This window comes from Phalacrocorax carbo, chromosome 1 (assembly GCF_963921805.1).
Source record: "Phalacrocorax carbo chromosome 1, bPhaCar2.1, whole genome shotgun sequence".
Classification (NCBI taxonomy): Eukaryota; Metazoa; Chordata; class Aves; order Suliformes; family Phalacrocoracidae; genus Phalacrocorax; species Phalacrocorax carbo.
In genome coordinates, this window is record NC_087513.1 from 109,512,242 (window position 1) to 109,578,718 (window position 66,477).

The 66,477-nt window shown below is 39.8% G+C and overlaps 1 protein-coding gene across 4 annotated transcripts; it reads left to right on the forward strand.

Moving 5' to 3' along the window:
• Positions 1-33,033: 33,033 nt before the first annotated feature.
• CHODL (chondrolectin) lies at positions 33,034-59,851 on the forward strand. Of its 4 annotated transcripts, XM_064470070.1 has the most exons (8): positions 33,034-33,280; positions 48,336-48,648; positions 49,394-49,551; positions 52,865-52,912; positions 53,296-53,379; positions 55,074-55,176; positions 57,563-57,641; positions 59,306-59,395. In XM_064470070.1, the coding sequence occupies exons 1-8, from the start codon at positions 33,190-33,192 to the stop codon at positions 59,306-59,308; spliced, it is 879 nt and encodes a 292-aa protein (XP_064326140.1). In that variant the 5' UTR covers positions 33,034-33,189; the 3' UTR covers positions 59,309-59,395. The 4 variants fall into 4 exon arrangements, with proteins under 4 accessions (XP_064326140.1, XP_064326134.1, XP_064326156.1 ...); XM_064470064.1 differs by lacking the exon at positions 57,563-57,641 and having other exon boundaries at positions 59,306-59,851; XM_064470086.1 differs by lacking the exon at positions 55,074-55,176.
• The last annotated feature ends 6,626 nt before the right edge of the window (positions 59,852-66,477 follow it).

Genomic DNA, 66,477 nt, shown 5'->3' on the forward strand with positions numbered 1-66,477 from the left:
TCCAGCAGCTCAGCCCCACACAGCCGCTCGCTCACTCCCCCACCGGTAGATGGGGGAGAGAATCAGAAGGGTAACGCTCGTGGGTTGGGATAAGAACAGTTTAATAATTAAAAGAAACAGTAGAAATGCAATGTAAAGGAGAACAACGAGAGGTGCAAAACCCACGGGGGGGGGGGGGGGCCTGAAGGGAGGGGGGAGGGGAACGAACCACCGAAACAAACCGCACGCGCCGCAGCCACTCACCGCCCGCCGACCCGCCGCTGTGCCGCCCCTGAGCTGCAACTGCCCCCCCTCAATATATTGGTCATGGTGTCACATGGTAGGGAATGAACCTGCCATTGGCCAGTCGGGGTCAGCCGTCCCCACCATGGCCCCGCCCCTCCCAGCCCCCCCCCCCCGCCACACGGCAGAGCGCGGGAAGCTGGAAAAGTAGTCAACCCCCCATGGTGAGGAGAATTAGCCCCTTCTCAGCCAAAACCAGCACAGATGCTTTGAATATGCCTTTACTTTGCCCACGAGTCAATTTGTCATACGTTCACATTTTTCATCACAACTGATTAAAACCAGCAGAATTTTTAATCTTCACTCTTCATGGCATTTATGTTGCACTGGTGTCAGTAACTTCAACAGCTGGAATTACAGAGCAGCGTGGTTGATGATTTCTTATTAATTTTCTTAAGAACAGTTATTGAATTATCAAATGCAATTGTTTGAATTGTAGTCAGATAAAGATCTGCTTTATTTTGCTATTTCATCCTATCACGAAACCAGATAAAAGTGGGAAATTATTCTCCACCCCAGGAAAACAAGTGGAAACCCCTCCTATTATTTCTTACTAAACATATCCTGAAATAAAAGTGGCTTCCCTGGTGATATTCTCCAGACTTTTCACTTTATCCCCAGGGTCCAGAATCTGGAACTACAAGGAAACAGCTGTGCTATCAAAGCATTCCTGTACAGAGGTCTCAAACACATCAAAAACAGCAAACTGGAACTGAATGTTCAGGGAAATTATTCTGAGCAAACACACCTCAAGCAAAAGTTAAAACTCTATTTTTTATAGAAATGGAGGGATATTCCTCTTTTAAAGGATGAGAAAATTTGCTTAGAAGTGAGTTGCAAATTGGGAAGAGCTAATGAGTAGCAGCAAGTCCCTAAGAAGGCACTGCATACCACTTCTAGTAGCAACTGGCCATGAATAGAGTAAGAATGAATGAAATAATAAAAAAGAACGTATTCTGATTAAGAACATTATTTTCATTTTCATGAAATTAATTTTTACCATAGGCTTCTGATGATGTTGAGTGATAGAAAGTCCTTTTGTGCTGATGTGTAGGAAACAGAAAATAAGAAAATGTGTGTTTTTCTGGAAAGTAAATTATGCAGAGCTAAGGAATCTGTCTTCAAATATCCAAACAGATCTTTTTTTTTTTCCCGAAACTGTGATGTCCAAAACACTAAGTAATCAGAAAAAACTGGAATTGAATTAACTTTTTGAGAATGCATCAGATAGTGTGTTTACTACATGTCTGTTTATCCTTATGTTATTTCTAACATATTCTAGGGAAATATGTAATTTAAAATTAATAAAACCATATCATGATCACAGAAAAGCAGAATTTAATGGGATTAACTTATTAACAGACCATTCTGCCAATGAAGTCCTGTAACTGAGCATCTCAAAACCCATCCTTAAAATCAAGGATAATTCAGTTTGGAAAGGACCTCTGGAGGTCTGTCATCCAACCTCCAGCCCAAAGCAGGGTCAGCTACAAGGTCATACCTGCTGCTTAGGGCTTTGTCCAGGTTAGTCTTGAAAACCTCCAGGGACGGAGCCCGTGAAGTCTCTCTGGGCAACCTGCTCCACTGTCTACCTGACCTCACAGGGAAAAAGTTTCTCCTTATACCCAGTGAACCTCTCTTGTTTGAACTCCTGCCCATTGCCTCTCATTTTCCTGCCACGCGCTTTTGTAAAGATCCTGTATCTGTCTCCTCAGTGACCTCTCTGTAGGTATGGGCAGGCAGCTGTAGGTCCCAACCCCAGCTGTCTTTTTACCTTTTCAGGCTGAAGAAGCCCTGGCCCATCAGCCTCTCCTCACAGGGCAAGAGCTCCAGCCCTTGATCATCTTGGTGGCCCTCTGCTGAACTTTCTCCAGTCTATTGGACTATTTCTTGTATTGGTGGGCCCAAAATGCAGTCTAGATTTGATCTGTCAAATGAAGGCAGGGGTGGATAATCTTTTCCCTCAATCTACCAGCTGTGCTCCTGTTCATACAGCCCAGGATGCTGCTGGCCATCTCTGCTGCCAGGGCAGGCTGCTGGCTTATGCTGCTCCCCAGCCTGGCAGTCACCAGCCTATAGTGTTACCAGTGGTTCTTCCTTCCAAGAGGCAGGACTTCACATCTGTCCTTGATGATTTTCATAAGGTTTCTTTTGGACTATTCCTCAAGCTTGTCTAGATGTCTCAAGAAGACAGCACTGCTCTCAAGAGTATCAAATGCTCATCCCAATTTGATGTCAGCTGCAAACTTGAGCATGCACTCCATCACCTCCTCCTGGTCATTGACAAAGATGTCAAACAGGACAGATCCCAGGATAACGCCCACTGGTATCCCACTTGTTACTGGTCTACAGTTAGAGTAGGACTTATTACATCAGTCTCTGAGCCTAACCATCAGGCAGTTTTGTCCAACCATCCAGACCATAACACTGTAATTTGAACGGAAGAATATTGTGGAGGACAGTGTCAAAGCTTTGATAAAGTCAAGGTAAATGACATCTGCTGCTCTTCTCTAATCCACAGACCTAGACATTTAATTTTAGAAAGTAATGACTGTTCCCTGTCACCACTTTCTGCTTTCTATGCCCAAAAATGTGTTCTAAAATGGATTGCTCCATGGGAATGAAGTGCAGCTGACCAGCCTGCAGTTCCCTGGGTTGATTACTTGGCCATTTTTTTGAAATGAATGTGGTATTTACCTTTCTGCATTCACCAGAGGTGTCCCTGTGATTTCCATGCCCTTTCAAATACGATAGTGGCTTTGCGAGGACATTGACCAGTTCTTTCATCACCCTTAAAAGATGCTTTATTTTCCATTCCATTGAAAGAATAAAGTCAGAAGCTGTTTGCCTTCGAATGGGAAAGCCCGACCACAGGACACCAGATGCAGTTGTGCTGGACAATGCTTCCCCAAGGATTCAAGAACAGCCACACGATTTTCAGTAAAGTACTGGTGAAAGATCTGGAACAATGGCAAGGTAAAGGAACTAATATTTCCTTGTTACAGTACGTGGATGATACACTGTTGGGGGTGGACACAGCTGAGGAATGCAAGCAAGCAAGCATAAGTTTATTGAACTTTTTGGGACAGGATGTAGACAGCAGCCTATAGAGTGTCAAGGAAAAAGGCACAGTTGTTCAGAAGAATGTGACATATCTGGGGTTTAAGATTTCTCAGGGAGAGAGAAAGCTAGGGACTGAAAGGAAAGAATATGCCAAATTCCACACCACTCCCCACTCCTCCTACCCCCCCCCCGATCAAAGAGAGGACTTAGAGAAATTTTAGGAATGGTGGATGGTGCCATTTGTGGATTCTTAATTTCAGATTAATGGCCTAACCTTTATATGAAGCTGTTAAAGGGCCAGGAGAGCTGCTAGAATGGACTTTAGACTGCTGGAAAGGGTTTGATCCTATAAAAGTTGCTATCATGAGTGCCCCAGCTTTAGGTCTTCTGAACCTAACAAAGGCTTTTGAACTTTATGTGCATGGGAGAGAACATCAAGCATTAGGAATACTTGTTCAGCTTTTGGGGAATGGGAGAAGGCCAGTAGTTTACTTTTCAAAACAACTAGATAAAGTAAGTGCTGGAAGGCCAGGGTGCCTGAGGGCGGTGGCAGCCACTGCATTACTGATCCAGGAGGCATGGAAGTTGACTCTGGGACAGAAGAATCACCATTTATGTGCCACATGCTGTTACAGCAGCGTTGGAACAGAAAGGACACCGTTGTCTGTCCCTGAGCAGAATGGTACAATATCAGGCAATACTGCTTGAACAAGAAGACGTAATAATGAGAGTGTCTAGTGCCTTAAATCCAGCATCTCTATTGCCTTTACATGGAGAAGAAGGGTTAGCACATGACTGCTTACAGACTATTGAGCAGGTATCCTCCAGCCATGCAGACCTGAGAGATGTCCCCTTACGGGACCCTGAGTGGGACTTGTTCACTAATGGGAGCAGTTTTGTCACCAAAGGGGAAGGGAAAGCTGAATATGCTGTTGTCACTTTGGAAAAGGAAATAGAGACAGCATCATTGCCAGTGAACACTTCTGCACAAAAAGCTGAATTAATTGTATTGATTCAAGCCTTGGAAATATCAGAAGGAAAGCGAACTAACATCGATATGGACTCAAAATATGTGTTTGGAGTAATACATGCACATGGGGCCATTTGGAAGGAGAGAGGATTGTTATTGTCACAAGGAAATCCCATAAAATATGACAAAGAAATTTTAATACTGCTCGAAGTAGTTAATAAGCCAAAGGAAGTGGCAGTGACACATTGCAGAGCACACTGATTGGGACAGACTGATATAATTAGAGGAAATCGAAGGGCAGATGAGACTGCAAAAAGAGCTGCACTATTTACAAGGATAGCGGCCTTAGTCCCTGAAAGAACTTTTGATAATAATGTTCCTGAATATACAGAGAAAGACAATAAACTGGCTGAGTTTCTAAATTGTGTTAAGATCTCCGAAGGATGGAGGAAAACTCCAGATGGACAATGTGTAGTTATTCCTCAAATAATGAGAGAAATTATGAAAAAAGCACACAGTGTCACTCATATGGGAGCTGAGGCAGTAGTAGAAATGACAAAAACATACGCAATAGGCATTAATATGTTAAAAATCACCAAAGGTATTACAAAGGGACGTGAGACTTGTTTAAAGGAATAATAAAAAAATTCAAAGGATACCCTTACCAGGAGAGGTGAAAAGAGGCTCCATACCTGGGAGTTATTAGCAAATTGATTTTCCAGCATTACCAAAGTGTAAAGGTTATAAGTATTTATTAGTAATTCTCGATACTTTTTCAGGATGGCCAGAGCCTTTCCCATGTCACACCAACAAAGCCAGAGAGGTAGTAAAAGTGCCTTTAAAAGAAATAATACCTAGGTCTGGAGTCCCTGAGGGATTTCCATCAGACAGAGGAACCCATTTTGTAGCAGAAATTATCTGAAAATTTTCAAAATTTTTGCAGATTAAATGGGATTTACACACTCTGTGGAGAGTACAATCTAGTGGGAAAATGGAAAGGATGAATCAAACAATTAAACAACAAATTAGAGAATTATGGCAAGAAACCCAGATGAAATGGACTGATGTTTTGTCCTTGGCAGTGCTTAGAATCAGAATAACACTGTGAACACAAGAAAAAGTTAGCCTGTTTGAGATAGTATATGGGAGACCTTATGTTGTAAACTTAACGGGGACAGAGAGTCAGATGCACCTGAATGCAGAACAGATTCTAAGAGACTACTTAATTTCTCTGGGTAAGGTTATTAACTCTCTCCATAGGTATACTCTGGTTAAAGCTCCTGTGCCTTTGGATTCACCAGTGCACCCCTTCAAGCCCAGAGATTCAGTATATCTATGTATGTGGAAAGACGAACAAATCGCAGAGAAGTGGAAAGGACCTTATCAGGTGCTTCTGACTACAAATACTGCAGTGAAGCTCTGGGAAATTGAGTCCTGGATCCATTACACTAGAAGAAAAAAAATAAATCTTCACCTCCGTAGAACTCCACACCAAAGGGACCCTTGAAATTAAAGTTAAGTCATATCCAGTGTTGATTTATTCAAATAAGATTGTACCCAGGGAAAATACTTTTGTATGATATTGGATAATTATTTGTGAAACTAATAATGAAATGTCTGATTGTTGTAGGTGTTCTGATCATTTGGATGGGAAAAGGTGATTCACAGATTATGCTACCACAATGCAACATAAATAAAAATCTATGGGAATTACTAGGCTGAGAGGTAACCAATAGATCCTCCTTTTGTATTGGTTCTGGGGATTCAGTAGGAGAGATGAACTAGTTCATGCATGATAGGAGTTCCCACTCTCCTAGAACTATTAAAGAATTATACCATGCTCGAAGCTTTTGAAATAAATGTAGCTTATGGAGCCTCAACAGCCTGGGAAAAATCACTAGAAATAAAGACAGATGAATGTTAAAAGTTAAAGTATGAGGGATGCTCCCTGCTAAGAATTGTATTACTTTTGTAAATTGCACTTCAAAATGTGACAATCTGACACGATTACAACCCCCTCTGACTTGAAAAAGAATAGAGTCCACAAGTTATGCCTGGACCCATACTCGATTACCTTTGGTGAGGTTCTTACCTTGTGGAAGATTAGCTTTATATATGTTCCAGCAAATATAACCTGGGCCCTTCCTCTATAGGAAGATTGGCCCCCTTACTTTTAAATAAGAAAGACTTACAACATGAATCAAGAAAAAGAAGAGAGGTTCATCAGCTTTCTAGTGACAGTGATTTACTAATCATTTAACACAGTCCAAGTGAAATCCTGGCAGCTGCCATTCTCACCCCTGAAGCCAAGGTAGCTATGAATTACCATATTCTAAAACTGATTACTTGTGCACTGGTAAAAGATATAAACTTTACTTCACATGCCTTGGCAGCCAATGGTATTGAAATGACCCAAATCTGAGAAGCCACCTTGGGAAACCAGGCAGCTATTGACTATTTACTGTTAAGACACAACCATGGCTGTCAAGAATGTAAAGGAATGTGTTGTTTCACTCCCTCAGATAATTCACAGTTACTAGAAAAGAAAATACAACAATTGAGAAAATTAGCCTCTGGAGCTTATGAAAGGGAAGGATTGGATCTTTCTTGGTTAACCTCATGTCTTCCCAGTTTAGGATGGCTAAAGCAACTCTTTGTAATTACCTTATTAATTGTACTAATAATCATAACATCTTGTTGTCTTATTCAGTGTATTCTGAAGCAATACAAAGGAATGGTTTGAGACTTCAAGGTGTTAAGACACCTGAAGCCTCAAAACCGGGGAGATGATTGTAAGAGAACAACCCCCCTTGGGAAGAAGAGGTATTGCCTTTGTTTAATTAGCATGAATTGAGATTCCTTTTTTCTTTTTTTTGATCAAGCATTGTTTGATGTTTTAATATTTAACCTAAGCTTAGGGACAGGATATCTTGGCCACTTAATCAAGGACAAATGTTCCTTTTGGAAGAAAATAAAGGAGAGTTGGCAAGAGAAAATAGCCTTGAATTGTTCTTGGGTGACACATGACCATATATGGATAAAAAGGGTTAGGGTATTTCAACCATAATGACAACCAAGGACCCCCAAAGAGAGGAAGACATGCACAGAAGGATCTGAAGTGGAGCCAAGAGGAATAACTTAATGCCATTATCCAACCTATGTAGATTAAATGAAACTGTATTAGATAGGCAGAATATGTATGAACTTCTTGTATAAATATAATGAAGGAGCCGGCTTCGGTGCGCTTGATTTGCGGAAAACCACTGACCACCCAGGCATGTGCAACTCTGAAATAAATTAGCAATGCCTCTCCTGAGTGTGTATTATTGACTCTTTGCACACTGGGTGCTGAATCTGCTTTTCGGACAATAGAATGTACTTCACAACAATACGGTGCTTTTAAGCAGGGTTTCAGACAGTAAGAGCCCTGAATTCCAACCATTCCCACTAAACAACACATGCACACATAAATGAAAAAGAAGAGAAATAAAACCTCCCTACCAGTACTGTTCCCTGATAGGAGGAAAAATATCAGCAATTTAACACCAAATTAGCTACTAGGAGAACCTAGTAGTTAATTCCATAGACAGCAAATGAGAGGAGGGATGTGGCAATTATTCAATAGAGTCATAGTTAAATAGATCTGAAAAGCATTACTGATGTCTAAACTAATTTTTTCATTTTTGTGTAAAGAAATTTTGTGTAAGAAATTTCATTTTTCAGCTGACTGAGATACGTTATAGAGCCTTACAGAAAGCTAGGGCAGAATAAGAACCTTTTTATGCCACTAAGCACAAGAACAAGCACATATGAGCTAGAAACCTTCAGAGCCCTCTGACAGCCACTAGTCCTTCAGACTGAGGAGCTAAGTCAGGAAGGTTCTCCTTTGTTGCTCAGACGGCACAACACTCAAAATATTTCTACTCTTTGCTCAACATTTCAGATAATGCATTTTTCTCTAGAATAAAGTTAAAGATATTGAACTTTATGCAAACAAAGTGAAAAAAGTTTCTTTTTATCCTATGTTAAATTTGGTACTTCTAGACCTTTCCTGACACATTAATCTGTGTGATTTATTATGGTAGGGAAGACAAATTCAGCGAGATGGAAAGAAATCCTAACAGCAAATTTGTCCTAAGTCCACTGTTACCATACAAAGATAACAGTTTTTCCTGAGAAGGTTGTCTACAGTGAGATAGGTTTAATCTAAAATTTAATATCAGCTTTTATGACTGAAAGAAAAAACTGAAATAAAACATGAGCATAAATGAAAGAAATTATGCAAAAATTACTATAATTATGAACATCAAAGTTACTTATCAAAACTCCATCTTCTTTATGCTAATTATTTTCCCAACAGATTACTCTGAATAGGATGAAGCCATCTCAGTTATGAAAGAAAACTAGTGTTTTCCCGTTCCCTGATAATTAGTCATTCATATTTAGATAGCCTTCATTCACTGCTGCACAGGTGCCTCAACCTTTGCCACACAACGTTGAGCTGTATTTAAAGAAATACTCTTTGAATACTTCTAAAGGAATAATAAAAAACTGTATTAACAGCTTAATCACCCTGCATCTCTCCAAACAAGAGATCTGTCATATGAAATTCATCTTTTTTGTCAGAAACATGCACAAAACAGTTCTGACAGACTGAAATATGACAACGTTGTATCAGCAAGCCTGCTTCAGCAGGCCTGCTAATTTAACACCCTATTCAGCGGATATTCAATATCCGTGGCTGCTGGCCATGAAGTTTCAGTGAACTTTTATGGGTTGGCACCTGCAAAGCTTAATTCCAATTCAATAAACATAAATTCCTGCCTTCCTCATTGCAGATATGTTAACTGCTGACTATGGCTATGACTCTCCAGCAAAAACATGTCCTATTCACATTTCTATATATAGAAATTGGCATTATATGTCCATCAGACTTGTGAACTTATATTTGGATAGACCACAACTAATGACATATGAGTGGGAGGAAAGTCCATGAAGAATGATGGAAATACAGGTGTGCTCAGCAATGTCAAAAGGAAAAAGGTTCCCAGATCAACGTATTCCTATCTGTCTGGACTCTGAAAAGGTTATTTACTTATGGCTATTTTAAGTACTAGAAAAAATTTTACACAAAAAACCCAACGAAACAAACACTTCCCCCCCCCCCCCCACCCCCGCAATGTCTTCTGAGCTACTACATAACCTCATGGGTAAAGCAATTCACCTGCATAACCTTTTCACTGTTCCATGAGCCAGGACCTTCTAATGGAGAGCTACTGCTAGGATGCTACACTGCATCCACCATAATGCTCCTTACTCTAGCACTGACACTGAATGGTGTATCACAACTAACTTAGGCTAGACAGGGAGCTTACATAAGATTCAATAAGAGTAGAATACTTCTAAATACCAGGATATCTGCTTTTATCATCTCAGCCACGAAATAGCTCAAAATCTCAAATCTGAGTGGTTTTAATCAGGAATAGCTAAACAGCACAATTCAATGTTCCCATGGAAAACTGTCATGAGATATCTGATTTATAAGATAAAAAATTTATTATTTTCACTATTTAAGCTGGTTCAGGATTAAAATCTAATGAAATAACCAATGAGATAGCAGCCTGCTATTTCAATAAGATCCTTAAATGAGCATCATCCTTGAATAGGAAAAGCAATTCTCAGTTGTCATCACTACTTCCAGCACAAAAAAATAGACAGGATTAGCTGTATCACTTCAAATACATAACATGAATGAGCAGATCAGGCCAATTTAAAGGGTGTGGGAAGAGTTACACGAAATTATCACCAGATCACATTGACTGATCTATAGTGGTGCTCCCAATTCAATGCTGCTGTTTTTTTTTCCAGTTTTGAAGCCCACTTAAAAAATATGAAGATAATTGATCAGGCAATAAAGTAAATATAATTGGTTGGTTGCTGGAATGGCTAGGAGGAATTTCTACTGTTAATTTAATTCAGATTCTTGAATTCTGTTAGGCCTGTTCAACAGTGTGTGCATAGTACAGGTTTTATGGTAGTAGAGATACTTAAATTATTTTTAAAACAAGCTGATTTGAAAGCTAGAAGCTACCTAGTTACAGCAGGAAATTTGGCATGGTCTAATTAACCATGTAGAAATAAAAGTTGAGATGTGGCACTGATAATTTTATGTAGCCAACCTAACAAAAGACCATAATGAAATATTGGTGCAAGCATCTGTATTTCAGATGACCCAAAATGGCACCCTTTTGGGTGGTCAGGGGAGTTTCAAATAACAAAACTCCAACAGCCTTAATGGCAGGATTACAAAGAACTGCATGAATTGCTGCCTTTACTAGTAAATATGAAAAGGGATGAGAGATTTATGTGTTGTTATTAAATTGACGTGGTTTGATCTCCTTAAAGAAAGGATATAATTTTTGAATATACTTATTTTTATTATCTCCCTAAACATAAGGACCATTTATATTTGATTCCAATAGAAGATCATTACACACAGAAAATCTATGCTTCCTTCTCAACCATCACTCCAGTGTTACATGCTTGGCTGCTGAAAGATGAACGACCAGCAGAACAGAAGTGGAAGTGCAGAGACTTGTACACCAGGAATGTTGAACCACGGTTGTTCTCTAGAAGATATCTATCTATCTATCTATCTATCTATCTATCTATCTATCTATCTATCTATCTATCTATCTATCTATCTATCTATCTATCTATCTATCTATCTATCTATCCACTCTCGCCCCCTCCTCAAATGGACAGGGGAGAGAAAATATAATGAAAGGCTCGTGGGTCGAGATAAGGACAGGGGGAGATCACTCACCAGTTAGCGTCATGGGCAAATCAGACTCAATTTTGTGAAATTAGTTTAATTTATTACCAGTCAAATCAGAGCAAAGTAATGAGAAATAAAACCAAATCTTAAAACACCTTCCTCCCACCCCTTTCTTTTCCCCAGTCTTAACTTCTCTCCTGATTTTCTCTACCTCCTTCCCCACCAGCAGCACAGGGGGACAGGGAATGGGGGTTGTGGTCAGTTCATCACACATGTTTCTGCCATTCCTTCCTCAGGGGGAGGACTCCTTACACCCTTCCCCCACTCCAGTGTGGGCTCCTCCCTCCACAGGTCCACAGGTCCTGCCAGGAACCTGCTCTAGCACTGGGTCTCCACAGGGTCACAGCCTCCTTTGGGCATCCACCTGCTCTGGCGTGGGGTCCTCCATGGGCTGCGGGTGGATATCTGCTCCGCTGTTAACCTCCATGGGCTGCAGGGGCACAGCCTGCCTCACCATGGTCTTCACCACTAGGCTGCAGAGGAATCTCTGCTCTGGTGCCTGGAGCACCTCCTCCCCCTCCTTCTTCGCTGACCTCAGTGTCTGCGGGGCTGTTTCTCTCACTCCTCTCTCCAGCTGCAGGTGCTGTTGCAGTTTTTTCCCCTTTCTTAAATATGTTATCACAGAGGCACTACCACCATTGCTGATGGGCTTGGCCTTGGCCAGTGGTGGGTCTGTCTTGGAGCCGGCTGGCACTGGCTCTATTGGACATAGGGGAAGCTTCTGGCAGCTCCTCACAGAAGCCACCCTTGTAGCCCCGCCCTGCTACCAAAATCTTGCCAAAATCTTGTTTAATAGGAAATCCCCAGAACAACAGGAATAAAGGGGAGGACTTGAGAATGAGAATGGAGCTAGAAGAGATAAGAAAGTGGAATGACACCGTACTGCCAGTACTCAAGTGCAAGGTGGTGACAGAGCAGCAGGAAGAAGACATAAGAGGAAAAAAAAATCAGAAGGGTGGAAAATATAAGAAGTCAATATCTTGGATATCTTCTCACTGTCACTTGACATGGACCTTTCTTCACTAATTCCCGTTGACTAATTTCTACCGACTTCAGGGGGCTTGCACTGTAGGCTTCTAACGCAGTAACGGAGGGTAGGAGTTAAATAAGGACAGTATGTAAGGTATGGAGACACCAATCAAGTTTAAAAGAGAAAATTCAAGGCACTTTATGGATTTCCTGAATAATCCTATGATCTACATAACGGTTAATCTAGGTGTATGCCTCTGTATCATGGATGTTGTATGATTGCTATTTAGTCAATATATATAGTCAATATGTAGTTAGTAGATGTACATGTAGTCAAAGTGTATTAATCTCAAGTATATATATAGTGTATTGTCTTGTTCAATTGAAATATTATATGCACCTGTTCAGGAACTGCAGCTTTATTAATGAGTTAAGAATATTAGAGTGCATTGTCCAAGGCTCTCTTCAAAGCTAAGTCCATATTCCGGTCCTGACTGCTGTCATTGACTGAGAAATCTATATTTTGACCAAGACCATGTAAGAATGCCAAGGACCCTGGGGCTGGTGAACCTCACCATGGATGGGATCTGTGCAGTGTACTGTGCCTTGATCATGGGTCCATCTGACACCATATCATCTCAGGGTTCCCAGCATCAGAAATAAGAGTTTTGTTACTGGCTAACACCTTTTCTGGGCTATTAATGAATAGTTATCTGCTTTGCAAGTGCTTGTGCATTTCTTATGGGATGTGGATAGAACGGGCACCTCCTCAGTGCAAAACAGCCCTTTGAGCTTCTCGTAATGCATACAAGGAAGACCTGACCTCTGTCTCTGTGTTAGTAACTTGAACAAAATTAACTGCAAACTATTCAGGGTATATCCTGTGTGAAAGTTATCACTAAAAACTACTGCTGTTGCATTTCTTTTCAACCCTCCTACACAGCATGCTGAACTCTTACGATGAATTGCACATCCATAGTACATATCTGAGCAGCACATAAAGTAATACTGAACTATGGCAAATAGCGCAGTGGGATATTTGTGGAACCAGGAAAACCCCTCCATTTTCCATAATGCAATAAAATATACCACTGCTTGCACTTCAGTGAAAAATCCACAACCAGGCCTTCAGCTTCTCTTTTTTTAAAACTATTGGAAAATGAACAGCATGCTGAAGCTCTGTTCTAACTGGTTTTCCTCACTAATTTGGCCTCATTTCACAAATGTAGACTGCTTGTGCCAAGATTTTATACACTGCTTTTTCTTTCTCTCTACACTGTGCCAATAAAAATGTTTTTCATTTGAAGTCTTATATTTATTAGGTTCAGTGTCAGTTAAAAGAATAAATCTATCATGGAGTAAAGTGCAAGTCAATAAAGTAATGTACATACATCAAGCAAACTTTTTACCAGCTAGGGTACTACGGTACAGATAATAGAATTCTTTGAAATATACTGTAAGGCGATGTTCTTAACTGTAACTGTAAATTCTGCATTGAGCCAACAAAAATGTGCTTTTTATGCTTTAATAAATGTCAGTTTTTAAATATCCTAAGATGCCTTAGACTGTTTCAACCTCATCCCTATAGAATTGCTCCTTTGAATTAAATGGGAAATACATTTTATCAATTTTTTCTTCAAAAAGAAAGGAAAAAAAAGTCTGTATAGTTAGTATAGCTTCCACAGAAGATCTGTAATGAAGACCTCTAGCTCCTAATATCCTCAGACTTACTGAAACTGTATGGTTACATAAAATAATTATCTGGATGGTAGCTGTAGAATGAAAATACATACCCATAGCCACTTATGCAGTGTATCCTCTCCTGTTTATCTGGGTGGCCCACCGTAAGCCAGAATGAGCTGTGTTCAGGCCAGAACCTCACCTTATCAGAGCGATCCTTTGACTACCTAATGCAGTTGGCAGGAAGGTTTAACTGTATTTTTCTCAAATGTTTTTCTGGGAAATTAAAAAGCCCAGACAGCAAAGGGATCCATTTGGTGGACTTAACTCTCAGTGTGTGGGCTGAGCAGTTGGCTAGACAACCTTCAGGCTGGCTTCTGTCAAAAATTTTAATGGAGCCATCAAGTTGTCCAAGGGAACACAATACCATCTGTAGTGGGCATTACAAGTGCATTAAAAAATAGGCAGATGAATAGGCACACATATATATTTCTGAAGTATTATTATGACCAGGCAGATTCACCTCAATTAATTTTCATTGGCAGGCATGCATTTTATGTTTATTTTTCATACAGAAACTTTTAGAGTTTTCTTTAAAATAGGACATAAGGAATGGTATGCAAGACTTGGGTATAGCAAATAGCTTCCCTCAGATAGGCCATATGCCCATACCACACCACACTGATTTCAGGCTCCTGGGTATACTGTGAATTAGTAACTTTCAGAACAAATTTGCTCAGTGCACTTGCAAAATGGTGTTTTGTTACTACCAGTTCTGTCAGAGCATCCTTAAATCTGAAAGCCAAGCTACTTTTTTTCCCAGCTCATGCATTTTCTAGTAGAAATGAGGTCTCTGATGGCCTAGTTTCACCTCTGCTTCAATTGGTACCAGTCATGTCCCTGATGCGGGCTTCAACTTGTACAATTCTACAGAAGGTGCGAGAGATGAGATTACACATATAAATCCAAATATATTATGGCAATGGATTTCCACAGCTGTAACTGTGTGTCAAAGTAAAAACAAAAAGCACAAAACCTTCAGAATTCTGGAACGAGCACATGAGAAAGTAAGCACTGACAACCAGATGTAAACCATCTTCCTTTTGGATTGGTACAAAGATACAAAAAAAAAAAAGGAAGAAATGACACACCTTGTACACTTGTTCCCTTTAGATGTGCAAATCAGATGTTCTTTTCCCCAATCACTTTTATGACAAATTCTTAGTAACACTTAGTATAGTTTGACAATGATCTGTGCAAATTCATCAGTTTGTGTTTAACACAGTGCCTCTTTTAGTACAGAACATACTTATGTTGTTACCATTTCTAGTCCTTCTGAACCCTTCAGTTTTTCTAGACTGAGTTTATTTGTGCAAATGGCATACTTCACAAGGTCTGTAAGTACAGTATACAATCCTTTAAAAAAAACAAAATAAAATTCATTTCACTAGTTAGCATTGTGGTAAGAGCTGAGGTAGGGAAGTGACTACAGATACGTGAATACTGAGCAGCTAATTTACGAATATTGTAAATATTGAGATTTTTCAATATTGAAGACAATAGAAAAACAGAACTGCTTTACTGCCTTATCTATCAGCTGAAGAGGCTGCCAAGACTTCCAAGTGCCTGATGATGTCCCAGTGACACAGGTCAGAAGACTAATTACCAGCCAACCCAAATGGCAGAAGAACACAGACATTTTTCTCTTTCAGGAGAAAGGAGGCTGATTAATTTGCAGAAGAAATTTATCAAAAGAGAGTATTCTGCTCTAATGTTCTGCTTCAACTATGGCAGTGAAGAACAATTCACTATCAAAGACAATACACACAAATTGCTCATTATAAAAAAGAAGCAAAAAGACCCTCAGAGTCTCTATGCAAGCAGATACTAATCAGCTCTTCACTGGAATGATTTGTGCTTAGCATTATCATTAGTGCTGCTCAGTTGCCCAGAAGCTCTGATCATTATTGTTAACACCTTTGCTAGTATGATCCAGAAGGAAATCGTGCCAGCCTCAAATAGCAGACTACTTTAAAAAGAAAACACAGATAGCTGATATAAGATCAGTTCTGTTAACCTGACTTTACTGATTGGGATTGGAAGTACTACTAGGTACATTCTAGAATGCTGGAAAAGCTAGAAATTAAGCCTATCTCAAAGTTTGGCCTTGTGACAAAACTACCCTTTCTCATCAGCTTTTCACCTGTTGTTAGAACAAGACTGACAACTGAAACCGGGCTCTCAGCTGCATCTGGTTGTCTTCTGAATACTACCATATCGTTATTACACCCCGGGGAACTGGAATCCCGTTGGCTGGTTACACATTTTAAATTATTTGATCCCACATGAACTTGCTTTATAAGACTTCACATCAGAATATAGGAGGTTTGGGTATTATTAAGGTTAGGCTTTGATTAGTGATCAGAACAGAATACAATTTAGGCAGTGCTACTGACTTATTATGATTGCATACACTGCCTCAGAACTTCCACCTGATGACACCAGCTTACAGATCAACAGCAGCCCAATGGACTTAGGCAAATAGCCTTCCTTAGTGGGTATGAGATGTTCAAACATTGAAATAGGCACACAGATATTTGCCAAAATATTTGACACCCATCCTGACAACTGTTCCAGGATTCTGACCTTAAATGCAAGCAACAACACACAGCTTTGTGAGCTGATATTGTGTGAGTGAACTTCAGAAAAGTAAATATGCAGAGATACGTGAGGAGGGTGAAGGGTAATAGAGAGAAACTGTGGCAGAAAGGGATAATTGAAATAGGAACTAATTACGGTCAGGTTTTCAGTAATTATGGTGACCTGAAATGAAATATGCACTTTGGACATTATATCTAGTCAAATTTAAAACAAAAAAGAGATGAGAAAGTAAAATCTCTCTGCTGAGCACAACACAGAGTCTTCAGGACCACAGAAGTGTGCTGTGGTTCCAGAGCATACTTGGAAGGGAAACATGAAGGATAGTTTGACCCAGCATCAGCAACAGGGCATTCTGCCCTTCAGGCTGGGATGTTCTTAAAGTGCTGGAGCACAGATTTCTGACAAGAGAGATAGGCTGAAGAGAGCACCTTCCTAATCCTCATTTCAACCCCCAAATTCCAGACTGTTCCCTTAGAAACAAACCCAAGACTAAAAGTTTTCCAGAAAAGGGCTACATACACTATCTATCAATCCCAAGGTAATTTTATTTTCTTATAGAACCTGTCCCTTTCCACCCTCCTGCAACTGTTGTCTTTGTGTTTACTCTTTGTCATAAAGTTGTCCCCTGAATTTGGCCACTGGCAAGAGTAGAGGCTCAGAAATTGTCATTCACTGCTGGGAGGAAAAAGGTCATTTCTTTTGATTTTCTTAGCAGGTCACTCCACTGCAGCATTCAAATACTTCACTTTCATTGTGAACTACAAGTAAGGTGTTATTGTTCACATCTGAAATGAAAACAAACCTCTGTATTTATACATTTACAATGTTGTTATTGTAATTATTGGTCTTGAATCTTCTCATTCACATTTCACTTTAGGACCTCCAGTTTGAAAAACTAGACTATTCTTCCAGAGGGAAAATTCTGCTTTCTGATCAAGGCTATTTCAAATTGTCAAAATTAAATCCACAGCATGCAGAGAAGTCTGTGTTCTAGAAAAGCACCTTTCCTAGCTCAAGTACTTTTTATGACCATTTAGTTCACCTTTGTTCTCTTCCTCTATTTCATGAAGATGACGTGAGTAACGATTATTATATTAGCTCCGGTACCATGAATGCTACAGCAGACTTGCAGCATAATTCTCTTCCTCCTTAGGGAATTGATATTTTTATTCACAGTACAAGAAAACCCAGCTTGTGGACAGAATATTTCCACTCCCCCACCCCCCCACCCCCCATTTCTGTTTCTTTATTCGGTGTTTTGATGCAATAAATTGATTAGATAGACTAGACAGTAGTTTCATAATCCTGTTCTGTGCCTACCAGAATTAATTACTGTTCACATAATACTATTCAGGAAGTATGTTTTAAAAAGCAGAATACTCATTATAGTATAATTTTCAAGGATGCCATCCACATGGTATAATACCCAAGAGTTATCCGGATGGATGCGTGTATATTGCAAAAGGACAAGACAGTTAGCAGGTGAGGAGTTATCCAGAAATGCCAGTTGCTGCAATGTGTGGTCCTGTGTGAGGTTGTCACAGCAGAGGAGTTCTCCCCATTAGATCAGATTTCATCTGCCCTGGCTGCAAGTATCAGTATTATGCCAATGAGTGCAGACGAGGTTAAACAGCTACAGAATGGATCTGAGCCCAGTGAAATGAATAACAGGATTTCCACTGGCTTCATGACACCTTGTGCCTGGCCTTTAACGTAGTCCTTCGCACAAGACTAAAGACAGTTTTGATCCAATTTGCTTGCCTCAAATAATCTAAAGTTCATAAAAAAGGGTACCTCTCTGGAGACCTCTTTAGCAGCATGTTTGCTATTTAGTAAACAGTTCTCAGCATCCACAACTGAAGTAACTTGATAGTTGCCCTTACAGATTGCAAACCTGGGATTTCCTGTTGATCTTGTCCAGCTTACTTTTAATACTGCACTTTTATCCAGTCTGTCCCTCAGCTAAAGAAGAGGAAAACCTCAGATCTTGTTAATGCACAAGCACAAACAGCTTTCATAAAGAACTTACTAGCACACCCAAAATTTCTTTATGATGGCTATATTTATTGCCTAGATCAATGCTGAAGGGTTTTCTCTCACAAAAATCTCTCTAAGCCCTAAAAGTTAGCCAGTGACGACTCAAGTCCTTTCTTTTACAACAGCCTCACTGAGCTTCTCGGGTTTATCAGTGAATCAAAAGTGTATCTAAAGTACTTAAGTAGTACAAAAATTCTGAATGTGGCATCCAAGGCATTCTTGAGGATGATTCACTAGGATGATCTTTCAACAGACGGACCTAATGAGTTCAGAGAAAAATTTCTGTCAGGTACAGACGTAAACATATCTAAAGCTTAAGCTAAAAGCTTGGGAAACCCTTTTTTAAGTCGTCTTAGAAAATTACAACAGTTACTTGTTATTTCTTATACAGACAAGTGATCGTGCTTATCCTTACACAGCCCTTGTCATTGTTCTTTGTGACTTTTTTCTTCATTAAACAAACATTTGAAGATGCTATCAAGGTGATGTTTGGAGAAGAATACACACAATCTCCTTTCTGGTTACAAATACGGACAAACAAAGCCTTGAAGTAAATCAACATTTATATTCCTTTGCCACTTTTGTTTTGCACCTTGCATCTGTAGTGATACACTCGAAAGCACACCCACTGCACACCTGGAGAACAGTTAATGACTCAAACACATTAATAGCATTGGAAGTGGTAGGGCAGACAAATCACTGTTAAAGGAGAAGTGGTTGCCACAGTAGTGGTGTATAGCTAAATGTGACAAGACTTTCAGAGGATGTTAAGTGGATGCTGTATCACATTGAACAAAGTAAAGTTATCCAGTGATGAGTCATGTCCTTTCCATCACAACTTAATAAATGGATACAGAAATGATATTGATTTTCATAGATAAGCAAGTAGACCTGAAACCTGAAAACTCGATGAAATATGAATTATGGAATATAGACCACGTGTGATGATCTCATAACAGGGTGAAAAGTCCATCACTTGGAGAAAGTATGCTAAACTGCAAAGGTTTATTTTGACACACTATCACAAGAGGTTTGGGGTTTTTTGTTTATTAAACATGGTTTGGCAAACTTCCTCTTGTGCCATTAGGATTCTCTGAAGCCTTGACTAACTATCAAAAGCTCTAATGTGGAAAACCTAGTTTGTCAAAAAGTGGAAAGTATTCATGTGAAAGTAGTAATGTGAAAGGGCAACTTCAGTCAATGCCACAGAATGAAGAAATATGAAAGAAAAACTACATATTTGCTGTTCTTAGATGAGAACTGGACAATCACTTCCAGGTTCATTGCAATTAGAATCATTAGGTAAAAACTTATTTTACCAGAAGAGATTGTCTACATAATAGTTTCCTCTGAATTTACTTTGTGGGAGATTTCAACCAATATGCCTCCACAGACTGATGTTTCTAATAAAGATTTGATTCTATAAAATCAATTTTGTTTTTATAAAGCAGAAGTGAAACATGTCAAACTTGTATCTCAAGTAGGTTTTTAACCAAACATTAAGAACTTTTCCAAAATTACTCCGGCCAGCTTCTGTCGTAACTATGACAATATTTTATTAGTAAGGACCTGAAGATGCAAGCAGACCCTCTTGATTATTTGTCTGTATATCACAAAGAGAGATCAAAAATCTTAAACAGAGTACGCAGTCATCAGAAATGTAAGTGTACAGGCTTTTCAGATGTCAAGAAGATGTAAAATGGAGTTGAGCAGTCATCTTGTTTCCTGAACTCTGCAAACTGGTTTGAGAAGTCAATGAGGAGCTTTTTTAGCCTTTGAAAACAGAGTATGCTCTCCTTAAGTCATCATTGCTCAGTTCTCACTATTTTAGTAGTTCTATTCCCTTCATGCCCCAAGAAGACAGCAGTGTAGGACTCTCTAGGAAATAGTAGTAGGGCAACATTTTGTCCAATTTCCCCCAGCAATGCTTTATTATTATTATTATTATTTTAAATAAAATTTGTGCCATGGATTTATTCACATTCACCTCAGAGGAATTAATTCCTTTCCAGAAGGTGTCCTTCCATTCCCTGGGACCTTGAACATTTCAGCTACCCAAACATGCAATGTGCATTCACATTGAGGGAGGACCAGCAAAGGTATTTGTGGCATATGACTTCTAGTACTTCACATCTTTCAGATACTCACCCCAAATTAAAGCAGACAACATAATTAAGTCCTGGCTATCCCTGCAAGATTACCAGCAATTTTAGACAGATCGTGTAGCTCAGGACAATCCCAGATATGGCTCCATGAGGTCACAGCAGCCTGGGAAAGTATCTTAGATGTTTGGGAAAAGTTCAGTGACAACAATCGAGACCAGTAAAGCCCCTGAAGAGATACTGAATTTGTAGTATTTGTAGAAACAGGATTCCCAAGTCTTGGATCATTCAAGTCAGCAGCAAGTCTCTCATGGGCCTTAAGGCAAGTAGGGCAAGATCTGCAACACACTTAAGATCAGAATAGGATGCTGTGAGATTTTTTGGTTTTTGTTTATAACAGCTGGATCAGCAAAACTCTCTTAAGATGTTCAGATACTCAAAACTTTCGAAATACTGCTCCTAATGCAGACAGCAGAACCACTTGTTTTTAGTGTCTGTGCTTTCAAGATGGAGACAATCTTGATGTGAATGAATGCTTGGGGAAGAACACTTATGTAGAGACAAGAAAACCAAAATTTAAATTAAAAATTCATTTCCACTCAGATATTCCTACAGCACTATTTTTAAACATTTGCGAGTTCTCAAAGATACCTTGTTATTTTATTTTCTTTAACATGCTTAGGAAAATGTTTGAAATACAGTACCTTACTGTGCATGTAATTTAACTCATATCTTTTTCTGATGCTTTTAACAATTAGACAAAACAAACCTTCCCTGAGCTAATTCAGCACCACAACATACCTATAGACAATTCTGCCAACTAAGACCATTGCTTCTAGGACAGTTCCCATGCAGCCACTTGGCTGCAATCCCTTAGTCTATTTTACTAAGAAACACTCTCAGGTTTTCCATATTAGGCAGCTAGAACAGCCACAAACACTAAGATGTTTTGCATTTAATGATTTAATCAATTTTGCTCCCTGCTCAGAGACCAGAAATATGCACCTTATATATGCAAAATTATTTTCTTCTTTCATATATGGCAGAATAGCCTTATATTGTCAGTGCTTGTCTAAATAAAGATTGTTATTAGCATTCTCTCTCTACAGAGAGGAAAGAGGACCATGTGCAGAGAACTGCATGCAACAAACAGTTGGGACAATAAACAGGGGCAAAATAGAGATAAAGCAGTATCCAAAGGAAAAGATTCAACTAGTGAGAGATTATGATGTATTGAAGTGGACTTATCTTTGTGAGTGGGAAATTTACTCCTAACTTGATGAATACTAAATGTTTAAACAAGCTATATGAAAGAAAGAAAAACCAAGAGATCCCTGGATAAAACCAGATGGTTCTGTTGGGAGTGGGATTGCTCAACTTCAGTGCAAGACAGGAGAACAGTGGTCTCATGTAAAAATCTAGGAAGAAGGAAAAGGAGAATCTACAAAGAAAGGAGAGGAAAATAGCCTGATACTTATATTTTCAGGGAAATAATAAGAGATAGGAATAAGAAAGTAGTAGTTATCCATTTATAAGTACAAAGGCACTTTCCTGCCACCATCCCCTGACCCCAAACAGGCACACTCTTGATCTTTTAATAATTTAAGTTGTTATATGTGTGCTAAATTTTTAATTAAAAACAAACAAACAAACAAAAACCCAACCCAACCAAAAAATCCAAACGCTTAAAAAAGGCACAACTACCTACCATTAACCACTTGGCTAAAGTTAAGTTAGGAAGATATGGCAATCTAACAATTCTGATTGTATGTCTCTAAAACTCTTTAAATTCCAGCAAAAAGATGGATACATGCACCAAATGAAATAATAATTTTGTTTTCAGTTTTATGACTGAAGCAGCTTATATAGAACACAGGAATTAGTAGGTTTTTGCATTGTTTTGAGACAGATAAACTCATGCTTACAGCACTTGATTCTTTTAGAGCTATCATCACTCTACTTTGACAGTGGGGAATATACTCTAATATGTATACACATATAGAATATATAATAAAATTTAGCATATATTAGTATATTATTACATATATGTATGTTTATATAATATATATTCTCTAAATCTTGACATAGACTTTGGGTCTCCCTAAAACTAAGCACTAAGAAAAAAAAATTTCAATCTTTTTCTCCCATTGAAGCAATCATAACTAAACAACTCCAAAAGAAGTGAGATTTTGTCTATAATGTGATCTTTCAAAGATGAATGAAAAGATTTTCTGTTGCTGCTTTTAGGTATAATATCAATTCTTATGAGCAGTTCTACTAATCTGATGCTTGCAAATTGCTAACTTGCATGCAGCTAATAGATGTTGAAGACTGATTTTATAGCTTTTAGCCTTTTCTGTTCCTTTTCAATATAATTACATATTTAATTTTATTTAGTTGAGCTGTGAAAAGTAGCTAGCTTTTATTGTTGGCTAAGTAATATATTTAACTCACCAAAGTGCTTGTTGGCAGGATTTTGGGAAAGAAGAGAATCCAAACGCATTCAGAGGCTAATTAAAGTGGCCTTCATTTGTGAAGATGATCCAAAAAGGTTAAGAATAATTCTCAATTATCGTGCCTGTGGACTAGTCATATGGTGGAAGCTTTGCCAGTAATACTAACTCTGCAGGTTCACTACATACGTTGCCTAATATCTGAGTTGTTCTACAGCCTGTTTACACAACTAAATGAAAGAGCTTACACCACACACAGAAGAACAGCCGGTGACTTCAAAAGGAACAGTAAACATTCAAATCAGTTTTCTGCAGTGAGTTTCCTCCAAGAGGACATGAAGCATTTTCCATCCCATCCCCTCATAGATACAGCCTGTCATTTGACATTCAACTTTAGAGAGCTATAGGCATTCCAAGTTTGGAAAGTCATGAAACCATGGGTCAGCTTGTGCAATATAGCGTTTGACAAGAATCATTTTAATGAGCAGATATCCTTAAGGTACTCCACATATTTAAAGTCAGAGGTTGTACTGCATAAGCTTATTACATAGAGCTTTCATAGTAGCAAGTGTAACCAGCTTTCTTGGCATGCCAGTATTTGTTTTTCCTTAGGTTTAGCTAAGACAAAATCCCCAAAATGTTTGTTTTTGAAGTAGTATCTTGGGTACTATATCCTTTTACAATAAATATAACCTTTGACAAATGTTCTCTAGGAACAGAATCATCTCCTTTTTGCTTCTAAAAAGCTATACACTTTTTTCCAGGCTTTTACTAATCAAACGTTTCATATAGGAATTCTTTTTTCTTAAATTTCTAGATTCCTTTTTGTGCTGCAGATGTTAGCAGTTCCCTTTCCTTCCTTCTTGAACAAAACCTTCCACCCTTGAAGCAACTGAAGCTTTGATTCAACGATGTAGTTTCAAGAGATTATTCAGTCTTCTCTGTAAAGACGAAGTAAAATCTACTGATTAGACTTTCTAGAGAGGATGATTTTGTATTTCATGCATGTTATCCATTAAACTAGCTGCTGCAGGGTGTTTTGTGTGTGGATTGACTTCTCCCCTCCCCAAGTGGTTCACTTCAGGAAGTTACAGGGACAATGGGTTGAAAAGAAAGGAGGAAAACAGAACAATTCAGGATCATTAGCAGGTTTAGGTGATATCAGTTGCCAACGCTCAGTTTTGGACAGAAGCATAAGACCCAACGCCTTCAGAGTTCCTGGCATCCCTCAACTTGATTAGACCTCATCGGGAATGCAAGAACAGTAGTTATAACTGCCATTCCTGCTTTGGCAAGGTAGGGGAATCACAAATAGCTTAACTCATGAAAAGAGATACCAGTATGTGCCTAGAAGAAAAATTATTTCTGTTTCCTGCTGAAACAGCCACCTTATTGCCACAGACCTGAATTAGCAACAACTGACATCTACAACTGAATTAATCCCAGCTCTCCAGGAATTAGAATAATGAAACAGTGAAGAGTCACTGACATCCTGTTACTGCCATCTGAATTACTGAATGTTATGAGACAATGGCAGTTCTCCTTATTGAAGGGAGATCTATGATGAAGCTACCTTTTATTAGAGGAGCAATCCCCCTAGGTGTAGGTAGCCTCAACAGACCTTGCACCTGGAAAACACCACCATTTGTTCAAGAGGACAAATCCATGGAGATCACTGGTTTAGTGTTAGATGTTAGGTTAGAATAACACTATGACATTTGATTTAGCTTCTTCCAGAGCTTCAACATCACAGCTTATTTGATTCCAGCCAGAGAACTAGGTCATGTTAATGAGCCATACTGTATAGTTTTTCACACGAAACGCTAAAAGGCCAGTAAATGAGGCAGGGAACATCATAAGTACAGCAATGTAGGACATGAATGAAAGGTGATTATCTTACTGTGTAAATACTGAGCATTTTTCTTAATTGGAATACTAAAGGTTAGGTGTGCTTGATCTAACAAGTCTATGCTTTAGCATGGTTTGCCTTATTTGCAGCTAGCTAGCAGCTGAACTCCAAGTTTTTCTCCACCCCACCCTGTTCCTCTTTCTCAAGCTGTATTTATACAAACAACCCATCTTCATTAGAGAAACCTTTAACTTTTAAACTGTATCCATACACAAAAACGCAAATGTACACAAGTCTGAAACACTGGCTGCTCAGGCAGAAAGGCTGAGATCCAGCTGCCCTGGGATCCAGTTGCCAGCAGCTGAACCAGAAAGACAGTAGGCCAGGAATCTGGAATTTTACAGGAACGCCACCGCCCACCTTCCAGCAAGAGGCAGCTTTTGGGAACCTCTGATTTGCAGGACTTCTGGCTGGAAAAAAGCCAGAGGTGTGAAGGACTGTTTTGCACAGGAAACGTGTTTGTGTGTGGGAACGAAGGAGACGACAAAGGTAGCAAAGGCAGCAGCACCTAACTGTTAATCCTCAGTATTGAAGCCTGTGAATTAGGATGATTCCTTCTCATACAGAGGAATTAAAGAGCTACGCCACTGAATGTGAAGTCCTTAGTCTTCCTTCAGTTTCCTGAGGCTTTATCCTGCTGTTACATTACAGCCTGCAGGGTCTGAGACCTTGGCCTCTCTCTCCTGAAATCTGGGTCAGAGAAGTCATACTCCAGACTATCATCCAGGTTGTCCTCTCCCAGGCCTAAATGGAGCTTGCTCTTAGTAGAAACTTGGAGTTAAGTGACTAAAGTTGATCAGATTCGGTGCCTGCACGTGAGAATGTCACGAGCTTGGAGGCAATGTAAAAATTTCAAGCTATAAGAGTTTGCAAGGCCAGCAAAGAAATGCAGGTCAGAGATTCAGGGATTTCTTACTTCAGTTTCTGCCCCCAGGAGATAGGCTTCTCCAGTCTGGAAGTTCAAGCAGGGCTGGGAAGCACTGACCACATACTTCTAGTGTAAACTACCCTTCATGTGTCAGGCCTCTTCTAAGAAACTCTGAAGTGTCCCTTAAAGAAGGGTAACAACTTTCTCCCTGGAATGATATTTCTATTCTGAGGTTTTCTAAGTAATATTGTTACTGCTGGCATGATTGGATCAGAAGGGCAGCAAGAAAAACTTGAAATATCAGCTGCTGACATCCAAGTACAACAGCCTCTGAAGCAACACAAGCCAGTCTTGCTCCTGTGTATTTCTGATGTCCCTTTCCCTTTGTTCTTGCATTTCTACTTCAATTGGTCACAAGTCCATTAACTTACAGCCCACACAGTTCAGCCAGCAGAGGTGCAAGGAATCATCTCTGCACATACACTATAAGTATATCCAGCCTGATGTTAAGCATAGTTTGGTCTGCTTTGACACAACACACAAGATACCCTCTTTCACTCCCTCTGTACCACAAGCAAACCCATCAGTTAGGCTGGCTAAGAGATGTTCCTCCAGGCCAGGAGGAACAGACTCCAACAGCTACTTACATGAGGTAGGCTTCAAGTAACATTGCCAGCATTAACACTGACTCTTTTCTGCTTGGAAGGGACAGAAGCAGGTGCACTACAAACTTCATAACACAAAGCTGTAAGCTTGGTGAGAGTTCTTGCTAACAAATTGCTTTATTTGATCAGAAAACATTAGGAAATAGAACAAGGTTGTGAAAAAAGGTGGTTTGGATCTTTTTTTCCCCCTTCTTCTCAAACGCTGATTTGCAGTAGAGCTACTTAGGTCATTAAAAAGTTGAGACATTGACAAAAGCAAACCCTGGTGACAGGCAGGACATCTTGTTCTACTTAATAAACAGTAAGTCCTTCCCAGAGAAGGAGAGAGAAAAGACATCCCTACCACTCACAGCTGCATGGGTACTCTCACCTCTTCTGCTGATATGTAAACCCCATGTCTCAGCTTTAGGAGGCAGCAGAACCTGAAAAGGAAAATAGGCTTATTGGTAAATTGAGATGAAACAGAAAGATGTGGCAGGGAACAAAGAAGGTTCTGCATGTGGCCATATCATTGTTGTTAGGAGGAGATCAGGACTAAGGAGCACTACAGAGTTGCTTTCACAGCATTACAGAGCTTACGGAACATGATTAAGACTTATGAGGAAGAACAAGAATGAGCTGCAGGCCTCAGTATCGGCAGAGTTAGGGAAACCTAGTGCTGAAAGAAGAGGGTCGGGACAGGGTAAAATTGCAGAATACTTGCAGTAACACTCACAGAATTATCAAATTAGGATAACAGTGTAAGGTGTAGAACAGACTAAGCATTGGTAGAGCTGAGAAAAACTGAGAAATGCATTGCAAGAAAGTGCTTAAAAGGCAACATCGCTACATCCTCAAAAACAATATGCGATGCTCACTTTGTCTCCAACAGCCTGGACGAACCCTTTCTGTTGGTAGGTACAAATACCGCCAATGGTAAGAAGAAACAGCAAAACACAACCCACAGCTCAGGTTCCACAAGGAAAGGAAGGATCCTGAGACTGTCAGGCAACCTCTACTGCTGAGTAGCCCTAATAGTCATCAACCTTTATTGGTTACCACATCTTCTTAAAATCACATTTTATTTTCAAATGCCTGGAAGTAGATGAGAAAGAAAGAATGGGTGTGTTGGTCTAGTAGTCATGTTTTAAGAAATGGACGAAGTTTTTAGGAAAAAAGAACTCTTTCACTAAAGAAGCACAGAACAAAATCTGTGCTCCTTCTCACATGGTTACTGATTCACAAAGGCACCTGATTGATCCTCCTAGCAAACCTGTCCTGCTCAATTGCCACAACAGTAGATAAAAGTAAGCAGTAAAAACAAGGTCTGAAAACTTAATGAGTGAATCTCATGACATTCCTGAACAAACCTGCTGTCCAGGAAGTCTATAGAAAATTCCAGACTGCAGAGATTTTGATACAATATATCAGCACAAAATAAGATTAGACAATCACAAAGGTCGCAGCAAAAGGGAAATGTGCAGTGCATCATTCATGCAGGGTACAGAGGCAAGGCTCTCATAAATACTGTTGGTGTCTGTAGTACATAGAGACCCTAGCATCCAAATGAGGTCCTATCATCATCTCTGGTACACAGGGAAAACAGGGTGCTTGCTCGAGGGAAAACTTGTTGCTTCCCTTGAGAGGACAGAGAAAGAAGTGGCTAGAAATTTGACTCAGCTGTGAATTCTGGTGAAGTACATTTTTACCCAGAAAGATGGATTTTCTAACAACAGTTGTTTTCAATTAACTCCTTGCATTGAATGTGTTTCATAATAAAGCTGTAAAGTTGTCAAAATGCTCATCTTGGCAGCTTGAAGCACCACTTACTATCTCAGTTTGGGACAGAACTGCTGCTTGCTTAGAGTTAGTATTTTGCATGTAGTTTGAGAATCAGGTTTAATTACCATGCACAGAGTTTCATTCTACTGACTAGTCTGATCCAAACCCAAGAAATATTAATAAATTGGGTCTGTAGCCATGAAGATTTTGCTGAAGAACTAGCTTCAATGGGATTTTTTTTTTTGGGGGGGGAAGCATGTTATTTTAGTAGATACAAGATATTACAGTTTAAGAATGCTTAAAACATCTCTGAACTTACAATTTTTGTGCTAATATGTTAAAAATGTCCTGTGGCCTTTAAGAAACCCTGTTTATCTAAAATGTTTTGCTCATTTTTTTTAAAGCTACTTCTGCTATATGTTACATCTAAATGGATTATAATAGAAGAAAATTAAATTACTTTGGTCCTCCTTGGCAGAACCTGGTCTAACTGTCAGTCATACTGCATTGCTTGCACAGCCACAATGGCATTTTGCACTGTGCAATGCAGCACTATGCAGAAATACCTGAGTTAGCGCTGAATTAGCTGGCTGACAGATTAAGGGGGGAACAGTGCCATTCTAACTGGCTTATCGTAATTCAAGCCAGCATGCCTCGCTGGCCTCATCTATGCAGACCGCTATCTCGCAGGTAGTTTGGGAATTTCTAAGCGGCACTATATTGCACAGGCTAGACATATATTTTTAGACATTTTAATAACAAACAATGGTACACTCTCCTCTCCTCTCCTCTCCTCTCCTCTCCTCTCCTCTCCTCTCCTCTCCTCTCCTCTCCTCTCCTCTCCTCTCCTCTCCTCTCCTCTCCTCTCCTCTCCTCTCCTCTCCTCTCCTCTCCCCTGCCCTCCCCTGCCCTCCCCTCCCCTGCCCTCCCCTCCCCTCCCCTCCCCTCCCCTCTCCTCTCCTCCCCTCTCCTCTCCTCTCCTCTCCTCTCCTCTCCTCTCCTCTCCTCTCCTCTCCTCTCCTCTCCTCTCCTCTCCTCTCCTCTCCTCTCCTCTCCTCTCCTCTCCTCTCCTCTCCTCTCCTCTCCTCTCCTCTCCTCTCCTCTCCTCTCCTCTCCTCTCCTCTCCTCTCCTCTCCTCTCCTCTCCTCTCCTCTCCTCTCCTCTCCTCTCCTCTCCTCTCCTCTCCTCTCCTCTCCTCTCCTCTCCTCTCCTCTCCTCTCCTCTCCTCTCCTCTTTCCTTGGACTTGCATTAACTTTATGGGTGGACCGTACCTCAGATGCTGTTAAAGGGGGGTGGAGGGTGAAGGAAGCTTAAAATTTCTCTAATCCCTTCCCTCCTCTACACATCTTACATCTTCTCAAATGTTTTTAGCATCTGCACTGAATTCTTTTCCATAACTACAGAAAAAAGCCCCCATTAAAAATATAATGCAATTATAGTCCCAGGAAAATTGGCAGAAGAAGCTACATGGCTTAAACTGTTTTTGGAAGCCAATGAGATATCAAATTGATAGAGCTCTAGCAAAGTTATTTAATAAATTATCCATGTGCAAGCCATGGCACATGGTAAATGTACAAAATTCTTTCCTCTTTCTACTTTCATTTGTATACTGGGGCAGCTTTAGAGACTGCATCATCTAGGCTTATGGACAAATGACAAGAATTTCAGATACGAGTGGGAAAACTAAAAAGAAAAGAAAATAATAATTGCTGAGAAATGAACTGGGAAAACAGCTGTAACTCAGATTTTAGACAGTACTTCATGAAGGCGAAGTATACAGTACTACCACTCCTGTGAATGGTAAAATAGAGGAACTCTTAAGCCACCCCAAAAGGCAACTATTCCAACTTAATTTCTTTTTCTTCCCCTTCTAGGCTTGTTTGAAAGTTGATTAGAGATACTAAATAGTAACCTTCTTTTAAGATTGGCCAGATCTGGTCTTTGAAGTGTTTAAAAAGCAGTAAGGAGAAACACATCAACATTTAAAGATCATATTTATTTGCAAACTTATAGGCTAAATACTATTAAGTTATTCAATGATTTAACCACTTTATGGTACAAAAGTGCACAAGTTTACCCATTTTCTTCTGTGACTAGGCAAATAATTTGACTTAGACTAAAACTTACCTTAGAAAAGTCCTAGCCCTGATTTGAAGACAGAAATATTTTGAAAGCTTTATGTTCAGCTAAACTATCCTTTTTCTAATTTTGTTTTTTTTTTTTCCAGATTGGGAAATAAAACCTTGCAAATATGGCAAAATAACGAAGCTGGAGAAAAGACAGTCCACCTTTCAAACAGTTGCTTCATGGACATACAAGGTATTAGGATTTTGCAGTAATAATTATAAACTTTTAATGAACTATGAACTAGAAGTTAGTTATATTCTGGGTACCAGAGCTTTGAAATATGCATTGCTAGTTTTTTGAGTTGTATTGCAATTATTGTAAATTGTTTAAATTGTAATCTTTTAAAATTTTAGGTTGCTCAGTCACTTCACAATGCCACTGTGTCTAATGCGCAGTTCTCAGATGGGGCACACATTGTGGATGAAGCTACAGTATCAACAGACTGAATGTATTATAAAGACCATAAACCTGGTCCCAGCAGTGAGTCCTGTTTCCGTCGTTTAGAAGGCCCAGATGAACAGCTGCAAATTACACAGTTGCTAAGTCTGGGAAGCAATTATTTTCAACTGAAAGTGAAATCACCATTTCCTGAAAAAAAGAAATATACTTCAACTGTGAAAGGGACAGGGAGAAGTAGACAGGTTAACACGTAGCTGGTGTGAATTGGCACTGGTAAGGAAAGCTCCTCTGATGCAGTATTGCAGGGCTCTGTGTTTTCTTTCTGCAGGAAAGAAAGCAGCAAGTGGCTGTAAGTAAGATGAAGACAAGCCTGGAAAGTTTCTGCAGGTAATTATGGAAATGCAGTTTGGTCTCAACACAACTGCAGTTCTTTTTTTTTTATTTCCCCAAGATACTTGTGTGATAAGAAGTGCAGCAAAGATCAGCAGAATGCCAGGAACAGTCACTGTATATAAAATTTTGGCTAACAAACCAGCATAAAGCATGTCAAAAAAAGTGCTGCATAACTTACTAAAGACAGAATTTTTGTTTCATTCTGCATGCTCTTAATTCCCCTGGAAAAGAGATGGCGGTGCAGATGCCTAGAGAGTTTCTTCAGCTGTGAGAATACACAGCAATTCCATTTCAATGTGGCTTTAGGAACTGGCTAGCTAACAAAGTTTTACAAAGGCATGAGAAAGAAGACCTTTTCAGTGTCTATGGCTAGTATTCACCATCAGATTCCCACCAACTTGGAGGGTATAATTTCTGAGACAGTAGGAGGCTTTACACTCTGGAAAACTTGTAACATCTAATTTTCCCCACCTCCTTTGGCTGGATGTCACTTAGGATGCAGGATAATTCAGACAAACTTGAACTCCCCCATTTTTGCAACACAGGAGTAAGTTAAAAACAGATAGAGCTGAAAAGCTTTGATTACAAAACGGGCTTTAAAATCCTCGTTGTATTGATTATAGGTTTTGGTCATGCTCTTCTCTTTCTGCATACTGGCAGCTTTACATGAAGAAAAGGCTGAATCTCAGATGCTGTTTCAGGTAATTTCTCAATTTCAGAATGTACTTTTCAGTATGACCAGTTTTAGATCACAGCTCAACTTACCTATAGATTTAGAAAAAATCAGTTATTGGCTTGGAAGCCTAAAATAAACATGGAAAAAATCTGTATCAGTCAAACAAATAACTCCGCTATTAAATCAAAAAAAGTTGGTAGCAAAACACAGAAATGCTTGAAATAATTTTCCATTGCAACGTATAAACTTTGAGGTTTTTTTAAGTAAGAAACTGATCTCAGGTAGCTTTAAGGAAGCTAGGGAATTCATCAAGTGTTTTAAAATCCATAGTGATCTGAGATGTATTGACTTCAAAACTTGGCTATAAGCATCCAAAGGGAAAACAATTTACCAATATGCCATATATATATATATATATGATCTCTAGCTGAGTTCTGAGAAAGATGACCAGCAAACTGTAAAATAATTTGCATACAAGATGTCCTTTAAACCTATCTTGGATGATCTATTCCATTTAAAAGCAGAGTGTTCAGAAGTACACAAGTAATAAATCTACAGACTGCATTTGTAGTAAAAACCTTGAAAACATGGCTCTGAAGAGCAAAGTCGTTAACGCAGTCCTTTGAAGAGGTCCAAAAGAATCACCACAGCGTGTTTTCAGAGTGACAGTAATGCGAATTTGAGTACAGTCCCTTCTAGGTGCGTGAGGGGACTTTCCAGAATATATACGTGTACATATACATACATATTTGTACATTTCTGAGTTGGCAGCAGTACATCTCTGTCCTCACTAGGGAAAACGCAGACCAGGAGAGTCTATAAAGCGTTTAACATGTAGGAAATCCGCAGGGGCCTGGCTCCCCACCACACCCGCCGGCCGGTGAGGCAGTTACCGACCCCGAACGGCCCCGGCCGCGTGGGCCTTGCCGGCCGCCCCTCCGGAACCCTCAGAAGCCCGGAGCGGCCCCGACGGCGGCGAGCCGGTTGCCGCACACCGGGCACCTCTGCCGCTCTCCGCCCGGCCCTGAGAGGGGAGCCCACCCGCCGGACCCCGGTACCCTGCCCGACCGAAAGCTGGCCGCCGTCGGGGCCCGCCGGGGGGCGGCGAGGGGCGGTCCCGGCCGCCCGCCTAGGCCAGCCCTCGGCGGGGTGGGGAGGGGGAGAGCAGATATAGGCAGGTCCGTGGCGCGAAGGGGAGGTGGTGGTGCGGCGGCCGGGAGGGACGGACGGACGGACGGACGGAGGGTGGCGGCAGGAGGGCGCCCCTTCCCCGGCGGCGGGCATCGGCCTGCCCTAAGAGCTTCTCGGAGGGGAGCCGGCAGCGGGGCAGCCGCCATGGGGGCCGGCGGCGGGCTGGGGCTGGCGGCGGTGCTGGCGGCCGCCGTGCTGTGCGGGCCCGGGGGGGCGGCCGGCCGCGTCCTCAGCGGTGAGTGCGGCGGGAGGCGCGGGGGGAACGCGGCGCTCACAGGAGCGGGAGTCCCCGAGGGGAAGGACTGGCACCAAACCCGCTCGTTAAGTGACCCGCGTGTTGGAGGCGAGCCGTGAAACCTGCTTCCGAGCGCTCGGCGGGGGCTGGTTCGGCGCGCCCCGGCCCCGGCGGCTTCCCCGAGGGTCTCGCCGCAGCCTCGGCTTAGCGAGCGTGTGCGGCCCGGCCGGGCTGCGCTGCGCTGCGGTGGGCTGCCGCACCCCCCCGGGCTGGGAGCGGCAGAGTGTCGGCGCTACAGAGGCAGAAAGCGAGGCTGTCAAACTTCTGCAGCAGTCTCAAGTCGGTTCCTGCCGATACGGCGTTGTCTTGCACGCGCAGAGTTTTGGATTTGATTGACTACCTGCATAATCTAGCTCCGTTTTAACTGTTTAAAAAGATAAAGCGTGTGCCTCCTACAGCGTCTTTCTGAGGAACACGTAGATTCGTTTGTGTCTTCTTTGTTTGTATTATCGTTAGGACGCAAAAGCAAACTTTTAAGAGCATGCAGTATAGTTTTGTTATGTATATCTACAACTTTCAAAACTGAGAGGAAGACAATACTTCAGAAATCTCTATCTAATGCTTGATCTTTGGCTTAATTTAAGAGCTGGAGGATCGCATTGTTTCTTTCCAGCACACAGGTGCATATGCTCAGGAGCTGCTAAACTTAATGAAAAGGCTATTTTTAATGCAGTTAGGGTCAAACCCTCCAAGCTAAAGGTAATGGGCTCTCTATGTGTGCAAGCAGATCTAGACATTTGTCGTGGTATCAACAAAGATTTACACACTTGACTGCTTACACACAAGTTGTGTGTAAATCTCTGTATATGCAGGTAAGAACATGTGTCTTCATAAACTGATTCCAGAACAATGCAAATTATTTGTATACAGTTGTTTCAGAGGCTGTAATGGCAGCATGTCAAGAAAACTTTTCTGTAGGTTTTATTTTTGTAGCAAATACTTGGTTGCTATATTCAGATAACTTTCTTAGCTGCTGATAGAATACAGTGACTGACCATTTTGTTGATGTCTTATTTGAAGCAAGTTCACGAGCAGAACTGAGATGTGCTGTTGGGCTTTTGGTGAAACTATCTTCCAGGAAACAATAGCTAAGTAGCAGTACATTTTGAAAAAAGCTTGCCTGTCTGTACTGTCAACTGTACAGTCACATATGATACAGTAAAGCTCTTAGTTTAACAATTTATATGAATACTATGTAACACTTATTTTCAGGAATAATGAAGATTACTCATCAATGAGAGGCATTTCACATTAGTAGTCTCCGTGCAGGGGTCCACGTGTGGCTGAAGAAACCAGAGCTGAAGCTTCTGCATAGAAGTGACATATGTAGCAAACTGAGTAGAGGTCCAGCTTTTAAAACAATGCATAATATGTGTATATGGCTTAGTCAAACTGTTCCTAGATGTGTATAAGGCTTTGGAGTTTGATAGAATACAGGCTCTCTACCCCATATTTCCCTGAAGCATTTCAAAGCATGTGATGAGTCTTGCGTCACTGTATTGTGCAGCTTATGCTTGCCTGGTAGAATACAGGAGAGGATTTGAAGCCACTTATGGAAGGAACCATATATGTTATGTCAGGTATATTAGCTGACGTTGTATTCATTAGATAAAGATTGTCTAGACAATAACAGCTAAAGATAAGCATACTTACATGCTTATAGCAGAATATTCTGAAATACTGGCAGGAGAACTCTCTTTTTATCTCCCCTCTCAAGGATCCCAGCCCTATCCTGCCACATGCACACGGGTAGGGCTGGTACCAGTAGTAGTTGGCATTTATTCAAAAAAGGAATAGTACTATTGAATTACTGGGCAGAGCGTGCTCTCCACCTGACTTCCATCTAGCTTATCTGTCTGCCTTATATAAGAATTGACAGTTTGGACTTAGAGGCTCACATTTAAAATCATAAGTCTACATCTTAAACAGACATGTTTCTGTAAAATCGCTAATTTATGCTTCAGTCATGATAATCTGGAATAAATGGAAATCTCACTGCTCTATGTGTTCCAAATAAATATGTAATTCCTCTCACTTGCAAAGAAACTGTTCCTGAAACTGACTTGAGTGCTGTTGGACCTTGTGGAAAGATTCCCATTTACTGCAGTAAGTTTGCAGCAGACCTAGCAGTAATTGCAAAATTGCAACCATTTTGGCCCCAGTGTCAAGAGGGCAGAGAAGGAAGTCTACCTTTTCAAAATGTCATTTCCCCAGGTAAAGGTTTCCTGTTTCTTTTTCCAAATATGTTTATTTTCCTAGGATGAAATGAAAATGATTATTTACATCAAACAATTCACACTTAGGTGTTATTTCTTCGTCATATTTAATTTGGGAATTGAAGTAATACAAATGCTTTGTAATTTTTAGTGTAGTTAGACAGATGTTTTGTGAGCAGTGCTTGCAGCCTCCATATCAGAATATCTAGTCTTGCCAGAGAATTGATTCTTAAAGAAAAAAATCAAAGCAGGCTCAGGAGAAACTGCTGAGTTTGCCTTGCTGTCCCATGACATCATGAAGAACATGAAGTGATGATAATGCAGTTTGCAAAGATGCAATTACTTTAAGTATCTGTTGGGCAGGAAAGATGCAAGCTAATCTTGTTACTAATCATTTAACAGCCTATGTATTAATCATAGTCGTTATACTTTAATGGCTGCTGTTTGCTGTCTTTTTGTATTTCTATGGCTTTTTAAATTTTGCCCTTTGCTATTGCTATGCATCAGTAGCAGATTAAATACTGGTATGTATTGCTTTAAAATCCTGTATCTATTGTGGTGTAAGAGTATTTGGATATATAAAACACCAAATGAAGAAAAACATTTGGTGGGTCATGAAACAAGTGCCTCTAAACTATAGGCTTATTTGCTTCAGATGCCTTTAAGGATGTGGATATGTTCATTCGTACAGCTTATGACCAGATTTGAGTTGGCCATAAAATATTGTAAAGTAAGATAATTAAAGTAGTATCTTCATGGGTAATGAATTGAATAGAGATAACAAACCCTTTCTAAAAAGGCCCAATTTAATTTAATTCAACTGGCTTGGCCTGCTTATTACACCTGAGTTCTGTCTGTCAGACTTGAAGTATTTTCTGTAGATGAAACCTTCTGCTTATGTTTTGGGGGGCATGGACTGTTAATTTTAAGCTCTGTTTATAGCTCAGAATTTGAGAAAGTATAATTTGAAAAAACACTGCCAGTCTCATCTACAGGGTACACATGCAACAGTTGTGTATTGAACACAACATTTTGTTGTGAAGCCCAGCATTTGGTTCTATACTACAAAAGCTTTTAATGGACGTGCAAGCCCACGTGGTACAAGATCTTTTTGTTCAGCTATAGGTCTTGGTAATCACTAAAGCTGAGACTAAGAACTGCAAGGGAGGGTGGGCTTTTAACTCTCCCAGATTCCTTATTAATTCCTTTCTTTATGGACCTATTCTAAGTAGTGTCTTCATGGGTTCAAGTCAACAATCTAAGTTCTTAAAGTGGAATGAGGTGATGACTCCTGGATATAAAACATGTTTCTACTAAACACGCTTTGCTCCTAACCAAGAAATTCCATAACATCCTGTGGAAGGACACTTTGCCATACGTAAACTGCTCATAATGACTTTCTCTTTGCAAATCTGTCATGCATCAGAAAAGAATGTATAGTACTAATGGGAAATAAGTAAGATGAAGCAATGACTTGATAGTAATTTCTGCACTATAATCCTGTACTCATACCTGTCACTCACTAGTTAGAAATTGAGTCTCTTGCTGAAGCAGTCCCCACTCTTACCACTGACAGACAGTAAGACCTTCTGTTCCAAGCAATCTTAAGGAATACTGAGTCCTAACTAAACAGTTGGCATAGCTTTGACGAAATCTAAATGTAACTATAGTATAACACTAATCACTCAAGGCTCACTTTGTAAGCAGTGAAGGAAAAAAAAAATAGTATTTTTAGAGCGGGATTAATTTCATTTTAACCTAGATCTGGAAAATACTGCAGCTAGATACACCCTGAAAATGCCTGTTTCTTTCAGTTGTCTACACAGTGATGTCAATGAACCAGCTCAGATATGGACAAGTACATTGTGAATTGCTAAATTTTGGTGAGGTTAAACCTGCTCTGTATATCTTAGCAGTTTCTTCACATACAGGGTTGTATACCTGTGATATGAATTAACCAATTATGCTTTACCTCCATTTGACTATTTATAAAGGAGAATTTACCCTAAGAGAAAAATATTCTAACTTATTTCTCCTCCCCTTAAAGGTCTTTTCTATTTTTACCTTAAGTGAACTGTCACCAATTCTAAGACTCCATGTGGATTGGCTTTTCCCACTTTTTTAGTAGAAGGTGAATTAACAAGGACTTGCCTGTTGCTTTTTTAGTTGTACGACTGCTGCAAAAATGTGGGCACTCTGTTGCACTCTTGTACTGAGATGCATATAAGGTGTCCCACCCTAGGAAACTTTGTCTATAAACCAAGGAAATTAATATAATTTCACATCCATATATATAAATTTTACTTACATCTATGGCAAATACAGGTAATTTGGTAAAAACATCCATGAAAATACAATTACTTGGAAAAAGGCATTCAAATTTCACTGAAAAAGAATAAGAGAATGGATGATGCTTGCTCTGGATAATGATTCATGAAGAGTATCTTTTAATGACTGAATATTTATGAACTACTTCTAGAGACAAAAACGAGACACGAGCAATCAGCAGGAACTCTCAGTATTGCTTGAATTTGTGTTGAGGGAGTCTACTGAAGTATATAAAACTAAGTATGTGTGAAAGTGTCTGCTGGTTTGGGACAGGAGAATGAGAATATTCCCTGCTCCCTTAGGCTGGCACACATTATACATAAGCCATTCAGACTCTATAGTTTTTGTGGGCTATTCCACAACCTGCTAACAACAACTTATTAGCTGCCATGTTACGTCTGTCTTAAAAGTATCTGGGAAATCTGTTCTGGTCTTCACAGTTATGCAGAAGACTATTGATAAAGGGACTTAATTTGCCAGTCTTGTCAGTGTTTGTGTCAGTATTTATGCTTTTTTTAATTAAACAGCTGAAAGGATGGAAATGACTGGTGTCTTTAGGCTGTGATAGATAAAAAAAATTGTTTGTGAGTGTATAAGACTTCTCAGATAAATGAAAACAGTCAAGCAAAACCACTGCTAACAGCTTCAGCAGTCAGTGTGTGTGTGTTTTTTTTTTAAATTTTGGTTAAAGAATCCACATCCTGGAGCAGACTTGTAGATGTGTAGATCTTTCTAAGTCACCTTATTTCCTCTTATTTTGAATAGGCTTGAATAGATCGATTGACATTTGGGTGTTATCACTGGCCTCCCTGCTTGTGTCTGTGGAATTGAATAGGGTTATTTATACCTGTGAAGAGTGTTACACTTTGAGTAATTTTGCATTTTTTTAACAAACATGATTCGTTGTTAGGGCCACTGACATCCTGAGTAATACTGCAAAAGAAAATGTTTGTGCTTCATCTCCTATGCTCATAGTGACATTTCTCTTGTTGCTAATTGAGAAGGTGCATAGTGTCCCACACTGAAATGCAAGCCTGTCGCCTCTGTGGATGCTAGCTCTAAGTTTCTAAGTGCATTGTCCTCATCGTGCCCAATGAGGCGAAGGAGCCTACATTGCTCACAGTGACAATGTCACTAGACCTCTCAAAGACAGACAAGGGAAGAATGTAGGTCTGATACCAGTCTCTGTTCCTTCTTAACGTGGGAAAAGGGAAGTTAACTTGCAATTTTTAAGGGGTTGTTTTGCCAGCTGTGTTGGCACTTTGCGTTAGCCTCTAGGGCAGTGCCGTTTTGCACTGGCCCCTTATAGAAGCAAATGGCTGTCTGCCATAATCAGGACTGTGATATATATGCATAAAGGTCACATGATCAGAAGAGAGAAAAACCATTATTACAGGAAAAGCTAAATGGATCTCAGGTTTTACATTTATAATGTGCCAGATACCTGAAACAATGCTGATGCCAAAAAGTAGGTATGTTTCACTTAGAAGAAAGGAAAGCCATCAGGGCTTTAATGATTTGACCACGTCAGGGAAAAAGTAGTACTTTGGAAATACTTTACAGATTATTTTTTTTTTGACTGACATATCACTTGAATCCATGACTAAAACTGTTTCATAAAAATGGTTATTTTCCAGTTGAAGATGCTTACCCTGTATTAATTTACATAATTGTAATCGTATGTTTTCCTGCAAGGGTGATTATGGATGGTGAAGTGTTTATTAGCTTCTTACGAGACTTAGACACCAAGCTACTTCTCTACAGCTTCATTATCAATGGCCTGATAGCCCTGCCATGTGTGCCAGGGCTGAGAAGCTAACTATAAGAAATAAATGGTTGTGGTGGGGTTTTTTGTGAAATTAATGAATAAGCCTGTCACTCCTTGGTGAAGATGGCAGCCTTTCATGAGGGCAGGTATTCCAGTTCCCAGTACCTCAAGAACAAGCTGATCTCTGAAACACCACATCCCTGACTTCGAAAATCCAAACAAACTTGTAGTGTGCTCTGGGGAAGACACGTCTTCCCAGTGCTTTATTGAACACAATGAAAAAACTTATCTATGTCTTGTAGGACAAGGAATTCTTGCTAGCATCTTTCCAAGATCTAAAACAGTGCCGATTCTGAGTACATAGAGGCTTTAACAAATCTCCCCTAAAATAATCTATTTATATCAGTACCTGTCATCAGTGTTCGTATGTATGTTTCTTAATCACCTATTTTACTAGCCAGCTATCTTGCAGCAATATGCGGGGAAGCAATCAGATTTCATTTTAATTGCATTTGTATTCAGCTAGATGGCAAAATCCAGGTGTTAGTGATAAGTAATATTCTTTAATATTCAAATTAGAACTGCCCAATGCTCCTTTACAAACAGACTGTCTCCTTTCTTATTGCTCAGTTTTGTGAAAGTATAGCTATTATGGGTCTATTCAGAACAGTTGTTATTCAGAAATAACCAAGTCAACTCCTTATCCCCAAAAGCTCTTGGAAACACAATAGCATAATTAGAAAAGGCTGACATACAGGTGAAAACTCAATTTCAGCAATAAATTAACTGAGAAATCACTTCGCATGGCAAATGAGAAAATAAAGATGATGGGGATGGGGCTGGGACAAATGCTTCTTAGGTAGTTTCATATTCTGCATAACTGTACTAAATCTCTGTATGAATGGTGTCATACAGTTATTTTTAGTTACCACTTCCATTGTCTCCTGTCTTCTCTCTGAAAGAGTTGCAATAATCCTAGAGATGGCTGTTTGGCTGGTGTCTGAGAACCTCTATCATTGTCTTTGCTGATTCACAAGATATGGTATGGTTAATGGCTAAAGATAAACTGGCCTGTGTTCGAGAGATAATAGAAAGAATCTACCTTTTACCTATTTTTATACATGCTATCTCTGCATCTATAATTTTTACATGCTAATGCCTAAGAATTTAGTAAGAAAGGCACTTCATTACAAGTATTGTAAGAAGTCTGGCTAATAGGTGAGCTTTGCTTAAGAGAGGTTGGGGCCAGCCTCTATTTTAAGCCACTTTAGATATTTTCTACATGCTAATGACTATATGATGTATGCATAATGATGTATGTAGACTGTCTGCCTGTACATATATCTACCTGAAGTACAGCTACTTAATAGGTGTATGTGGCCCTCAGTTATCTTATATAAGCTTAAAAGGGACTTGGAACCTTTGAAAGTTTTTTCACAAAAGAAAAATCACTTTAGAGGAATTGTATTGTGACAGTTAGGCATAACCCTAATCCAGAAAAAGTATAAATCAATAATGAATGCCTCTTTGCTTTGCAGACTTGGTTATTAGGAGGGTGAGAGGAAAAAGTACCTATTAAGGTATGGAAGTGTTAGCGGTGAAGGTATTAATACAGATGCAGGCTGGCATATGATCTGTGTAGCAGTTCATAATTGAATGGCAAATTTGTTAGCACATGGAATTCCTTAAGCTGCTCAGGAGCGTGAGCTGAGCAACATCTGTGATTTGAATACTGACTCAGCGAGAGAACAATGTGTCTTCAGTATTACAAACTTTGGGAGAGAAGACAGCAATTTGCTTTTATCATAAATGAAGACAGAATGTAATTATGAAATCTTATCACAGTGGTATTTTTAAAAAAGTAATGAGTCATCGAAAAACCCAAATTAAATTCAGTAGATGGACACAAATATGATGCAGTAAAACATCAACAGCAGTAACATAATATATCAAAATGTGACCAGCAGCTGAACCCAATCAAAAGCTGACTGGATAATACAAAGGTCAGTAGACAAGATGCATCAGCTTTGAATCAAAATGTGATTAGGAAAATTTAGTCCCTTTTAGCCTGGTCATGTTCTGGAGTGCATTACTGGGACTTGGCATGGAGCACCCTGTGACACGGGGACAGGTGAAAACAAATTGTGACCAGTGCCCTGCATGCTGGTTACACAGCCCCTGAGGTGAAGGTGCTCATGCAAGCTCAAGACCAAGACTAGTCTTCATAACACAAGCAGAGAAATATTATCTAGCCAGTGGAATATTTTGGTTAATTTACGTAGGTTTTTGTCTTGCTGTTATTTCATGATCACTTAAGTCCTTGTGTCTATTTTGTTACTTTACTTTCGGAGGCCTCCATCAGTCTCATGCTGACCTTTGGGCCTCTGGTTAGTGCTAAATCTTTCACATTCATTTGTAGCAAATGCTTCTCTATTTTTTGCTGAATCCATTAGCTTGGAAAGGGAAAAGTCACAGTATGAAATAATGGACTTTTCTACAGCAGGCTTTATGTATTCCTTTGTTCTCCCCTCACATGTGCTATGCACGTGCAGTTGCTGTTCCCCACTAATCTATGTGGATGCTAATGATAGCAGACCCTGGACTGTAGGTTAGTGTATGAGGTTCAAGAGGAAGATGGATAGGATTTACCAGCAGGGAGCATATCTTCTACCTGACATCTTCAAAACATCTAGCTGAGTCATGTTCTTTACTGAAGATAACCTTTGGGTGCCTTGTGGTCTGGGGGGGTGTAGTTAGCACTGAGCCTGATGCTCTTAGGGGTATCAGTCTTTGAGATGGGTACTTTATCAGTAATTCTAAATGACAATTTGCTAGAAGTCTGTCATGACAGACCTAAAGAGACCTATTATTTCTGTTTAATAAAGCATCATTATTAAAACACAATGGAGATATAATTGATTGAAATACTAGCTAAGAATTTGCTTCTTTCTCCTTTTCTTGAAGGAGATTTTTTTTTTCCTGCAGAATTATCTGCAGAAATTTTTTAACTAAGTATCAAGTATTTAAGCTAAAGCTATCTTTGTTTTAATGTTGATGTCAAAACATTCTACTGTGGAGCTGCTGTATGACACCCAAGGATGAAAACTGGTCCATATGAATGGAAATGGTAGCTAGCACTTCTTAGAGCAAGTACTTTACACTTGCTTTCTTCAGCTAATAGGATGGTGAGACAAAGTGAGTGCAAGGGAATTTCAGCCAGGTCAGGTTCTCTGCAGTAGGCAACTACAGCTGCTAAGGCTGAGGGAGCAAGGCCAGAGGTATGTTGTATGGCAGATGTGTGTAGGAGAGGTAGAAAGAACAAACCTGGAGACATTTCCATTAAGGAAACTGGGGAGACCTAATCTTGCAGTTTTGCAACTGGGGGAAGAAAAAAGTCTTCTGTCTGTCAAGTTTGTTGTTGCTTTGACACAGCACTCTTCCCTCAACAGGCAAGAAAGCAATTGTTGATGAAAAGGTAAGGTGTGGGTTAATGCCACCCAGCCAAGGGTGCGTTCTGCCTATTTCTATGCCTAATTCAGACAAGGGTCTGGGCGGTTCTGCCTGGGTGAGGGAAGGAGGGCCAAGGATTAAGGAGCTGATACATTCCCTGAAAGGAAGGGTATAAGCACTCTACCTTCACATCTGCAGGGAGTCAAGTAGGATTAGCTGAAACCTCAACTTGTCTAAGCATTTGTAAGGGAAAAGAGTAAGAATGAGTTCTTAGATCTTACTAAATTAATCAGTTTGGTCTTTGGTCTCATGCTGAACGGAGGACTAAATACACTAACGTGCTTTTCTTTTTTCCTTTCTGAATACACTGTGATGAAACAATGTTTTCCTTGATGTTTTCTTTCATCTCTCAAGCAGCTCAGGGCAGATTTTCTGGAAATGATGTAAAGGCCTAACTTGCCTATATTTATTCACGTTGTGTAGTATCTTAACTTGTTTCATTCCAAGAGATTTGCTTACAAATCTAGTTTCTATTCAGCTGTGACAGAAAAATTGGAATTCAATCTATACGGCTGAAATAGCAAATGTTACTTTAGAATTAACAGTGGAGTCTTGTCTGCTGCAAAGATTTTTTTTTTTTGAAGAAGGTAAAAAAGCCCATAGTTAATGTTTCCATACTTCTCTGCTATACAATGTGGTCCATTCTGACATTTTTCACTGGTAAATTATTTCTGCTCTGTAGTTCAGAAATTAGTACTGAGAAAAAAGCTGTAAAAAATGAAGCTTGAAAACTTGACATCTCAGTGTGCTCCAAGAAGAGCACTAAAATGTCAACTATTTGCCAGCTATTAAGGCACAACTGCAGTTTTCCATTAACACATTGAACTAGCTCCACTACAGCAGATGAAAGTCCCCTTCAAAAGAAGAAAGAAAAGATTCAGAGTAGGTCATTGCCTATACACAGAGACTAAATTAACTAGAACAAAAAAAATTCACAGCTTCTTCCAGAAAGTGTACTACTCTGCATCAGATATTTCATTCACATCAGATGGGTCTTAATGCCAAATATTTATTAGTTTCTTGCTGTTTTCTCTGTTGTTTTCTAGAGGTATATTCTTGTACAAATGATGACCCTGTAAGGAGGAAATTATTTCTTGTTATTTCTACACAGGTGTAGAGAGCAACAAATGAAAGTAGTAATTTAGGAATTGGACTGCACACAAATTTTCACTTGTTCAATTCTTTCACTTTATAATACTTGATTTTAGAGTTACTTAACCCTGCGTGAACATGTGCAATAGCAACAGAATCCCGAAAAATTATTCAGATCAGTTTAGGGGAAGAAAAAAAAAAGCCTTCACACAAAGTTTCAAGATTTTAATTCACTAAACATTTCATATAAACCCCTGGGTACAGATTAGACCTTCACGTCTGTATTCTGGATCACTCCAAGGAGACTTCCTGCTCTGAGTGCACAACAGGGGCAAGCTGTTAGTGGACTCCACAAAATGAACATGTATTAGAGGCTGCAGTGGCAGCTATCGAGCAGCTCTTCTGCTGTTGTGCATCACAATGTCTGCCCTCCCCCTCCCAGCTCTATGGAGTTCCACTTGGTTTCTTCAGCTTGCTGTAGTTGATGGAGCTGAGCCTTGACAGTGATGCGTCCTCCGTATTGGACCAGTATACAGCAATTTATGGCTTAGGGACATGATTCTTTTAGAAGCTCAGAAACAGTATGTACCATTTGGCAATGTGAGTCTCTGCAGGAGCGGACTGGAAGATAAGTACACTGAAGAAGCTTGGTCAGTTATCCAGCAAGGACTAATTTTTCCTGTTGGAGAGGTCATTTGCTTGAGGATTTGGGAAAAATCAGAAGAGCAGAGACTGCATGAGAACAGAATGAGAGGGGCACTTCAGCCACCTGAGAAACACACGGGGAAGGGGAATGGATGTATGTGTTATGGATGGAAAGCTAGCTGTTTTCCCCATGAAAGGGAGGCACTGCACAGGAGTTGAGATCAGTAGTAGCCAGCCCACTGATGTCAGTGGGTTGAAAGGTCCTGCATGACTGAAATCATGACAGGGATATTTTGATACCTGAGTTTGCTCACAATTTCCTACTTGGTATCGGGGAGGAGTATGTACCCAGAATGAAAGGAATAGTAAAAGTGTACTGCTAAAAATTGTCTGGGAAAGAAAAAGAACAAGGCAATAGACAAAGGGTTCTCTGTAATTCTGTATATACATCTTGAATTAATGGTTTGAATCCAATCTTTAGTTACAGGGAGAAATTATTTGTGTTCTACATAATTCAGTGGTAGCCTTTGGATGCTTGCACTGCTATGTACATATGTGTACTCTGGCAATGAGCCATAGTCACTCACCCAGTGGTAAGGATTAAAATGTTGAACAGCTCCTCCTTCACTGTGCACTCAAACCTGTCAATGAGACAGAGCTTCTGGGGAAAATAAAAAGCATTGTGATCATGTCTGCAGAATTTGAATCGCAAGGTTATAGATGAAGGGAACGAGCTGTGATTTCACATGCAACTTTCATTCTTGCAGTTCCTACTTCTGAGCATTTAGAGTTATCACTTTGTTAATTTGATAATAGGCGTAGTTTTTCTTTTTGTTCCAAGAAGTCTTATGGAGAAATCCATTATTTTATATGCATCTGTAACAAAGGGTCTGCTCCTTGATTCTTCAGGATCATTGCCCAGCTAGGACTGTGGATATTATTGCATTCATGGATAGCAAGGCTCTAAACTGATATGAATAAAGGGAAATGGCAGGAAAGGAATCGGAATGTACACAGCATTGTCAGGACATTATCAGAGAAAGACCAAATAGGTGGTCTCCCTGCTCTCGGAGCCTGGCTTTTTCTGCAGATATCTGTGGCACAAGCTTGTCCTTACATTAGGTTATTCTTATTCCTGTGTTATTTTGGCAAATTAATTACTAATAAACAAGTAGCCTTTCAGAAGTCTGTTTGCCAAGCCTAAGTAAGAATGAGACTGCAAAGACACTTCTCATGCTGACAGTCTTTCTCCCAGATGAACTTTAATAGGGTGTCATAAAGAAAAGGTTTCAGAGATAACTTTTTTGAGAAAGGTTACAAGAATCATAGGGATAAACTATGTTTAGTTTTCTAGTGTTTCCTACTGCCCCTATAATTTAAATAGCTTTTCACAATAAAAAGATCTCCAAAATAAGATGTAAGTTAAGATTTAGTGGAAAAGCATGAGATGATCCTGGTTCTACATTCCTGTGTTCATGCAGCTTTGATACAGTCTGCATGTTCTTTGCAAATTCTTGAAACTGTGTTGTGTGCAAAATAGAGAAGTATTCAATCAGCTCTTGGGCTATATGCAGTCTACTATGGGAAGTGTGCTACTGTGTCATTCAATATGAAAATGAAGCAACACTAAAGCAAGAAGAATTAATTTTACTGTATCTTTCACGCTTCTTTGTTCACTTCAATGTTTATTTTTTTGTGTAGAGGAAAACACCACCTTAAACTTAAGTACAGCTTAAGTTATAGGATGATGTTGCTGTTTCCCAGTGACAAATTAATTTTTTTAAGGTAAAAGAGGATAAAACCTGTTCAAAGGTAAAGTCAAAGGTTACTTACATGAGTCTTGTATCGGTGTTTGCTTAAGAGCGGGAGTAAACACATAAGCGAGTGTGTTCATTCCACATCTTGCATGTGTTGAATAAACTCTAGAGACTTTCACTAGCTGAAGATGATGATGATTATTTTTCCTTTTTAGGAACAAGATATGGGTCTGTCTTAGCCAAAGAACTGGAAGGAAAAAACCATTATTTTGTCATTTAGCTTTTGATTCTTTCCACAGACGTGACTCTGAAGGGCAAATAAAAAAAAAATGGTGTGAATGCAGTAGAAATAGTACTTTCTGAAGGCATCACAGGGCTTATTTATGGTGTCTGGATAGTATTGTGATACCTGCTAATATCTGGAGTTGGTTGGCTGTGTTAAGGGATGTTAAGATGATGACCACCTCCTCTAGCACCTCCGGTCCCAGGACTCCTCCTGCCTGACCGTGGGTGCCCACCCCGGTACCCAGGGCCTCTCTCTGAGCTGAGGGATGTGGCTGCCACTTCCCCTTTGCTCCCTAAATCAATGAAACCTGAGCACGTATCCCAGCACCACACAGACAGGACAATGATGCAGCCATCACACAGATGGCCACAGACAAGGCACAGCCTTCAACAGCAGCCATGTGCAGGACCCACAGAACACTTAGGCAGCCAAGTCCCCTCCTCCTTGTCGGCTGGTAGAGATAGAAGGTCACGAGAGAATACACGCACCCAGACCCACACACTCTCTTCCTCCTTTAGATGCAACCACCTGCTTTTTTGCATTTCCTAACTCTATATGGTCCCTCATCAGATTGCATAGTCCCACCAACCACCCCAACATCTTGGGTCCCCAGGTGTGCATCCTTATGAACTTGCAAAGTCCTGTTTGCCTGTGGTTTCTTGATAGCCCACCAATTCGTGTGTCTAACGAGTTGGTTTTTTTCTTTTTATTCCATTAAGTTTTCCTGTCAGGTTTGTAACTCTGTTTTGTTGAAGGCTTCCTGCTTTTCTCATTATCCCTTTTTGCACTGCAAAAGTCATTGACCAGCACAGTTAAAGGAGCAGACGCTCTCCTTCCACACATGCTTACACTTTATTTAGACACATTAAGGCAAAAAGCAGCTACGAGATCCTTGTGAATACACCCTCTCAAGGTTAACAGAATCAAGAAAATGCTAGCTGCTTCTTGCCACTAAAATTGAGTATTTTAAACATTTTTTTCTGATCAGATAGCTTTGTTACCAAATAGAAGTGAAGTTGGTCCATTAGCATGAAATGGTTAATAAAATACCCTCCAAACAGATCCTGGCTTTAACAGAGGGGCCTGATGGTACTGTCATTAAAGTAGAGAACATCCTTCTAGAAGTTAGTGGGAGTTCTTAGTGTCTTGGAGACTTTCACAGGTCTTGGGAGGAAAGCCATAGATTCCCATGGACTGTGTAATATTTGCAATTTAAATTAAAGCTGAGGTTTTCAGCAGTGTCACTGTATCGCTGTAGGCCCTTTCATAGATGGGCACGAGAAAAAAACCCTACTGTCCTCCATCGCTGTATGGATGCTGTGGTTTTTTTTTTTACCTTCAGGTGTGATATTCATTAGTATACTCTAAACACACTCATATTTGTATTTTTCAGGTCAAAAGGTGTGCTATGGTGACCTCAAGCGTTCCTGTTACAAGTTAGCTTATTTCCAGGACTTGTCTAGACGAGTGGGCTTTCAGGAGGCCCGCCAAGCCTGTGAAATTGATGGTGGAGCTTTACTGAGCCTGGAAAGTGAAGCTGAGCAGCAACTGATAGAAAACATGTTGCAAAACCTCACTAAGTCAGGCTCTGGGATTTCTGATGGTGATTTCTGGATTGGGTTGTGGAGAAGTGGTGATGGACTAGCCACCTCAAGCGCTTGCCCTGATCTCTACCAGTGGGCTGATGGAAGTATTTCACCATTCAGGTAAGTCTGTAAAACTGCTTATTGAGAAGGTTCCATGGAAAGAAATGGAGAGTGAAATGCCCAGCAAGTCTTCTAGAAAGAAACGTGAAGACTTGGTGTCCCATGAAGTTAGTAGCATCCCTCCTTAACTTCTCCAGATAAAGGGGAGCTGGCAACGAGGGCTGTAAAAGGATGTCATAGTCTGGCTTCAGCCTACAGTTTTCTTTGCTCCCATCTCATGAGTTTGCCTCTGTACAGCTTTTGGAGTTTTTTTGCCCCACATAGAGGATATAGGATGTGGTCTGAGAGCAGGCAGACAAATTCTGCAAGGCTCTGGCCACCTTGAATCAGGGAGCCAGCCACCAAGTAAATTAATGCATGTTATTTAGTGTAAATTGTTCCGTTTCTACCCTGTCTTTTGAAAATCCTTTAATTTCTTGATTAAGCAAAAGACCAGAGTAGCAGCAGCCCACAGGACTCGGCACATCAGGACAGGTAAGAGTCAGAGAGGAAGGAAAACAAGTGGCAGAGCAGTAGGATGTTATTTCTGCAGAGCTGTTTCGGTCAGACTGTTTTTGAAGATCCAGAGATGTGGAGCCCAGGCCCTAAACTCCTTTCACAGGGGAGCTGTGGGAAATGCAGCATATCTTTGAAGAGGATGGGGTCGTTGGGGTTGATGTATTTTCATTGATGTAAACTCCTTTCCTTGGCATCCTGGTGAAGCTTACCTTCAGAGCTGAAAGTCTGTCTTTATGTGTACCACTAGAAATTGGTATACAGATGAGCCTTCCTGTGGAAGTGAAGCCTGTGTTGTGATGTATCATCAGCCAACTGCAAACCCTGGTCTGGGAGGGCCATACCTTTATCAATGGAATGATGATAGATGCAACATGAAGCACAATTTTATCTGCAAGTATGGCCCAGGTAGGTGAAACTAAAGTTATATTTCACAGGTGGGACACTTAGGAAAAGAATTGCCCTCTGTTTTGTGAAGGAATCTCCAAATGTCTTGTGGCCTGTGCTACCAATTCCTTTGGTGTGTGACTGACTGAGCTGATATTTACCAGGGCTGCAGTATATCAGATCTAGTGGTAATTTAAGTAAACCTATCTGTATCCAGTTAGAATGTTTTCAAGGTTAGCATCACTGCCATGCATTCCCAGGTTTACTTTGATTGAACTCATTCACTAGGTTTTTTTTTATTCTCCACAAAGTTTTTTTAAGTGACCATTTACTACTTTCCTTGCTTGTTATCAAGTGGGATGGTCAAGGCATCTCTTGGTCCTACTGTAAAAAAATTACAGTATCCTTGCATCTTCAGGCCTCTGATATTTTATACCAACTTACGTGTGGTGGCTGTTTCTAAAAGTTTTAACATAAAGAAAGAAAAATAGAAGTCTAGAACAGCAGAATGAAAATTCTGCATTCATACATGTAGATGTATAGATATGAAAAGCAGATGCATACTAGTTCAGATGGTGAAGGAAGAAGCCAGATCTTAAGGAATTTGGCTGTACTTCCAGACATGACATAGGTTCTGTATATGTCAGTAGAGGAAACATGAAGTATAAACTGGAACTTTGTGCAAACAGAAGGACCTGAAAAGTAAACTTTCAAGTTGAGTCTCTAACAGTTTCTACTTCTGGTGGTACTTACAGTAAATGAAAACATGTTTTCAGCAGGATCATGCAAATATTTTCAAATAATTTCTGGTGTGTCTGCTTTTCAAAAACTAAGCTGAAAGTCAGAATCCGTATGAAATCCTACTCCTAGCAGCTATTTGACCTAATTCTGTGGTTTCCTACCTGCTTTCTCTAATCTCATCATCTAGTAATAATCACACTCTTTGTAGAGATCCAGGCTATTTTCTTCTTCCAGTTTTGGTGGATTTTCTTTTCCTTCAAACTTCAGCTTTCTCACTGTCTGATATCTTAAAGGAGATATTAATGGCAATTAATATTGCAAGAAAATATTAAATGCTTGGAAGGCTTGATATAGCCACATATTTTAACCCCACTCCCCAAATTTGTTTCTGCTTCTAATGACTATCACTCTCTTATGGTGATCATGTATCATCTTGGTCACACAGACTGTTCAGGAAACTGATGTATATAATTTTATAACTTTTACAACTAATCACAATTATTTATATTGTGTTCTTGTTATTTCAACAACTTAAAATATTTTTAAATAACATTCTAATGTCAGAAAATGCAGGTTTGATTAAGAGGGCTCAGTTTCAAATATATTTCATATCTTTAAAAGCAAACAGATTTAAGTGAAATAATTATTCTGTAATAGTGAACTACTACCATTCTAGATGTGATAATAGTTTTTTCCTATTGCTTTCACCATCTGAAAAAATGCCGAGTATTTTGGATTGGCAGAAAACAAAGTGATAACAGTAAAAATGAAAATGAATATAGATTTCTTTCACTATGTAGAAATAGATTACTAGTGTATAATGAGGCATATAATAAGGCAAACAATGTATACATAGATTATTATTAGGACTGACATTGTTAAGCAGCTAAATACAGTGCTGGCTGCGTTGTAGCTATTTCCTTTTCAAGCTGTTGGAATTGTGCTCTTTAGGAAAAGAGGCTGTTCTCCAGAAACGTATTTTTCTATCACATGGAGAAGAAGAGAAGACACATAAATGTATATAAATAGGTATATGGCATTTCTTTCAATGCCTGAAGAAAGTACCACAGTCTTTGTAAGAAAATTACATTTGCTATCTAAAACCTAGTGAGACTTACAAATGACCTTTCCCCTCCCCCATAATCACTGTAATATCTTCAATGTCAGCCATTTCGGATGCAAAATGCATCCATTTTACCAGGAGTATTAAAGTGGCACATGCATATTGAATTTCACTTTGTTATTTGAGTAGATTGTTTTTCACAACTTTCCTGTCTGTTTTGAGTATATGGTGCATGATACCAGTCTTACGCCAAAACACATCGGTTGTAGATGACCATGATGAAGTTGCATGTAATTGTATCTACAGCAAGTTCAGGGCAGTGCTTATTAGGCAGTCGTACTCAAGCAGCAACCACATTTCTGATAGTCAATTCTGTTTTTCTAAGCCCTTTTTATAGCACCTCACTTGACAGCATTTACTGTTGCAATGTTCAGTCTGGCTTTAGATATATTGATCATTCTGCAATCTTTAATTCTAGGTTGGTAACTGCAACCACGTTTAGTTCCTATCCAGATCCTGTAGGTTTGATTATGGAATCGGATTAAAAACTCATCTCTTATTCTGCTGTCTAGCGCCACCAACTCAGTCCTTCGTGGTATTTTGATATCCTTATATATGGCCAAATGTAGCTATTTTTTACCAGAGTAGATGAAATAACTGCCTTTGTTCTAGTAGGCTTTGTTGCTCCTTCGATTTCTCCCAGCATTTTGTGTTTACCAGGACACTTGGAACTGCAGATTAATAGCAAATAATATTACTTTAATGTTATGATAAAGGCATGGTATTCAAACAATCATGCAGATTCCACTCCTATGCCCATCCTTTCAATATGAGGTAATTATTTCTGTGATCTTTGTAAACTCTTAGTTATAACAGTAGCCACAAGTAAACTTGCAAGCCTCTGCAATACAGCTCAAAGCCATGAAGTGGTTCTCCAGTTTCTGATGCATTACAAGAAATATGATACTATTGTTCCTTTTTTGGTAATTTTACTTCCTTATGTGATGTGCTAGTACACACTGCCTGTGATTTGTATTTTAGGGCTGCCTATTGCAAATCCAAACTATATAAAGCTGACACTGAACTTCACAGCTGATATCTAACTGTCTGTAAGCATTATTTTGAAAATTTGAATAAGATTTAAGTATTAATCAAGAAGACTTCCTATCATATTGTTTTAGGATCATCTGCACAAATTAAACTTTGAATATGTTAGGAGTTTTATTTTCAGCACAAGAAGTTAGAGGTTTCAGTGATTTAGCCAGTAACCTAGCAGAGGCCACCAAGAATTGGAACTAGAATAAACTATACCCGTTTCCTAAAGAGCAAAAAAGCAGGATCTAGAAGTGATTTGAAACTAGTTTGCAAATAGTCTTTGGTAAGAAGATTAAATTAATTAAATGAAGAATTACACAATTTATTGTTTTGGAGAATGTATCCATTTCTGTGATACTGCATGCAAAATAATGAAAACATCTGTTTTATTACACACACTTCTTCAACAATTGATTTCAAATATTGATTTAACAGATAATGTCTTAGAAAAAGAATTAGGAGACAGAGCAGAGCCAGATTACGGTAAGAAATTTCGAAACATTAAATTGAGTTCCAATGGTAAATACATAATTATAAGGATAGTTTACTAGAATCTCCAAAATTACTCAAATTTAACAGCCATGTTTTAGAACTGGAACATAGGAAAAATTAATCCTTTAGAGAGCAATAGCTAAAAATATATGGCTATTGTTCAGAATAGCACTGCTCATAATTCTTGTTCCAGATGTAATCCTAATTTTGCAATAAAACCTTGTTTACGAATTTATATCCAGCAGTTCAGTCAATTCTGAAAATGTTCATTTTTCCAATATGATTTAGGATGTAGTTACTATTAATTTATTTGACAACATAACAGCCGTATTTTGTACTCACTGTTTTCCTAAAATGTCTGGTGTCCTTTTTAGGTATTTTTCCAACAGTGCCAGCAGGGAATACTTACGACACAAGCAAACCAGAAGATCAGTATCATGTTATTGCTACTGAAACAGGTAATGTGTTCATATGTATTGAGTGTTCTGGTAAAAATATCAACAGTGGACTCAGTTAAATTAATCTTTAACAATTTCCATTATGGTCACTGGGAGGAAGCAGTGTATTTCCCCAGGAAGTGCCCTGAAAAAGTATACTCTTTAATAACATTTCAAAAGTTTTAGTCAGTCCTCTTCGTAACTGTGGAAACAAATTATTTCCACGTCTCCCAGAACTTTGATCCAAATCTACAGTTTAGCAGTCCTTGAAATCTGCACTGTTCTCTCTGACCCTGATGAGTCTCTGTCAAGGTGCAATATTTAACCAGTGTTCACCCAGCTGTAGAGCGTCTCCTTCTGGGCTGTGGTAACCCATGCCTCGCCTCTCTCTATCTCCTCCTCATGTCTTCCCCAACCTGTGTAACAAACATATGGTGCCTACATTAGCTTTCATATCTGATATCTGGGGCTCACAAAAAAGGCACAAATTATATCTTTCCTAACAGATAGACCATGAAGTTTTCAGTTATCTGCAGAATAAACACTCTGCCATGGCTCCCCCAAATACCCTGTGTGTTAAGAAATACCATATGCTAAAAGGAGTTATATGCTTTCCTGAGATTTCTAGCAGAGATGGCACTTCATATTTTGAAAAAGGATACCTACTGTCTAGGAGCTCGCCGTAATGCTCCCAGATCCTTCATTTGGTGATTTATGTCCTGAATGGAGTCCTGTTGTTCATGAAGAGTTATAACATGGCCTAAACTCAAGGAATTAAACATCTCTGAGGAACAACTCAGGATTTTACAGGATTACAGCATGGGATTATGGAAAGCTGGCGCTCCCTTTCCACACTTGTTGGCTGGATTTGAGCCATTTTACTAACTGATGTTCCCATTGTTTATAACTCCAGAGGAATGAGTATATTCAAGAAGTGTATTTTGAAATCACTACTACTATTTTTACAAACTATACAAAGACTTATCTGAAACTTATAAGCAAACCCAACCTGAATATTCACATTTATTCTTGCTAGTGAAAAATATGCTCAAAAGAGGACAATGGGTACGAAAGTCTCCACAATTTGTACATAAAATGTATACTGTTATAAAACATGGGCATATAGTTACTGAAAAACAGTCAGACCCTTTCTGGAAGTTCTAGACCCCATCCTCTTATTCTAGGCAAATAATAGGGTGCCACCTTGTACCATTTCCCACTCCTTTTGCCCAGGGACCTGCAGGGGAGCACCTTTAGCGCTCTCCTCATTAATTGAGGACAGTGTACGTTTGTCTTTTAAGGGAGATGGGGAGATGAGCAGGGTTTGTTCCTCTTGTGGTCCTGCATGGGTGGGAATCCAACATGTGAGGGCCAATGAGTAGACAAGTTACACGGGCTGTAAAAATAATAGTCTGTGAAATATACTTTCTTTAAATATTTGAATTTTCAATTATAAAATTGGAAATCTCACAATGATGCACATAGAAAATATCAGAATTTAAATCCTTAAGATATGTTTTGCACATTGCTGGAGATGTACTATTTTATTCTTGATATTTCTGAGTCATCTTTTTGGAGCTCTTCCTATAGAAGGAATGTATAAATGTTCTTTTGTGTCATTCAATGTATTTCTGATATTTTACTCCAGATTTTTACTCCTGTGGTTAAGAGTATTTCAACATGGGAGACATTAATAAGAAATTTTTGTCTTGTAGGTATAATTCCAAATCTAATTTATGTTGTAATACCCACTATACCACTACTGTTGTTGATACTGGTGGCTTTTGGGACCTGCTGTTTCCAGATGCTTCATAAAAGGTAAAATATACTAATCCAAAATGGTCTTGTAATGCAGAATTCATGTTTCCATTGGCAAGCTATTCATACTGAAAGACTGCTTACATCTGTCCCCAAATATGCAAATAAGCATCTTTTCATCTATTTAAATCGAAGTAGTTTAGAGCTGAACATTCATGATCAGGCTTTTCCACAATACACAAATAGTTCCAGGTCTCTCAAAGTATGCTGCCATTAGGAGTTCACCTGTTTCTGAAGAAGGTATCTTTGCTGACTATTTGATATACTGAGCTACTGTCAGCACTTTTACTTCACGTCTTCCATCACGATTACCACCTGTGCAGCATCTGGGCTTTGCGGAATAGTAGTGGGATCCTCACTGATACAGGGCGAAGTCACGGACTCATCTTAGTTTCTGACCAAAAATGCAGTTTTTTCCAAGGATAAAACTAAGGGCCAGCAGCTGTTTAATGCTGTTTCAGTGCACATCCCATATGAGCAACATATGGGCCCCTGGAGCAGACAAATTGAAAAGAAAATGCAAAAACATGTTTTGAGCCGCATACCAGTGCAACTCCTTTGTACATCGTGTATCTGTCAAAGAAGATGCATAAAGTACATAGCTCTGTGTACATAGATGTAGTATCAAACAGATGTATTATTATGCAAATTGGAAACATTTCAGCCTATGAAGCAGGATATGTCTTGATCCATGCTTTAAAATTCTTTGGACCTTTTATCTTTCTCAAAATATGATATACTAAGATATGACAACATATAATTTTTTTTTTTTTCTGAAACTTTCTAGGATATTTTTCATTCTCCAGGTTTTTTCATGAAGCCTTCTCAAGTAAAAGTAATCCAGAAAAGTTTACATTGAAATATATTTTATGGATAAACACTCTTTTAGTAAAATAACGAGTAATTAACAGATGCACAAGCTGTTATGTCTCTTGAAGCGCAGGCATGCTAGTAAGGAATATGACATCACTCTTTTAAGAAATTAGGGGAAAAAATTCCTCCTTACTTTTAGCCTCTATTTTTTATTTGTGGTTTTAATTTAGCATTTTCTGCAAACAGCTGAAAAGCCTTATTTCAAGTGAGAAAACACTCCAAATGTCAAATCTGCTTATACCTGTATGAGTGAGGGTACACTGATGTTCACAGCACTCCTTAGTGATGTGTCTCATTGAAACAAGTGAACGTAAAAGGTATTTTGATGGTGGTCTGCATCACATACTAGATTGTCTGTTATGCACTTTCCTATAAAGAAAAGGTAAACGTGCATATTCCAACCTGACTTATGGTAGGCAAATTCATTGTTGTGAAAGGTTGTATCCAAACCTACATTCTGGGGCTGTAGAAGGTTGGAAACTCAAAGCAATGAGGAATAAAGGAATTGTATGTGTAACAATAGCAATTATATAAGTAATCTAACTCTGGAACCCTTGTACAATGGAGCTGGATTTCTTGGTAAGTATGACATATGTGTTCATACCTTTTCTGGCAGCTCTTTCCCTCCCTAGAAAAGGTTCAGCTCTTGAATACTCCTGGGAAAACAATGAGATTCATGGCCCACTGAAATCAATAGAAACAGTAGTGTTGACTTCAGTGGGCTTTGATCAGGCCTGTGATGCTATAGCAGTTCATCCAGAAGTGATTCATCTGAACGTCCGAGACATAAAAATTGCATGACACAGACATTGGAAATTCAGCTTGGAAGATTGTACTTTTTCTGTTAGCTGATTAGTTTGGTAGACTAAATGATAAAAAGATCAGGGAGAAAATGGACTTGAATCAAAACAAATGTTTTTTTTCGGAATGTTCATTTTGGGTTGCACCAAAGCTTTTAATTAAAGAAAGTAAAACAAATTTTCTTTAAAATTCATTTAAGTCAAAAGAGAATATTCTGGTATCACAAAAAATGAAGTCTTCTTGCTTATCTGTTGAAACAGAACTTTGTTTTTTAAAAAAAAGTTTCCCCATCTATTTTCAGTTATATTTCCACATATGACCTACCTTGTGAATCATTTCGGTTCATCACAAATATGCAGTTCTTGGGTAAAAAGCAAATGAAAAAAAAAGGCAGCCACTTGAACTGATCATCTGGACACTGTAGAGCTTTAGCAAAGGGATTGTGTCCTGCTGGGGAAGGAGGGATCCCCAACTTTCCAAATGAACCTGACTTCTCATTCTTTTTTAGGCTTCCACAACATGGTGACCTTTCCTCTGAAAGCCACAATCCATGGCCAACCAGGACATGCCTAGCTTGAAAGGTCATGATTAATTTTGCCTGGCATTGGGCTCTTAAAGGGTAGTAATAAGGCAAAGCAAAACATCTTCCCTGTAGCTAGTAGAAATGACCAGCTCATTCATGCTTAGATGCTCTCCCTTTCATTTCTTCCAGGGAAGCAAGGAGAAACTGCTTCAAAGACCCATCTCCATTATCATCTGAATGCCTTGCAGAAAGTTTAAATTCCAACCTGGTATATTTCTCAGTTTCTATGATTGCATTTGATGGTCAAAACAGTGATATGCTCAAGCTATTTATTGCATCTTCCTCATCTTTCTTACTAAAACTATTTCCTGAACCAGATGTATAGCTGTTGAAAATCTGCGTAGGTTTGCTGAAGACAAGCTCATTATATACAGCTAAAGTTCTGATCCCAGGTATTCAGAAGTTGTGCCTGCTGTGTGGCAAGAACTTTCCATTCAAAATATTTTGCCATTAATTTACAAAATATGCCTGATTTTGCTGTATTAATCTGGAAAGAAGTAGTGAATCAATATCTTAAAGAAAGAAGTGCTGAAACGACTTGATTCATTGTGATTGCTTTGTTTATAGCATTGTGGCCTGATCTAAAGTCCACTGAAACCAATGGGAGTCTTTTCAATTACTCCAATGGGCTCAGGTACATAATGCATTACTTTGTAGGACTTCAGAGGTAAGTCTGGAGGGGCTAAAAACTACTGTACCATCCAGCTCCCTCAGAGTACGTTTTCAATCAACTCAGGCTCACGTTTACTCACCAGGAAAGGAGTAAAACTGAATCTATAGGACTGTTGGGATCTTGACTGTCAGGTTTCCAACTTACAGAATTATGTAGGGCTACTTATCCTCTGGTTTTTACTTAATTGGCAGTAAATATCAGTGTGAAATATTCCGGCCAGAGACTAAAACATTTCGATTGAAATGCAGCTGCAGTGGCTCATGAAGTGCCTTTTCTTTTCAGTAGACTGCAGTGCACTGTCATCTGGCATCTAAGTGAGGGAAGGTGGTGTGTTGTGACAGTCACAGAAGAGATGCTAGCCATGTGGAAAGACTGGCATCAACTTACAGGGTACCTCAGGGCTCCCCGTAAAGATTAGAGTGAACATTTTTGCAGTGCTGCAAAGCAAGTGTGTTTGGAACCAGTTTTATCTTTTTTATTAAAAAACCCAGACACAAAAACTACTATTGACAGTTTTGAATGAAAACTAGGCCTAAGGAAGCTTTCTACCAGTCATTCATTGCCAGGGGTCTGATTCATGTGCCATTACTTCATTAGCAGTTAGGTCAAGCCCTGATGGGGAGAGGCTTTCTGGCGTACCAGTACATACTGGTACCTGTTAGTGTACTGTGGTCGCAGGGGTGCAGCTCTAGGATGTTCATGGGCAGGGTTGCAGTAGCCCCCTGGGGTGGGTGGGCTGCACCCTGAGCACACCAGACATGGGCTCAGGGGTGTCTGTGCTCCCATCCCCCATAAGTCCCCCCCAGACAGGGGAAGCTCCCAGCCTCCCACTACCGTGGTCAAACAGTGTCCACACCCGTCTCTGACAAGAGCACTCTGTATGAGTAGGTGTGGGTGAATGTGAACTGAAAAAAGGGAAAAAATAAATATGGGCCAGGTCAGTTCAGTTCCTGGGAGGAGTGCTGCTAAGCAGGGTGGTCTGGTAACTTTGGTAGCAGTTGCTTACCTTGACCCGCTGCTGCGGTGCTATGTTTGGTGCAGCATCGGCACAGCCCTTTTGTGGATGGGGAACCTGTGCTATGAAAGCAACAAAGACGGCCTTCAAATAGGGGATGAAATACCCAGGTCTGATCACAAACCTGAATCGGGACCACAAAGGCACACATGCACTGAAAATAGTTTATATTTTTATTTTTCAGTAAAGGAAGAACAAAAACCAGTCCAAACCAGTCTACACTATGGATTTCAAAGACGCCTAGGAAGGACAGTAGCATGGAGGTATAACGATTTACTGACTGAAAACAAAGCAAAAATAACATTTTGCAGTCAGGCTGTATTATAATGTCGTCAAAGAACATTAGCTTGGAATGGCTTGAAAATGCAAAGGATCTACACGAATGAACAGTAAGCTCCCCCTTGAGGCAAATGTTCAGATCATTTTTATATAATGTTTGATTATTAATTCAGTAACGAAATATGCCATGCTAAATAAAGGGTATGTGTTTATTTTGCTAAGAGGTGTAAGTTAGCTAGTTGTGAGCAGTGAAATGAACAGAGCATCTGAAGTTTTTATGGGGAAATATCTACAATGTATATCAGTTCTAAGATTGTTTGTAGTTAAACAAACCCTTTTTGTTTCCTTTAGTCTCTCATGCATTGTAACCTAGTTGATGTACTGTAAATGGAACCGACAATTTTACAGTGTAACAATTATTTATCTTTGCATAAATGTTTGATACAAAATATTTGTTTAGTATTTATTTGCACATTTAACACAGCTTTTTTATCCTCAGGCACACAAATTATTTTATTATATATTAGAGATAGCCACCATGTTGTGACATCGATCTGATGTGGCAAAATTCAAGGATTCATAGAAGTCATTTGATCTCATATAATGAATCCACTTTGCCAGAGAATGACCATAACTTTTTGACATATTGTTCCAAGGTCAACATAAATTACTTGGCAAGTGATACCTCATCAATGAGGTTCTTTGAAGGCAGCCGTTAGTTGTTATTTAAGTAAAATATTTTTTACTTTTTTTGAAGAAAAACACAATATCACAATGGACAAGAGTGTAGATGCAAATTACTTGTTTCAGTAAATCGATGTAAAAAAGTCATTCAAGATAATTTAAATATAGCTAATAGTTTGAGGGATAATGTAAAGTTGGATCAAAGAGAAGACAAATGGCTTTTCTTGGAAGTGAAACTAATAGATTGATCCCAACATTACTGAGACTATTAGCTAGAAAAGCATTTGTTATCTTAATTGATAGGCAGATTTAGAGGTAAGCTTGATGCATTTAAAGTCGTCTTTTAGAGTTTTATTAACATCATTAATGTCCATTCTCTTTGGTTCCTTAAGAGGTTTCTGTGCCATAAGAATGATTTTGCCAGTCATTAGGAGTAGATCTTGGGGTGGCAGCAATAGCGCTCTGGCTGGTGCTGCAGCTGAGAGTTAAGGGATTTTGCTGCAACTGCAGCAAGAGTTCAAGAGCACCAATTCATGCTAGCTGGCTTTCCATTAACACAGATGCAAAACTACTGCTAGGTGAAAGTTGCGGAGAGGTGGACAGAAGCGAAAGCATATTACTCTTTGGGTTGCCTATGCTGTGCTAGCTGATGTTGACCACAGTTTGAACTTCAGAGGCAAATCTGTATCAATTTTTCTGAGTAAAGGGAAAAAAATTTAAAGTTCAGTACCACTGATACTAATTGTACAATGTTATTACTGAAGCACCGTAAAGTTGCTGTTCTGCCATGTTTTTAATTCCTCTTTGAAGAAGCCGCCTTCTAAGTTCAGATTAAAATATTCTGTAGTTTCTCCAGTCAGTCACAACTTCTTTGCTCAAGCCCTTACTTCAATTTTCTTTGTAATGATTGTAAATAGAGAGAAAATATTATGATCCTGCCTGATCACCAAGGCCACAATTGTTTAAGTACTGCTTAACTCAGCTGAGGGCAAAAGAGACTCCTCTTCCTTGGGAACAGTTGCAGTAACAAACTTTTTTTTTACATATAGTCTTGAAGGGTTTAACTCTTCAAGGGAAGGAGGGAGAGTGAAGATTTGTATAAAACTGTTTCTTGATACTTTGTACTTCCAAGGGACATGTAAAGGTGTAGCAATCGATATTCTGATTAATGCAGCAGAAGTGACAGAAGTCATTTCTGTGCAGCAATTAGGAGAATGCAAATACCTTCAGATGTCTTTCTTGCAGGGTGAAGGCGACTGCTGGGCAGTTATCAACATGGACCAGTCTTCACACTCAGTGTGAAGGAAGAATGGAAAGTGGCATGCAATGCTTATATTGTAATGAACTCAGATTCTATACATAGATAAGAAATACTGATTATTGGGACAAAATATTTCTGTATCATATCACCTGCTTAGGGGAGGAAATAGTTTCCTTCCCTGTATTTCCTTCACTTAGGATGTTGTTCCGAGATACCAGGTAAAACCTAAACTATCTTAATCCTATGTAGACAGCTGCAAACGGTGCACAAATGAAACTTATAGTCTTACAACTTTCACCTTTAAATAGGTGACAAATCCCATACATACACAAATTCTTTCATCTTTATTTCCCTTATTTCCAAACACAAAAGGGAGATAGGAGTAAGGGTAAAAGAGGAAAGGGAGAAAGATAAGTGTTTCACCCTTGCAGAGAATACCTAGAAATTAGACTTTATGCTGGTATTTCCTTAGGATTTTGTTGGGGCTTCCAGAAAATCAGCAGGTATTTACATGACATGGTCCATTAGTGGCAACAGAATTGATATTTAAAAAGAAAAAAAAAAAAAAAAACCCAAACCCCAACCTCTCTGTCCTTCATATTCACGTTAAACTTTACAGAATGGAGAAAGGAAAATTATTTCCAATGTAAGGTGACAGATTTCATCAAATAGAGCCACTTTGAATAAGCTTTTATGTACAGCTATGGGATCCCCTTGCGGTCATCACATTCCCTTCTGCACACTGCCTCTCTAAATCTCTTCCAAATGGCTGCAGTAGGTGAGGCAAGGAGGTGAAGGATGAACAGTAAACCTTAGCTAGTCCTCAGATGGATGGCATGGCTTCAGTTTGGCATTTTCAAAACATTTTACTCCCACCACCCCTATTTTCCCCAGAGAATATAATTTTTCTTTTTTTTGATAATGATCCTGGCCTTTTGCAAGCAAGAAGCATCTGAGAAAAAGCTCTTGTTTCCTTCTTTAGTCGTCGAAACTTTTTGGGTGCAAGCAGGTGTAAGACAGCATCAAGTTTCCATGGCCTATTTCAAAGCATATTGGACCTGTGACTCAACTGAAAATAATCCATTCTGCCCATGTTTTAATATAGTAAGGAGTGGTTTCTCCAGAGGTTAATATTCAGGCAAATGAAGTAATGGATGCTGAATGAAGGCTAGAATTGGGTTGACTAAGGTTACGTTAGTTTTATCTAGACATAAATTAGCTGAAAAAAAATGTTTATTTTTAATTCTACTAGTCTATATTACATATATGTTTCTATACCAGAGTTTATACTGGGAAATTTTGTAGTCTGAGGGATGGTTTATTAACATATAGCTCAAAATATTCTTCTATGCTTTATTTTAGGAAGCGAAGAGTACACATAAATAGAAGTATATTACTGTATTTCTGGGAAATATTTTCTAGTAACTGGATCTGCTTTGAGCTGGCTCTTGTATTTCACTAACAGACAGAAACACCATTTACAATAGTGATGTATGGTAAATAATGCAGAAATCATGTTGCACTTTAATTAAGCATTTTAACATAATTGCTTCACCCATATCAATTTCTACTGAGAGCAAAATGCACTTTATTTTCAGTGGCTGTTTTCAAGTGAAGGAGAGTAACAGGAGAAACAGTAGTCTACTGCGAAAGATCGGTTTTGCAACTTTACACAGACTCAAAGAATGGTAGCGGTTGAAAGGGACCTCTGGAGATAATCTTGTCCAAACCTCGCCACGGCTTTAGCAGACACACCCAGAGCAGGGGGCACAGGAACGTGTCCAGGTGGGTTTTGAATATTTCCAGGGAAGGGGACTCCCCACCCTCCCTGGGCAGCCTGTGCCCCTGCTCTGGCACCCGCACAGGAAAGGAGTTTTTCCTCATATTCAGGTGGAACTTCCTGTGTTCCACCTTGTGCCCATTGCCCCTTGGCCTGTCGTTGGGCACCACTGAAAAGAGCCTGGTCCCATCTTCTTGACACCCACCCTTCAGGTATTTATAAATACTGAGGAGATCCCCCCCTCGCTCTTGTCTTCTCCAGGCTAAACAAACCCAGATCTCTCAGCCTTTCCTCATAAGGGAGCTGCTCCAGTCCCCTGATCATCTTGGTAGCTCTCTGCTGGACTCTGTCCAGTAGTTCCCTGTCTTTCTTGAACTGGGGAGCCCAGAACTGGATGCAGCACTCCAGATGTGGCCTCACTAGGGCAGAGTAGAGGAGGCGGATAACCTCCCTTGACCTGCTGCCCACAATTCTTTTGTATTAACGCACCCCAGGATACCATTGGCCTTCTTGGCCACAAGGGCACAGTTCTGGCTCAGGGTCAGCTGGCTGTCCACCAGCACTCCCAGGACCTTCTCAGCAGATCCGCTTTCCAGTAGTTCAGCCCCCAGCCTGTACTGGTGCATGGCTTTGTTCCTCCCCAGGTGCAGGACCTTATATTTGCTTTTGTTGAATTTCACGAGGTTCCCCTCGGCCCAGCTCTCCAGCCTGTCCAGGTCTTGCTGAATGGCAGCACAGCCTTCTGGTGTATCGGCCGCTCCTCCCAGCTTGGTATCATCAGCAAACTTGCTGAGGCTACACTCTGTCCCTTCATCCAGGTCACTTATGGCTATGTTGAACAGGACTGGACCCAGCACAGACCTCTGGGGAGCACCGCTAGTTATGGGTCTCCAACCAGACTCTGCGCTGTTGATCATGGCCCTCTGAGCTCTGCTGTTCAGCCAGTTCTCAACCCACCTCACTGCCCACTCATCTAACCCACACTTCCTGAGCTTCCCTGTGAGGATGCTATGGGAGACAGTGTCAAAAGCCTTGCTGAAGTCGAGGTAAACATCATCCACTGCTCTCCCTTCATCTACCCAGCCAGTCATGCCACCACAGAGGCTATCAGGTAGGTCAAGCATAATCTTCCCTTGGTGAGTCCATGTTGACTACTTCTGATAATCTTCTTTTCCTCTACGTGCCTGGAGATGACCTCCAGGATGAACTGCCCCATTGCCTTTCTGGGGATGGACGTGCGGCTGACTGGCCTATAGTTTCCTGGGTCATCCTCCTTCTCACCTTTTTTGAAGACTGGAGTGACGTTGGCCTCCCTCCAGTCCTCGGGCAACTCTCCTGTCCTCCATGACCTTTCAAAGAGAGCGGCTTAGCAATAGCATCCACCAGCTCCCTCAGCACTCATGGGTGCATCCCATCGGGGCCCATGGATCTGTGGGGATCCAGTTTGCCTAGGTGATCTCTGACCCAGGCCTCCTCAACCAAGGGGAAGTCTTCCTTTCTCCAGATTTTCTCTCTCTCTCTCCTCTGGGGGCTGGGGTGCCTGAGGGCCAGCCTTAGCAGTAAAGACTGAAGCAAAGGCAGCCTTCAGTAACTCTGCCTCCTCTGCATCCTGCATCACCAGGGCCCCCACCTCGTTCAGCAGTGGGCCCACAGTTTCCCCAGTCTTTCATTTACTACGGGTGCATTTGAAGAAGCCTTTCTTGTTATCCTTGACATCCCTTGCCAGATTTAGTTCCAAGCGGGCCTTGACCTTCCTCGTCACATGCCTGCATACCCTGACAACGTTCCTATATTCCTCCGAAGTGGCCAGTCCCTTTTTCACATACTTTAGGCCTCCTTCTTCCTTCTGAGGTTTTCTAGAAGCTCTTCACTCATCCATGCAGGTCTACTGGATATTTTGCTTGACTTCTTCCTCACAGGGAATCTTGCGTTTGGAGGAAGTGGTACTTGAATATTGTCTGGCTCTCTTGGACCCCGTTACCTTCTAGAGCCCTAACCCATGGGATTCCTCCAAGCAGGTCTTTGAAGAGGCCAAAGGTAGCTTTCCTGAAGTCCAGGGTTGTAATCCTACTTGTTGTCCTGCTTTTACCACGCAGGATCCTGAACTCCACCATCTCATGGTCACTGCAGCCAAGGCTACCCCTAACCCTCACATCCTCAACTAGACCTTCTTTGTTTGTTAGTGTAAGGTCCACCAGCACATCTTTCTTCATTGGCTCTTCCACCAGCTGTGTCAAAAAGTTATCCACACTTTAACCTTTTAATGTTAAAAAATGTGTAGTTCATGTGAAGGAAGGTGTCTAAAGCAGCTTTTATATTTTCTTTGGCTTGATTACATCTGTCTGTGTTCCTTGTGGCCACAGGTGTATTGATAAAGCTAAATATTTTGGTCTGAATTTAATCCTTTAATGCTTATGAAGACCTGAAGACAGTTTGGGACTTGATATTTTCTGTGACTGCTAATATGTGTTTGTAAGCTAGCCTTGCATTTTGGGCACTCCATATCTACATTTATTGTCATAAGCACCAAATGTGGGAGCTCCTTAAAAATTTATACAACTCTGTATATATGTGTAGATACGCATACACAGTAAGTTAAAATGCATTTTGTATTTTCATGCAGTGCTTTTTAATTAAATAATATATGAAATTAAATTCCTACATTAGGCTGAAAACAGAAATAAAGGAGATGCATCACATTACACTAAGACACCATTGAATTTAAGGCATTTCTACAAGTAGATAATTATATTTTTATAGAAACCTATTTAGAAAAGAGCTCAAGAAGATAAAACCCCCTTTTTTCTTCATATTCTTTCCCCTTTAGAATGCTGTAATGAGCTATCATGATAGTTTTTCATACAAAGCACAAAATCAGTACTAAAAGTCACCAGTACAGAAAAAAGCATATAATATATCAAAGGAACCCTCTTACTTTTTATTCACCAGGAACAGCTGATACTCATTATTGTCAGATGTTATTGAAAAACATTACTTTTTATGAGAGGAAGTTGCAGTATTGTGAGTCTGTGCTTGGGTGTGCACAAGCACATATCTATAATTGCTTGAATAATTGCCAAAACCCAAACCCCTTGTCTAAAGAGAAGACTAAAATGCTATATTCAGTGCTTATTTAACTCTATTAATTCCAAACAAATTACACAAGAGAGAACTTTTGGCTTACATTCAGTTTATTCATTAGAAAGCAGCATGATACATGATTGGCCTTTATGCACAATCCATAAACCTCATTCGAGAGCTTTCTGTAATAGATAAGACAGAAGAACTCCCATGAGCCCAGTTTAAACAGATAATGTATACCTTCATTTAGATACATGCTGAGATTACTGAG

Coding starts and splice junctions, on each gene's coding strand:
- CHODL (XM_064470064.1), top strand. CDS start 33,190: ATGGGGGCCGGCGGCGGGCTGGGGCTGGCGGCGGTGCTGGCGGCCGCC. Junction 33,281..48,335: donor GGCCGGCCGCGTCCTCAGCG/GTGAGTGCGGCG, acceptor TGTATTTTTCAG/GTCAAAAGGTGTGCTATGGT. Junction 53,380..55,073: donor TGTTATTGCTACTGAAACAG/GTAATGTGTTCA, acceptor TTTGTCTTGTAG/GTATAATTCCAAATCTAATT.